Raw genomic sequence first — 72089 nt, 5'->3', positions numbered from 1 at the left:
TAGAAGGAGGGGAACACCATATGGGTTTTGGAAGGCAGATTTTGCAGGACTGGTTTTGTTTATACCATGTCCCATTTGAAGCCCCCTGTTGCACCCCTAGAATAGAAATTTCAAAAAAGTGACTCCATCTAAGAAAGTACACCCCTCAAGGTATTCAAAACTGGGTTTACAAACTTTGTTAACCCTTTAGGTGTTCCACAAGAGTTAATGGCAGATGGAGAAACAATTTAGAAATTTCAATTTTTTGGAAAATATTCCAATATAATCATTTTTTTCCAGGAGTAAAACAAGGGTTAACTGCCAAACAAAACTCAAAATGGGTTGCCCTGATTCTGTCGTTTGCAGAAACACCCCATATGTGGTCGTAAACTACTGTTTGGCCAAACGGCAGGACATAGAAGGAGGGGAACACCATATGGGTTTTGGAAGGCAGATTTTGCAGGACTGGTTTTGTTTATACCATGTCCCATTTGAAGCCCCCTGTTGCACCCCTAGAATAGAAATTTCAAAAAAGTGACTCCATCTAAGAAAGTACACCCCTCAAGGTATTCAAAACTGGGTTTACAAACTTTGTTAACCCTTTAGGTGTTCCACAAGAGTTAATGGCAGATGGAGAAACAATTTAGAAATTTCTATTTTTTTGAAAAATTTCCAATATAATCAATTTTTTCCAGGAGTAAAACAAGGGTTAACTGCCAAACAAAACTCAAAATGGGTTGCCCTGATTCTGTAGTTTGCAGAAACACCCCATATGTGGTCGTAAACTACTGTTTGGCCAAACGGCAGGACATAGAAGGAGGGGAACACCATATGGGTTTTGGAAGGCAGATTTTGCAGGACTGGTTTTGTTTATACCATGTCCCATTTGAAGCCCCCTGTTGCACCCCTAGAATAGAAATTTCAAAAAAGTGACTCCATCTAAGAAAGTACACCCCTCAAGGTATTCAAAACTGGGTTTACAAACTTTGTTAACCCTTTAGGTGTTCCACAAGAGTTAATGGCAGATGGAGAAACAATTTAGAAATTTCAATTTTTTGGAAAATATTCCAATATAATCATTTTTTTCCAGGAGTAAAACAAGGGTTAACTGCCAAACAAAACTCAAAATGAGTTGCCCTGATTCTGTCGTTTGCAGAAACACCCCATATGTGGTCGTAAACTACTGTTTGGCCAAACGGCAGGACATAGAAGGAGGGGAACACCATATGGGTTTTGGAAGGCAGATTTTGCAGGACTGGTTTTGTTTATACCATGTCCCATTTGAAGCCCCCTGTTGCACCCCTAGAATAGAAATTTCAAAAAAGTGACTCCATCTAAGAAAGTACACCCCTCAAGGTATTCAAAACTGGGTTTACAAACTTTGTTAACCCTTTAGGTGTTCCACAAGAGTTAATGGCAGATGGAGAAACAATTTAGAAATTTCTATTTTTTGGAAAATTTTCCAATATAATCAATTTTTTCCAGGAGTAAAACAAGGGTTAACTGCCAAACAAAACTCAAAATGGGTTGCCCTGATTCTGTAGTTTGCAGAAACACCCCATATGTGGTCGTAAACTACTGTTTGGCCAAACGGCAGGACATAGAAGGAGGGGAACGTCATATGGTTTTTGGAAGGCAGATTTTGCTGGACTGGTTTATTTACACTATGTACCCTTTCAAGCCCCCTGATGCACCCCTAGAGTAGAAACTCCATAAAAGTGACCCCATCTAGGAAACTACAGGATAAGGTGGTTGTTGTTTTGGGACTATTTTAGGGGTAAATATGATTTTTGGTTGCTCTATATTACTCTTTTTTGAGGCAATGTAACAAAAAAATTAAATTCTAAAAATGTTTCTACATTCGCTATTTAGTTTTGTGGAACACCTAAAGGGTTAACATAGTTTGTAAAGTAACTTTTGAATACATTGAGGGGTGTAGTTTCTTAGATGGGGTCACTTTTTTGGAGTTTCTAGTCTAGGCTACATCAGGGGGGCTTCTAATGGGACATGGTGTAAAAAAAAAAAACTGTCCATCAAAATCTGCCTTCCAGAAACCGTATGGAGTTCCCTTCGTTCTATGCCCTGCCGTGCGGCTATATAGCCATTTACGACCACATATGGGGTGTTTCTGCAAACTACAGAATCAGGGCCATAAATATTGAGTTTTGTTTGGCTGTTAACCCTTGCTTTATTACTGGCAAAAGGGATTCAAATTGAAATTTTGCCCAAAAATTGGTGTTTTGGCACCGTTTTTGTTTTATATTTTTAACACCGTTCATTCGAGGCGTTTGGTCAAATGTTATTTTTATAGCGACGACTTTTACGCACGCGACGATGCCCAATATGTATGGCTCTCAGACTTTGGAGACACTAAGCAGGCATCCTAAAAAACTGCGGCCCTCCAGATGTTGTAAAACTACAATTCCCACCATGCCCTGCTGATGGCTGTAGGTTGTCTGGGCATGCTGGGAGTTATAGTTTTACAACATCTGGAGGGCCGCAGTTTGAGGATGCCTGCTCTAAAACTAATATTTTTTGGGGGAAAAAAAATTGTTTCTGTGTCTCCAAAGTCTAAGAGCCATAGTGTTTTATGTTCTCTAGTGGACTGTTGGGGATTATAAAAATGTAGTACTCCATGGAAGTGTGATACTCCCTGAAGCAATCGATAACGCAGAGGCCCGGATGATCGGGGCACGTGTCACATTGAGTGGTGGTGTCCTTCCGTATCCCCCTCTTGTGACACACTCTGCATCTTTTTTGGGTTCGTCCCTTCTTTCCAGTATGGGGGACCACACCTGGAAAGTGTTGGCCAGGAACGATCCGGGCGCCTCCAGTTCCCGAGGTACTCCGGCCTGCTCTTTCCCGGTCCGAAAAGATCAGGTCTTTGAGGACTGCCTCATAGAATTGGAGGAATGTCCCTGTGCTGCCAGCGCTTCGGGATAGTACAAAAGAGTTGTACATGGCAACCTGCACCATGTAGACCGCAACTTTTTTGTACCATGCCCGGGTTTTGCGCATGGCATTATATGGCGTGAGGACTTGATCAGAGAGATCAACTCCTCCCATATACCGATTGTAGTCGACGATACAATCGGGCTTGAGGACCGTTGCCGTGGTACCTCGCACAGGGACTGGGGTGGTGCTGTTACCGTGGATTGTGGACAGCATAAGGACATCCCTCTTGTCCTTATACCTGACCAGCAACAGGTTTCCACTGGTAAGTGCACGGGTCTCACCCCTGGGGATAGGTACCTGGAGGGGGTGGGCAGGGAGGCCGCGCTGATTTTTCCGCACAGTCCCACAAGCGAACGTGGATCTGGCGGCAAGGGACCTGAACAAGGGAATGCTGGTATAAAAGTTATCCACGTACAAGTGGTAACCCTTATCCAGCAGTGGGTGCATAAGGTCCCACACGAGTTTCCCGCTAACACCCAGAGTGGGGGGACATTCTGGGGGTTGAATACGGGAATCTCGCCCCTCGTACACACGAAATTTGTAAGTGTACCCTGAGGTACTCTCACAAATTTTGTATAGCTTCACGCCATACCTCGCCCGCTTTGTGGGAATGTATTGGCGGAAACTGAGTCTCCCCTTGAACGCAACGAGAGACTCATCAACCGCGACCTCCCTTCCAGGTACGTAGGCCTGCTGAAATGTGGCCCCAAAGTGATCGATGACCGGCCGTATCTTATACAGCCGGTCATAGGCAGGATCACCTCGGGGTGGACATGCTGCATTATCGGAATAATGCAGACATTTCCGGATGGCCTCAAACCGGGGACGTGTCATGGCCATACTGTACAGTGGGGTCTGGTATAGGACGTCCCCACTCCAGTATTGCCTGACACTGGGTTTTTGGACTAGACCCATTTGCAGCACGAGGCCCCAAAATGTCCTCATTTCGGCTGCACTGACCGGCGTCCAGCCACCGGGTCTAGCCAAAATTGAGCCTGGGTTTTGAGCGACGAAGTGGCTGGTAGTGGTGGGGGGCTGGTAGGGGGGGGGCAAGTGGCAGGAGGGGCTCTGGGGTCTGATAGATGGATCAAAAAAGTTTTGTGTAAAAGTTCTTTTTTTTTTTTTTCCTAACTAACTTTTCCCTTCTTTCCCTGCCTAACGGTGTCTCTCCCTCACTGACCCTAACCTACCTGAGTGAGTGGCGATAGGTGCAGGAGGGTGATGGATGCCGATTAGGGGGACACAGGAGCTGGTGCTGGACGATGCTGCACGGTCAGGGTGCTGGACAGGAAGAGGAGGGGAGAGAGGAGCGCAGGAAGTTTGAATCTCGCGCCTCTCTCCCCTGCACCAATCAGCACCCTGGACAGCAGTGTTCAGCACCAGGGCCAGCACCGCATCCTCAAATCCTCGGACTGCGATTGGTGGTGTAAAATTACGCCACCGATCGCAGTCTTTTTCCGGTTCATCGGGTCACAGGACACCCGAATGGACCGGAAACGCAGAAAACCGCAGGTCTGAATGGACCTGCGGTTTTCTGCGATCGTCTATACGGGGGGGGGGGGGTCAAATGACCCCCCCCTGCATTGTTACGGGATGCCGGCTGAATGATTTCAGCCGGCATCCCGTTCCGATTAACCCCCGCGGCGCCGGAATCGCGAATTAAAGCCATGACGTACCGGTACGTCATGGGTCCTTAAGGATTCAGGAAACATGCCGTACCGATACGTCATGGGTCCCTAAGGGGTTAAGGGACTATATACAGGAGTATGTGACGGTAAATAATATTATAAGTGATAACCAACATGGGTTTACCAAGGACTGAAGTTAGACTAACCTGATTTGTTTTAATGAGGAGGTAGTAGCCTGGACAGAGGGGCGGCTGTGGATGTAGTTAGTGTTGATCGAGCACCAAAGTGCTCTGGTGTTCGGGTCGAACACCTCGGGTTGCTCGGCTGCTCTACTGAGCACCCGAGCACAATGGAAGTCAATGGGAGAACCCGAGCATTAAACCAGGCACCCCCTGGTCTGAAGACGGGAGGGTGTCTGGTTCATAGGAAAAGGTCAGAAATTGATGAAAACACCACCAAAATGGTTCGGGAACAGCATGAGGAGGATGTCTCGATGCATCTTGGACTCCCAGGTCGCTGCTGGGAACCATGTTGTCCGAGTAGTACACCACTTTTACAGACTGACACTACTACGCACAAAAGCAAAGATAAAATCGATTTTAGAGGAAAAATTGTTAGGAAACATTCTTTCCTGCATATTTACTTGTATACAAAGTGCAAGTGCTGCCAAGAAATACAAGGAAGAGGCACTCCGATACAACCAGTATATCACATAATAGAGGGCCTCATTCACATTGTGGCACAATTGTTCAGGTAATGGGACTCCAACACTCATAAAGCCTATGCACTAAGTGAAAGGGCTTCCAAAAATTACAAGGAACCGGCAGTTCAATACACCCTTTATTACACATAAAGGAGGGCATCATAGACCCTTGAAAAATGATGATGGCCTGCTGGTGACCCTCAAAAACATTAGGAGCAAGTGCCTGCTGATGACTCTCTAAAACATTACGGGTGAGGGCCTGCTGCTGAGCTGACCATCTAAAACATTAGGGGTGAGGGTTTGCTGCAGAGCTGACTCTCTAAAGCATTTAGGGGCGAGTGCCTGCTGCTGATCTGAGCATTGAAAAAATTATTGGCGAGTGCCTGCTGCTGAGCTGACCATTGAAAAAATTATGGGCGAGGGCCTGCTGATGAGCTGACCTTGTATGACATTATGGTTAAGGGCCTGCTGGTGAGCTGATCGTCAAAAACATAATATGCGAGGCCCTGCTGGTGAGCTGACCCTCTAAAAGATTGTAGGTGAGGGCCTGCTGGTGAGCTGACCCTGTAAAACATTATGGTTGAGGTCCTGCTGGTGAGCTGACCCTCAAAAACATTATATGCAAAGGCTTGCAGGTTAGCAGACTCTCTAAACAATTGTAGGTGAAAGCCTGCTGTGCGCCTACTGATCATCAAGGAGGAACCATCTGATACCTGGGTACCTATACTCCTGTTGATGCAAATATCCACCTCTGGTCAACAGTACCATGAGTAACCACATGGTGGCGATCGATCTACAAGTTAATGTATTCACTTCTGTCAATACAGATATTGCTCTTGTTAAGCAGTAGTGTGAGTAATTTTATGGTGGTGATATTTCTATAATCTGATTGCGCCTTAATCACCTCCAGACATAAGTATCTATATATATAAAAAAAATTGTTGTTGTTATCAAAATCAATTTAAGTGGGATTTTAGTAATAGATAATAAACATTATGTTTTAAAAGGGAATTCATTTTGTTCACCCCTGTAGGCATCCTTATTTTTCCAGTTAATTATTTATGAGCTGACCCTCAAAAACATTATATGCGAGGGCCTGCAGGTGAGCTGACCTTCTAATAGATTGTAGGTAAGGGCCTGCTGGTGAGCTGACCCTCTAAAACATTATATGCGAGGGCCTGCAGGTGAGCTAACCCTCTAAAAGATTGTAGGTGAGGGCCTGCTACTGCCCTGACCCTGTAAAAGGTTGTAGGTGAGGGCCTGCTGGTGAGATGACCCTATAAAACATAATGGTTGAGGGCCTGCTGGTGAGCTGACCCTCTAAGAGATTGTAGATGAGGGCCTGCTGGTGAGCTGATCCTCTAAAACATTACATGCGAGGGCCTGCAGGTGAGCTGGCTCTCTAAGAGATTGTAGGTGAGGGCCTTCTGGTGAGCTGACCCTCTAAAAAATTATATGTGAGGACCTGCAGGTGAGCTGACCCTCTAAAAGATTGTAGGTGAGGGCCTGCTGGTGAGCTGACCCTCTACAACATTAGGAGCGAGGGCAGACTAATAAGCATGTTGATATGATGGAAGAGGAGGAGGAGGAGGAGAAAAGGAAGATTGAACCATATACCCTTTTTTGTGGTGGAAGGGGTACATGGGAATACAGTGTATTCAGTACATTATAGAAAACACATTTAAAGTGCCTTTATGCTCAGCCGTTTTCCTCTGGTGGAGTACAGAAGTCAGGGGCAATCCAATCCTTGTTCATTTTTTATAAGAGTCAACCTGTCAGCATTTTCAGTTGACAGGCGAATGCGCTTATCAATCATTATGCCCCCAGCAGCACTAAATATCCGCTCTGACAAAACGCTGGTGGCAGGGCAGGCCAGCACCTCCAAGGCGTAGAGCGCCAGTTCGTGCCACATGTCCAGCTTGGAAACCCAGTGGCTGTAAGGCACAGAAGGATCATTGAGGACGCTGACACGGTATTCCTCCTTGTGACACTAGACCTTGGTTGCCCAAGGAACTACGTACTCTGCCGCCAGCATTGTCAGCTGAAAAGTTGTGAGCAATTTTTCCACAAGGACATTACACCATTTTGCTTGTCCTCTCCACCACAGGAATGAGAGATGAAAAATTATCTTTGTAGCGGGGGTTGAGAAGGGTGAACAACCAGTAATCGGTGTTGTCCAAAATGCGTAAAACGCGTGGGTCATGGGAAAGGCAGCCTAACATAAAGTCAGCTATGTGTGCCAGAGTCCCAACAGGCAAGACTTCGCTGTCCTCATCAGGAGGATGACTCTCAATCTCCTCATCCTCCTCTTCTGCCCATCCACGCTGAACAGATGTAATTAAACTTCCATGGGTACTACCCTATGTAGCGGAGGCAACCGTCTCCTGCTCTTCCTCCTCCTCCTCACCATCAAATTTGCGCTGAGAAATCGAACTGAGGGTGGTCTGGCTATCACCCTGTGTAATGTCTTCCCCCATTTCCACCTCTTCCACATGCAAAGCATCAGTCTTAATTGTGAGCAGCGAGCGTGTCTCATCATCATCATCCACCTTGTGAAACACTAATTGCCGTTCCCTACCATCATCTTCTTGACTGTGGATGCTCAAGAGTTTGAGAATCAGGGAACAAGATCTCATGTCCCTCTTCAAGCGGGCTTGTCGAGAGGCCCAAATGAAGGAATGGTGCTAAAAAGAGCTCCACGGAATATCCGAGTGTGGGATCACTTGTTTGGCAAAACTCTCCATGATGGGAGAAAGGAGGATCAGGGTGAGGATTGTGTTGACCAGACTCTTCGCTATTGAGACTGGACTTGGTGGAAGACAGGGTGGTGGTTACCTGACTGGAAGCATTATCTGCTGCAATCCAACCGACCACCTGGTCGCACTGGTCTGACTTCGAGAGGGTTGTCCTGTGCCGCCCTGTAAATTGGGACATGAAGCTCGGTATCATAGATTTTTTTTTTCTTGTGCTCTGGCAGCAGCCACAGTTTCAACGTGCCCAGGGCCACAGCCTCTACATGCACCATCAGCATCACGGCCACTTCCCTGTCCCTTACTGCTTGCCTTCTTCATATTAAATGTTATATATGTTATATTAAATGTTACTTAAGTATGTCACACGTACAGTAGCATAGGATTTGTAAGTGTATGCGCAAAAAAATTAAAAAAGGTATTTGGGTTGTGGAAATGTACTGCAATGTTTTGACCGGACCTCAGGCATAATTGTGCCTTGCGATCCTGTGCATCTGATCGCCTGCGGCTGTGGCTACAGTGCAATTCACTTCAATAAATCGTCACGCCCCCTCCTGCCCCACAACATAGTGAGCCGGCCGCGATGTAGTGCATTCTGGACAGAATCATCTGGTGTGAACGAGGACTAGAGTCATTTCACACCACAAAGACTGGAACGCAAGCCAGCCACCTCCCTGCATAAGGAATTGTGCATTGAAATATGGTTTTGATTTAAAATTATTTTTTGTATCACACCCCTGCAGATATTTTTGGGATGCGCACACTTTACACAGGAGAAATACCGCAGATAATGTTGCTGATGTCAGCAGCGGCTAATAAAAAATTACAGGGAATGTCACAGGTATTTGGGATGTGGAAACGTTACACAGGAGATGTACCCCAGGTAATGTCACTGTCCGCAGTGGACACCGTCTACGGAAAAAGTACACTGGATGTCACTGATATTTTTGGGATGTGCACACGTTACACCGGAGATGTAGCATAGCTAATGTCACTGTCTGCAGCGGACACCGTCTATGGAAAAAGTACACTGGGTGTCACAGATATTTTTGGGATGCGCACATGTTACACAGGAGATGTAGCACAGATAATGTCGCTGCCTGCAGCGGCCTAACTATTGCACGCTATTTAGCGCAGGATGCGCTAAAAATAGATATTGCTGCCACACACAATAGTCCTTAAAATAGACTTTTGGGTCTGTAAAGTTTTAGCAATTTAGCACAAGTTGAGCTAAAAATATACAGTTGCAAGAAAAAGTATGTGAACCCTTTGGAATGATATGAATTTTTGCACAAATTGGTCATAAAATGTGATCTGATCTTCATCTAAGTCACAACAATAGACAATCACAGTCTGCTTAAACTAATAACATACAAAGAATTAAATGTTACCATGTTTTTTTTTTAACACACCTTCTAAACATTCACAGTGTAGGTGGAAAAAGTATGTGAACCCTTGAATTTAATAACTAGTTGAACATCCTTTGGCAGCAATAACTTCAACCAAACGTTTCCTGTAGTTGCAGATCAGACGTGCACAACGGTCAGGAGTAATTCTTGACCATTCCTCTTTACAGAACTGTTTCAGTTCAGCAATATTCTTGGGATGTCTGGTGTGAATCGCTTTCTTGAGGTCATGCCACAGCATCTTAATCGGGTTGAGGTCAGGACTCTGACTGGGGCACTCCAGAAGGCGGATTTTCTTCTATTTAAGCCATTCTGTTGTTGATTTACTTCTATGCTTTGGGTCGTTGTCCTGTTGCAACACCCATCTTTTGTTGAGCTTCAGCTGGTGGACAGAGGGCCTTAAGTTCTCCTGCAAAATGTCTTGTTAAACTTGGGAATTCATTTTTCCTTCGATGATAGCAATCAGTCCAGGCCCTGACGCAGCAAAGCAGCCCATAACCATGATGCCCCCACCACCATACTTTACAGTTGGGATGAGGTTTTAATGTTGGTGTGCTGTGTCTCCACACATAGTGTTATGTGTTTCTTCCAAACAACTCAACTTTGGTTTCATCTGTCCACAGAATATTTTGCCAGTACTGCTGTGGAACATCCAGGTGCTCTTGTGCAAACTGTAAACGTGCAGCAATGTTTTTTTGGGACAGCAGTGGCTTCCTCTGTAATATCCTCCCATGAAATCCATTCTTGTTTAGTGTTTTACGTATCGTAGATTCGTTAACAGGGATGTTAGCATATGCCAGAGACTTTTGTAAGTCTTTAGCTGACACTCTAGGATTCTTCTTCACCTCATTGAGCAGTCTGTGCTGTGCTTTTACAGTCATCTTTACAGGACGGCCACTACTAGGGAGAGTAGCAGCAGTGCTGAACTTTCTCCATTTATAGACAATTTGTCTTACCGTGGACTGATGAACAGCAAGGCTTTTGGAGATATTTTTATAACTCTTTCCAGCTTTATGCAAGTCAACAATTCTTAATCGTAGGTCTTCTGAGAGCTCTTTTGTGCAAGGCATCATTCACATCAGGCAATGCTTCTTGTGAAAAAGCAAATCAAGAACTGGTGTGTGTTTTTTATAGGGCAGGGCAGCTGTAACCAACACCTCCAATCTCATCTCATTGATTAGACTCCAGTTGACTGACACCTTACTCAAATTAGCTCATGCAGATGTCATTAGTCTAGGGGTTCACATACTGTTTCCACCTGCACTGTGAACATTTACATGGTGTGTTCAATAAAAACATGGTAACATTTAATTCTTTGTGTGTTATTAGTTTAAGCAGACTGTGATTGACTATTGTTGTGACTTAGATGAAGATCAGATCACATTTTATGACCAATGTGTGCAGAAATCCATATTATTCCAAAGGTTCACATACTTTTTCTTCCAACTGTATATTTCTGCTGCCACACACAACAATAGTCCTTAAAAGGACTGGACTGGTGTTTGGCCGAGCATGCTCGATCAACACTAGATGTAGTGTTTCTGGATTTTGCAAAGGCTTTTGATACTGTCCCTTATAGACGTTTAATAGGTAAAGTAAGGTCTATAGGCTTGGAAAGTATAGTTTGTAATTGGTTTAAAAACTGGCTGAAGGACCGTGTCCAGAGAGTTGTGGTTAATGATTCCTATTCAGAATGGTCCCAGGTTATAAGTGGTGTATCCCAAGGTTCAGTTCTGGGCCCTTTATTATTTAATGTATTTATTAATGATATCGAGGATGGGATTAAAAGCACCATATCTATTTTTGCAGATGACACCAAGCTATGTAGTTCTGTACAGATGTCCATAAACTACAAGCTGACTTGAGTGATTGGGAATTAACTTGGCAAATGAGGTTCAATGTGGATAAATGTAAAGTTATGCATTTTGGTAGTAATCTCTATGCTTCATATGTCCTAGGTGATGTAACACTGGGAGAGTCCCTTATAGAGAAGGATTTGGGTATCCTTGTAGATGGTAGATTAAATAACAGCATACAATGTCAATTAGCTGCTTCTAAGGCCACCAGGATATTGACATACATTAAAGGCACGAGGCATGGACTCGTGGGGCTGGGATGTACCCCTTTACAAAGCGTTGGTGTGGCCTCATCTGGAATATGCAGTTCAGATCTGGGCACCAGTCCATAGAAAGGATGCAATGCAGCTAGAAAAGTACAGAGGAGAGCGACTAAACTGAAAAGGGGCATGGAGGGTCTTAGTTATGAAGAAAGATTAAAATAATTTAATTTATTTAGTCTTGAGAAGAGACGTCTAAGTGGGGACATGATTAACCTATACATATACAGTACAGACCAAAAGTTTGGACACACCTTCTCATTCAAAGAGTTTTCTTTATTTTCATGACTATGAAAATTGTAGATTCACACTGAAGGCATCAAAACTATGAATTAACACATGTGGAATTATATACATAACAAAAAAAGTGTGAAACTGAAAATATGTCATATTCTAGGTTCTTCAAAGTAGCCACCTTTTGCTTTGATTACTGCTTTGCACACTCTTGGCATTCTCTTGATGAGCTTCAAGAGGTAGTCACCTGAAATGGTCTTCCAACAGTCTTGAAGGAGTTCCCAGAGATGCTTAACACTTGTTGGCCCTTTTGCCTTCACTCTGCGGTCCAGCTCACCCCAAACCATCTCGATTGGGTTCAGGTCCGGTAACTGTAGAGGCCAGGTCATCTGGCGCAGCACCCCATCACTCTCCTTCATGGTCAAATAGCCCTTACACAGCCTGGAGGTGTGTTTGGGGTCATTGTCCTGTTGAAAAATAAATGATGGTCCAACTAAACGCAAACCGGATGGAATAGCATGCCGCTGCAAGATGCTGTGGTAGCCATGCTGGTTCAGTATGCCTTCAATTTTGAATAAATGCCCAACAGTAACGCAAACCGGATGGAATAGCATGCCGCTGCAAGATGCTGTGGTAGCCATGCTGGTTCAGTATGCCTTCAATTTTGAATAAATGCCCAACAGTGTCACCAGCAAAGCACCCCCACACCATCACACCTCCTCCTCCATGCTTCATGGTGGGAACCAGGCATGTAGAGTCCATCCGTTCACCTTTTCTGCGTCGCACAAAGACACAGTGGTCGAAACCAAAGATCTCAAATTTGGACTCATCAGACCAAAGCACAGATTTCCACTGGTCTAATGTCCATTCCTTGTGTTCTTTAGCCCAAACAAGTCTCTTATGCTTGTTGCCTGTCCTTAGCAGTGGTTTCCTAGCAGATATTCTACCATGAAGGCCTGATTCACACGGTCTCCTCTTAACAGTTGTTCTAGAGATGTGTCTGCTGCTAGAACTCTGTGTGGCATTGACCTGGTCTCTAATCTGAGCTGCTGTTAACCTGCGATTTCTGAGGCTGGTGACTCGGATGAACTTATCCTCCGCAGCAGAAGAGACTCTTGGTCTTCCTTTCCTGGGGCGGTCCGCATGTGAGCCAGTTTCTTTGTAGCGCTTGATGGTTTTTGTGACTGCACTTGGGGACACTTTCAAAGTTTTCCCAATTTTTCGGAATGACTGACCTTCATTTCTTAAAGTAATGATGGTCACTCGTTTTTCTTTACTTAGCTTCTTTTTTCTTGCCATAATACAAATTCTGACAGTCTATTCAGTAGGACTATCAGCTGTGTATCCACCTGACTTCTCCACAAGGCAACTGATGGCCCCAACCCCATTTATAAGGCAAGAAATCCCACTTATTAAACTTGACAGGGCACACCTATGAAGTGGAAACCATTTCAGGTGACTACCTCTTGAAGCTCAACAAGAGAATGCCAAGAGTGTGCAAAGCAGTAATCAAAGCAAAAGGTGGCTACTTTAAAGAACCTAGAATATGACATACTTTCAGTTGTTTCACACTTTTTTGTTATGTATATAATTCCACATATGATAGAATTCCACATGTGTTAATTTATAGTATTGATGCCTTCAGTGTGAATCTACAATTTTCATAGTCATGAAAATAAAGAAAACTCTTTGAATGAGAGGGTTTCCCAAACTTTTGGTCTGTACTGTATATAAATGGGCCATACAAAAAATATGGTGAAAAACTGTTTCATGTCAAATGCCCTCAAAGGACAAGGGGGCACTGCTTCCAACTGGAGAAGAAAAAATTCAGTCTTCAGAAGTGTCAAAGCTTTTTTACTGTAAGAACTGTGACTCTGTGGAATAGACTTCCTCAGGACGTGGTCACAGCAGAAACAGTATCAACCCTTCTGGGATTGCCCACTTATCCTTTGGTTGAACTTGATGGACTTATGTCTTTTTTGAAACGTATCAACTATGTAACTATGTGTCACGGACTCGGTGTTGTGTGCCGTGACACTCTTGCTGTGCATGCTGGTTGCCAGCAGCAATGCGTTGTTGTCTCAGCATGTATGTGCTTTTCTCCCCTTCTCCTGGTTCCTCCCCTGTTTGGTGTCTTTGGGGTTAACTATCTGGCGGGGTGGCCACTGGGTTTATACCTGCCTATGGCTGGCAGGCTGGTGTAGTTGTCTTCCAGCCTTGGTGTGTGCTGGAGTTGCTCCTGTCCTGGATATGTCATCGATCCAGTTTGAGGGCAACCTAGTTGGACATCAATGCTACCTTGATGTCTTCCCTTTGTTCCCTCTGTTCTTTACCCTTCCTTACATGTTTGGTATGGGTTTATGTTTTGTATGTGTTGTAATGTCTAGTTTGGTGTTGGTATCCAGCATGGTTGCTAGACATTTCCCCTGTCTTTTGTGTCCTCTGGAAGGGGGTCCCTGGAGGTGGAACTACCAGTCAGTTAGCAGCTCTGCCTGGGGCCGCCATGCATCCTGTCCGCATGGGGGTCCAGGCAGTTTCTGGTTCGCTGGACTCCGTGTTTGTTGTCTTTGTGCTATGTCCTGGTAGGTGATCGGGGTTCAGTACGGAGGCACAGGTTCCAGTCGTTGTTGCCTCGGCAGGTGAGTACTTGTTGTTGTGGGCTCTTACCTGCCTATCCAGTTGTTGTTTTCTGCCTTTCCTTTCCTTGCACCTAGGCCTGCTGGAGACTCTGGTTTATCCTTGTTATGGATAAACTGGTCGACTCCTTTTCCTGACCTTTATCCCAGGGATCATCAGGGCCAGTTAGGGTCAGAGGTTCCAGTGCATGAGCCCTCCTACCATCTGGGCTCGCTCATGCGGTTAGGAGGTCAGGGCTAGGATGAGGGTTGCAGTAGGAGGTGATCAGCTCCCTTTTCCTGGCTTCCAGGCCTAGTTGCTACCCCATCTTCCCCACATTGTACTTGTGGGCAGATTTATCACTGGTGCACTGCTGGAGGCTGAACTTAATTTTTGATGAGGCGTATCTTCCGGCAGTCCATGCACCTATACTGATATCTACGTCAGCCCCTATGTTCTTTTATGCCTCTTGCCTTGGCCTCGCCATGCCCCCTTTTCAGGGAACGTGGCAAAGGCAGAGGAGAAACATCGCTTGCGCACAGGTTGCTGTTTTTTTTATTTCACATACATTTATGATAAATTAGGCCCAAGGAATCCACATAAAACAACTCAGTGTCATCCTCCTTCAACCTTGTTGGCCAGAGGTGGTGAGATATGGAAACAGTGAGATGTGAGAACAGTGTAGTTTGCGTGGCCAAGTGAGTATGTTACATGAAACAACCCATTTATCCTCTTCCCACTCTATGCAGGTCACAGTGGGAGCTGTGTGTAGCTCCATTCCTGACCATTTTACCCATTAGATGCCGTGGTCAATAATAACTTCAGCAGTCCCCAAAAAGTGTAATACCAAGCGATCCAAAAAAATCGCATGTACCCCCCAAAATGGTACCAATGAAAACATTACCTCATCCTGCAAAAAATGAACCCCCACGTAAGCCAATCGCCCAAATAATAAAAACCAATGGCGCCCATAAACCAATCCATCAAAATCTGCGCTGCAAAAGCGATATATCTCTCCTTCCATGGGTCCCTACAGCAGTTTACCACCACCTATGTATGGGATGTTGCCGTATTCAGGAGAAAACATGTAACAAATTATGGGCTGCTTTTTCTCTTGCTACCCCTTGTGAAAATGAAAAATTATGGGCTAAAGCAACATTTTATTGAGAGAAATTAAACTTTTCATTTTTACAGCCAAGTGTTTCTACTTTCCGTAAAACGCTTATGAAGTCAAAGTGCTCAGTACGCCCTTTAAATAAATTCTTTGAGTAGGGTAGTTTCCAAAATGAGCACTATGACTATGTAATAGAAAGACTCATCAAAAACAAGACACAGCAGTGAAATGTGATGTCTCTTTAAATTTTGAGACCCTTAAAACATTGGACAAGAAAATGGCTGCTGAAGACCTTTTAAAAGGCATCTCGTGAAGCTTCCAAAGCCAGTCTTAAAAGGAAAGCACCACCCTCCAATGACAGTCAGTCCGGGACATTTCCACCAGCCAAAAGAGCTGCGGCAGAAAACACGTCCGCTCCATCTACTAAAGATGTAGGAAGCCCGGAGCTGGGAACACCACAAGTAGAGATGGCCTGTACCTGGAGAGCACAGAACAGCTTGTCTCCAGAGCACTTATCCATCCTGAAGAGCAGAGGCCAGGAAGGCATGCTGGGCGATGACCTCATTAACAAGGCCCAGGATCTCCTGCAGAATCAGTTTGGGGACTTTGATGGCCTGGCTGACCACCTGCTTCAAAAATGGTGACATCCTAGAGGCCGACAGCATCAAGACCAGCAAAATGCCTCTGTTTGCAGCAGATTAATAACATCTACAGTGTAGTGGTCCATGAGCCCCTGAAACATCTAAAATTTCTCAACGTGGATCAGCACAGAAACACCTATGACTGTGGGGTGTTTGCCATAGCATTTGCCTTTGAGTTTCTAGCAGATGATGGTGAACCCACAGCGATCTTCCAGCACAACGTGATGAGAGACCATCTAATATCTTGCTTGCAGAATGGCAGGATCACAGGCTTCCCCAAAAAAGGTCAGTTAGTGACTCCATGTCTTTTATGACATGTCGAATCTATAATGGGCCAAGTGATCGCCCTGACCAGAAGCCTGATATTACCGAAACAAACCTGGATCCTTTACGTCACCAAAGTTGCAGTCTCTACCCAACACCAGATTACAACTGCTGACCCATGGTACAGGTCTTGAACCTACAGACTTGTTGGCATTAGTAAGTAACCAGTGACTTTTCTAAGTTTGATCTTCATGTAATGATTGAAATAATGTCTTCTCATGTGATAATATATGTATGTATAGTAAGACAACCACCAAAGGTTCGGGATAATCACACCCCACAAACATTGGCCTTTTAGCCAATGGGCCCCATAACTTTTCTGTGTCTATAGGTATACCTATTAATGAGTGGGGTATCCTAATTTATTATTTTAACTCAGTCCTAGAGACCTGACTTGGTCTCCAAAATAACCACTGGATTTTTCATTCACCAGACTTTCTGCAGACAGATGTATTCACCAAAGAAGTGAGTTTCCTGCTGCATTAAGAAGAAGATTCCGGGCTCGGTCTCTGCATTCACCACTGGACTTTTCATTCACCAGACTTTCCGCAGTCAGATTTATTCACTAGGGATGAGCGAATCGACGTTGGATGAAACATCCTAAGTCGATTCACATAAAACTACGGTCCAATACTATATGGAGCGAATGCCCTGTACAGTATTAGAATGTATTGACTCAGATGAGCCGAAGTTATTACTTTGTGAAGTCTCGCATGACTTCGCGTAATAACGTCAAAGATTAATTTTTACTGTAAAAAAACAATTTCCCAAACTCAGGTTCGGTTCCAAGTGGTCTCTGCAGAAGTCAACATACTTGATATTCACCGCTGATTCAAGGAAAAATCTACTGTCCTTGTCAAGTACCTTCGTTTACCTCCACCGCCTAGGGGAAGGGCAGTCCTTCAGCCATGGATCCCTAGAGGTTTCCTCCACTGAAGTTTTTCCTCTCCTGAGTGCCGAAGGCCTGACTCTTCATGAGTCAAAGCCCCATCATAAACAGGGCCATATTTAAGACCAGTGCCCTGACTTCTAACAAGAACATCTACTGTACATTTGATACCTTGCAGTTAATAATGAATTAAGCGTATATTAAGTAGTTGTATGTCTAAGCCTCTTTATGAATCTTCATAGTCAACTAGATAAGGGTGCAGGGTGTCAGACCATTGCTTATAAGATAGTGATGACCTTTCTTGGTTTTACAGCTCAGCTTTTTTTTTTTTTATCCCGTGTTTCCTCCTCTTCCCCTCATTCCACGACATAAGCCAGCCAAACTTGACGAAACAGATGAAGATTGACGCCCACCCGATCGGAGGGCGATGGAAGCTGCACGTCATGCAGAGGAGATCTTGGGGTCATAGGACTTGGAGCCCTGTTGGCGGGGACGCCAGGAAGGGCGAGGTTTGAAGGCATGCTTGCGCTTCTGATCCAGGGCAGACTTGTCCATTGGTCGCTTGGGGCTGAAAAAAATCTGAAAGAGGCGAAAAAGAGGTTTACGCTTTATTGACTTGTTGAAATTAACCCTGTTTTGTGGTAAATGAGTGCTCTTACCACCTGTAGTGTCAGAAATGATCTCGTCCAGGGGTTTGCCAAAAAGTCTGCTACCGGTAAAGGGGAGGGCCGTCATGGTCCACTTTGAAGCATTATCTGCCACCCAGCAGGAGAGCCATAGAGTACGGCGAATAGCCACCAAAAAGGCTGACCATTAGCCTGGCCGAATCCAGAGAGGCTTCACAAATATACGCACTGGCATGAGAGAGCTGCAGGGCAATATCGGAAAGTTCCTCCGAGGAGTCCCCCAAGGAGAGACCCTGACATAGAGTGTTTTCCCACTCACCCATAGCTTTGCTAAACCATGTAGAGTCAAAAACTAGTCGCAGTGCTGTGCCCACTGCTTCAAAGGATGTTTTTGCGAAAGATTCCAATTTTTTATCCCCGATATCGGAGAAAGAAGCCCCATCCGCCTTCAGCAAAGTGATATGTTTTGCCAAGCGGGATACTGGCTGGTCAACTATAGGTGAGGACGACCACTTCTTAATCAAGTACTCCGGAAATGGATAATGGACGTCTAAGCGTTTTGGTAAGGCAAAACGTCTATCAGGAAAATTCCACTCCTTGGAAAAAGTGGAATCAAAATCCTGGTGGTTTGGGAAACATTTGGGCGAGCGACGGGACCTCCTGAAGGAAAAACTTGAGCCGGCTGATGAGGGTGCGGGGTCCTCAACCTGTAAGGTCTCTATAACCGCTGTAATGAGATTGTCCACCATGGAGGACAGTTTTAAAGACTGACCCTCAGGAGAGACAAAGTCTGCATCTGAAAACCTCTCCTCGGAACATGCCTCTTCCAAGGAGGACACATCGGAGTGAGAATCTCTGGGAGGTGGAGGAGAGTCAGAGGAAACGGGAGACGCAGACAACCTTTTGAGGGAGGATGGTGTGGCCTGTTTAGTGGGACGGCCGTGACGGGAATGAGCCCCAGGATCCCCAGCGTCGGACTGGTCAGAGGATGGCCTTGTGGACAAATGTCCTAATATTTCCACAATGGCTTTGTTGGTGTGGGAGACTTCCTGTACCATCCTTGACCGGGAGCACGCCCACTCCGGCTCTACCATAGGCTGGGCAGTAGGGGGCGACTGGGTCAGGGGCAGAGCCACTTGGCGGTGGAGCAAAGCGCACAAAGAGCAGAGGGGATCTAACTGACCGGATGGAAATTTTGAGCGACAAGAGGCCACAAGCAAAATGGCGCACAGAAGTGACCGCCTGCTTTGGGGCCTGGGCTTGGACATAATGAGTACCCTGTAGTGACAGGTGGGAGGATAAGGGGGTAGGTTAAACCCTGTAGGAAGGGGAGACAGAGCTTACCAGGCATGTGTCCCTCAATGCAGCCTGTCCTGAGGTGCTTTGAGGAGTCCCGCAGAGGTCCACTAGAAACAGGACGGAGGCAGAAAAAGGCACCAAGATTCACGCCAGGATACTGATGAAGGAGGGGGAGCGGGGAGAACTTCATGCACCGCTCCCAAAATGGAGTCGGTCCCCAGCAAAAACGTGGGGATGTGCAGGCCCGACCCTTCTGCTGTCCCTGCTAAAAAGGCCTTTGCCCTCCCCCCGTGGGATAGCCAAAAGGGCCCCGAGGAGAGAGGGCATTGCTCACCGGAGGCTTCTCCAGCACCCCCACCAGTAGAAAAACGCATGGAGGGGATATTGCCCCTGTGGGGAAATCACTGAAGGTAACCTGAGAAGGGGAGGAGAAAGGAAGGGGAGCACTTTGGGGCCAGAAATACTCACACGTCCGGCGTCTTCTGTCCCCCTGGCACCAGTCGGATCACCACCTTCGGTATGTGGCCCCTTGGGGAGGCCCGCTACACCGGAAACAGAGGGGACTTGTAGTGGGTGGCCATAGTGATCCGAAGGCTGGCAGGATGCAGAGGCTTTAGGAACCTCTGGTCCTCCTTGACTTCTGGAGACCGGGAAGGAGCAGCCTGGTCTCCTGGGTGGGAGTGCAGGCAGCTAGGACTTCCTGAAATCCCACTAGAAGAAAAGAAAAATCAAAAAAGGAAAAAATTAGCATACCTGCAAAGCAGGGAGGTCTACCTCCAACAGACACTAAGCTAAAACTGATTTAGCTTAGCCCCTGTAGGAAGGGTATAGCTGAAGGGAGGAGCTCACATCTTCGTGCTTAGCGTCGCCTCCTAGTGGCGACGGCTATACCCATGGGCAAGTCTGTGTCCCCCAATGATACGGAAGAGAAATTACTTTTTTACTGCATTGGTGCATAAAAAAAGGGTTTTGGAAAATTTCTTGAAAATTGAAAAAATTGCTTCTAAAACTCTGAACCTTCTAATGTCCTAAATCCAAATATTTTTTTTTTAAATGACGTTTACAAGACGATCGTAACATAACGTAGACATATAGGGAATGTTGATTGATAACTAGGCCACCAACAGTAAAGGAGTGGTCGACCCCTTTAATAGTAATATTTCCAATAGATCTCTTTATACTGATAGGAACATGATGAGTTTGCTTGAAACTTTTTTTGAAGGGGGGTTTATTAAGTTGGTCACATCTTATGAAGTCACGCATGCTGCTGCCCTGTGCGGATGATGACTATGGGGTTTCCATACACAGCTAGGCTAGATGCGGGCATGCACGCAGTGCAGACCGGTCTCCCTTCTCATGCACAGTGTAGCAGGGATCACGTTATATGACCTTCCTAAAATGGTTACTGTAAAGCGACCTTCCCAAGATGGCGGAACTTTCCTCCCTCCCATCACGCAATGTGTAAGTCACCCAATGGGGGAAGGGTTAAATCCGCGCAGGCGCACTAAAGCCAGAGCGAAGAGTGAGAGGGACAGAGTGAGGAGCCGGGGAGGGAGAACGAGAGGTGACGGCTCGGACCAGCTGTGCTGCTCCCTCCTCTCCTGTGTTCCTGTAGTCAGCCAGTACTGCTCACATCGGTACAGCATGACGGAGCCGCAGTCCGCGCTCCTGCTGCGGAGGCAGCTCGCAGGTAAGCTGCCCCCTCCCGGGGCTGAGAGGGGAGGGAGCGCTGCTGCACATAAAGGGGGCTGGCGGGATGTCCGGGGCTCTGCTTCCTGTCTCCTCGCTGCCCGGCAGCAGGGGGCAGATGGCTGGACAGCGTTGCTATAGAGAGGGGGAGGGGGCTGTTGTGAAGAGGGTAACAGGCTGCAGGATGTGGTAGTCATAGCTGGGGAATTCCCTCGCTGTGGCGCCCCCTCCGGGGTCCTGTGTGCTGGCGCTGACAGGAGGTAAAGTTTCGTGTTGTGTAATGGCCAGCAGCACCGCGGCTTCCTGTACGCAGCCTGCGTCCTGTGCTCTAGTTCGGGCGCCCCCTCCCCTTTGTGTCAGCTTCTCTCAGCCCTTGGCTGGTGTTGCCCAGGGCTCGAGCTGCCAGTGACACACGGCCCGTGCCGCCGCTCTGCGCCTGCGCACTGACCCCACGCGTTGGGGCCACACAATGCAGTTTACATGTGCTGCGAGGTTTAAAGCGACAGCGGCCAGGTCTCTGTCATCGAGGGGGAGGGGCTGGGGAGAAAGCGGTGTGGTAACTACTCAGGCTGGTGGCACGGGTATGCCAGGAGTGATACAGAATGGTGTGTGACAGATTATATATAATATATAGTCAACCCACAGGAACTGATTTATCACTGGTATGATGTAACTGCATTACATCATGGGTGTGAAGAGATAGCGGGATATATATTGCAGTTACACCATGCCAGTTATAAATCAGTTCCTGTGGGTTGACTAAGTAGTAATTCTGGTGCAAGGATTGGAGTGATATCTGATCCCAGCTGTTTACCACTTAGATGCAGTTAGAGGGAGGGGGCTTCTGTCTTCAGCCCCCGGCAACATGTTTCAAGGGTGCGCATAGGCTGTTATGGCAGCCTAAGGCTTTAGTCACACATTAGTGCCTTGTTAAAGAGGTTATCCAGGTATTGATAGTGATGAGCTGTTTCAGGGAGCAGCGGTGCCCACAGGCGCTCGCCAAGCACAGCGCCGTACATTGTATAGCGGTTGTGCGTTATTGCAGCATAGCCCCCTTCACTTTAATGGACTGATGTATGGTGACGTCACATGGCTTAGGATGAGAATGTGGCGCTCACTGCCTGTCCTCTTAACAGCTGATCGGTGGGGGTCCCAGGTGCTGGACCCCCACAGATCTCATATTGATGACTTAATCTGAGGATAGGTCATCAATATGTATTACTGGATAAGCCTTTTAAGTGATTTCCATCAGTGATTGTGAGACAAAACCAGGAGAGGAGGCTACACACGAGGTAGAATGGAAAGATCTGCGCCTGTTTCGGGTTTTCACGCACCCCTTGATTTGGCTCACTTTTACTGACTGTATCACTGAACACTATGAATACGGCCTACTAACAGTGGCCTTCCAGCCGGCCAAGTATAAATGCCTGTTAGACCCTGCCCGGCAGCCTTGGGCCTCCTGCACACGACCATCTGGTTTTGCGGTCCGTTTTAAACGTGTGTGTTTTTTTTTAATTTTTTTAATTTATTTATTTTTTCTCTCTTGCGTATTGCAAACGGAAACATACAATAATGTTTAAACAGTAAGTACATATAAAAAATTTGTGCTGGGCATTAGGGGTGGGCGATATGCACAAAATCCATATTGTGGCACAAATTTATATCTTGTACCGCTGGACTGCGATATGACCACGGAGCGACCATGGTATGTCAGTGAGCAGCATTATACTCACGTGCGCGGTGGCCGCCGGGCGCTCCTTCTTCTGTCTGTGCGGTGCATTGCTTATAGCTCACGTGCGCCGTGGCCGCCGGGCGCTTCTTCTCATAGGTCTGTGCGGCGCATTGCTAATGCTATAAGCATTAGCAATGCGCCGCACAGACAGAAGGAGCGGCCACGGCGCACGTGAGCTATAAGCATTAGCAATGCGCCTCACAGACAGAAGAAGGGGCGGCCACCGCGCACGTGAGTATAATGCTGCTCACTGACATATCATGGCAGCTAGGACTTCAGTAGCGTGGGGGGGGGTGGGGCTACATCAGAGGCTGGGGGGGCTGATCAGAGGCTGGCTGCCATGGTCAGCTCCTTGCTGTTGTGTGCACTATGCACAGGGCAGCAGGGAGAGTGTAAAGTCCTATTCACCTTAATAGAGCTCTATTAGGGTGAATATGACATGGGTTCTAGCCCTTAAGGGGGCTAATAGTTATTAATTAATAGAAAACAAATATAGAAAACAATATATCGCGATATATATCGCACATGCTTAAAATTATATCGCAATATAGATTTTAGGCCATATTGCCCACCCCTACTGGGCATAACATTTTCAATAGATGTGTTCCGTATGCATTCCATTTTGTTGGCGGACCCATTGACTAGAATGGAGCCACGGAATGTGATTTGCGGGCAAAATTAGGACATGTTCTATGTTTAAACAGGAAGGCATATGGAGTACCTTCTGTGTTTATTTTTTTTATTTTTTCGTTTGTATTATCTTTAACATAGCCATGACAAATCCGTCTTGAACACCATTGAAAGTCTATGGGGGTCGGGTCTGTTTTCTATTGTGCCAGAGAAAAGATCTGTCCCCATTGACTTACATTGTGTGTCAGGATCCATTAAGTTTCGTCAAGCGGACACCAAAGTGGAATGGAGATTGAACTGAGGCATACTGATGCATTCCGAGCGGATCCTTTTCCATTCAGAATACATTAGGGCAAAACTGATTTGTTTTGGACCGCTTGTGAGAGCCCTGAACGGATCTCGCAAACGGAAACCAAAACGCCAATGTGAAAGTAGCCTTAGCTGCAGTGCCACTTAAAACCTGTGGACAGCTGTGACTATTTTTTTGGAAGAGGGCAGCCATGTCCTAATTCTGGACAACCCTTTGAAAGTCCTCTCGTGAGACTAAGGCCTCATGCACGCGACTGTTTTTCTCCGCGTCCGTTCCGCCGGTTTTAGCGCTTGTGGAATGTGGACCCGTTCACTTCTATGGAGCCGTTGAAAATGCGGATAGTGCACCGTTTGCCGTCCATGATCTGTGGTTGCAGTCCGTCAAAAAAATATAACCTGTCCTATTCTAGTCTGCGGAAATTCAAGACAATAGGACCGCTAAAAAACGTGGAGGCACAAGATTGTCATCCGCGTCCGTTTTAATCCTATCATTTACATGGCAAACCTGTCTTAGATTTTTTTTTTTTTTTTTATTACCTTCCTTTGTCTGGTGGTCCTCCAAAAATAAAGGAAGACACACTGAAACAAAAACGGAACAACGAAACCCCATTTTGCGGAACGGAACACAACAACGGTCGTGTGCATGAGGCTTGGGTGCGGACCCATTCAATTCAATGGGACCGCAAAAGATGCGGACAGCACTCGGTGTGCTGTCCACATCCTCTGCTCCGTTCCGAGGCCCCGCAAAAAAAATATAGCATGTCTTATTCTTGTCTGTTTTGCGGACAAGAAAAGGCATTTCTACAATGGGCCTTCCGTTTCGCAAATTGTGAAAGGCATACAGGCGGCTTCTGTGTTTTTTGTTTGCAGATCTGTGGTTTGCGGACCGCAAAAAAAAAAACGGAACGGTCATGTGCATGTAGCCTAAAAGGGGGTAGAAAAAAAAAAATCTGAACAATAATAAAAGTTTAAGTTAAAAAGGGGGGAAAAAAACATTTTATTTCGGCATTGCAACTTCTTTAATGGCCCTTAGAAATTAATGTTATTTCTCCTGCAATGGTAAAAAAATAATAATTTAATTCCTAAATCACTGTTTTAGGGTCCATTCACACGTCTGCAAGTGTTTTGCAGTCTGTAAATTGTGGATCCGCAAAACAGACACCGCACATGGTCGGCACTTTAATAGAAATGCCTTTACAGCAGCTGGATAAATGACCTCAGTGTGTTGTTGTCTTGAGATAGATCGATCTATCTCATATCATTTTTGGTTGAAGTTTCGCTCCTTCCACTCGTGATCTAATCCTGTTTCTTTGTGGAGTGGCTTGGGATCCGTGCATGTGATATTGGCATACCGCAGGCGCTGCTGTTTCAGCATTGAGGCATGTGCGTGTTATTTGCACCTTAGAAGGAAATTTCAGTCCTTGAGCTTACGGATGTGAAGAAGCAGATGGCAGTTCAGTATGTGCATTTGGTGTGTGCTGAAATCTGTAGGATATGGACTTGACATCTAGTAATTTTCCTTATAGCTCCAGACTCCCTGGTCTTTTCAGGTCGCCAGCTCTGTGTATATACATATTGTTATTTTACCTTCATATGCTTGGTGACAAGTAAATCATTAAAATGTATGTTTCCTTGTGCATGGCTTCATGACGTGAGTGCTGCCAGTGGCGTAGCATGCGGTGCCAGCGCCACCTAACCTGTGGACATGCCCCAGTTTTTAGAACCATTCCTTAACACTCCCCAGCTGTATATGGAGAGGGATCACAGGATGATGCCTCCCCATACACCTCTCTCGCTCTGCTGACATACTATTACATTAGGGGTCGCAAAAGGGGCTCCATGCCCCCAACCAGACCCACTGAGTAGTAAAATTAGGGGTGGGGGATACCGGTTAGATCAGTGAGGATCATACCGCTGGGACCCCATACCCCCTGCTGCTCCCCTGAAATGACCGGAGCAGTTGGTCACACATTCACACGGCCCTGTGGATAGGGAATAACTTCACCTAGACAGAATTCTCCTTTAAGCCGGTCCCAATCTCTTTTTAGGCCCCATGTCAGCCCCACTGATGCTTATATAACATTCCCATGGATGGGCATTAGAGGCAGCACACCTTTTTCGCACCTAACTAAAATTCTCCCTCTGGGCTGCACTGTCGAGTGACCCCTTAAACAAAAAAATACCTTGCTGCGCTGCTTTGCTTGGACACTGTGGGCCTGCAGTTGGCTGGTTCTGGCCTGGAGGCAGCGTGGCATACGACACAGCCAGGAACAAGCGTGCGCCCTGATGGCTGATCAATGCATGCCTGGCGCTCAAGCAGGCCACACGCAGTGGATGCCATTCACCCAGTCACAGGCAGAGTACGGTGCGCATCCCGCCAGTGCCATTCAGTGAATCATTCATGAGCTCAATGCGATACCTGCCACAGTGAATGCCATTGCATGTAACAGCCGGATGCCCCCTTGCAGTTTGGAACCCAGGGCAACTTACCCGCCACCCCCTGCAATGCCACAGGCCTCCGTAATGAACATGGATTGAATATGTATGGTGCAGCCTGGAGTGAAAGGGAGATCTGCCGGTAATGATGATCTGCAGTAGTAAAAATATCCAGGTTGGTTGTCACGAGCATTTTCTCTGACTGATGTCAAGGCTGAGCTCTCGGTGCCGCCCGTCCGAGTATAGGATGAGGGCTGTTTACATGACGTCTGCTGTGATGGGATTTCTCTCCGACAGAAATCGCCCCTTGCAGGGAATACGACTGAAATGCATCTAGAATTTACAGTCTGATAGAAGAAGGCAAACTCTTGGTTCACACTGCCCGAGTTTCTTCGCTTCAATTTTTTTAATGTTTTTAATTTTTAAAGCCTTTTTCAACTCCCATATAGGAAAATGCTTGAATAAGGCTACTTTCACACTTGCGTTTGCTGCGGATCTGTCCGGTATCTGCACAGACGGATCCGCACCTATAATGCAAACGAATGGATCCGTTTGCATTATGAAGAACAAAGTCAAAATGGATCCGTCCTGACTTGCATAGAAAGTCAATGGGGGACGGATCCGTTTTCAATTGCACTATATTGTGTCAGTGAAAACTGATCTGCTCCCATTGACTTACATTGCAACTCGGGGCGGATCAGTTTGGTGTCCGCATCCAGAGCGGACTGGAGGCTGAACGGAGCCAAACTGATGCATTCGGAGCGGATCCTTGTCCATTCAGAATGCATTGGGGCTGAGTTGATCCGTTTTGAACAGTTTGTGAAAGCCCTGAAACGGATCTCGCAAACGGAATTCAAAACGCCAGTGTGAAAGTAGCCTAAGCGCTATGTCTGGCATATGGAGTAAAAATACAGTAATGCAAAAAAAGTTTTGTCTGTGGATGGATAAGTCTCAAAAATGGTTTGAAACCAGCTTTGCCGCTGACAGAATAATTAAGTAATTATTATAGCGCCACCATATTCCGCAGCACTTTACAAATTCATAGGGTTCATGTACAAAACAAGAGATCAGAAAGTTACCGGCTAACATACAACTGGAACGCTAGGTGTGAGGGCTCTGCTCGCAAGAGCTTACGATCTATGAGGAATTGGGGGTGGCAGATAAGGTAGTTGATTGTGATATGTAGTATTCAAGCCATTATTGTACTGAAAGCAGTGGTGTAGCTGATCTTCGGGTGTGGGGATCGAGTTCGGGCCAGAGGAGTTGGTGGGGGAGAGGTTTACTCGGGGAACAGTCAGTAAAGAAAGCACGGTAAGGGTCCATTTACATGTCTGCAAATCGCAGATCAGCAAAACACGGACACCGGCAATGTGCAGTCCTGCAAATTGCAGAACGCACATCACTGGCACTATAATAGAAAATGCCTTTTCTTGCCCGCAATTGCGGACAAGAATAGGACTTGTTCTATTTTATTTTTTTTTTTTTTTTCGTGAATGAAATTGCGGATGCGGACAGCACATGGCATCCGTTCCGGTCCCATTGAAAATAAACAGGTCCGCAAAATCCGTAACGGTTCCGTAAAAACAAATTGTGGATGTGTGAATGGACCCCAAGTCTGCTTTAAAAGATGTGTTTTTAAGGCACGTTTTTGAAGGTGGGGTAGTGGTGAATTGACCTGATATTCCGGGGCAGAGTATTCCAGAGAGTAGGTGCAGCTTGAGAGAATCTTGAAGATGGGAGTGAGGGTACAAATTACGGTGGATTTTAATCTTGGGTCACCAACAGAACGGAGAGCACAAGTAGGGTGGTAGATGGAGGTGCAGCACTGTGGAGAGCTTTGGCGGATGGGCAACCAGTAAAGTGACTGGCACAGGCTAGAGGCATCAGTATAGCGGGTGGATGGATAGATGAGCCTGGCTGCAGCATTTAGGACAGACTGAAGGAGGGGGAGTTTAGAGAGAGGGAGACCAATTAGTAATGAGTTGACATCCGTCAAGACTGTATACACGTTTTGCAGTATTTATGACAAGAAAATGTCTCGCTCTACTTCATACATATTCTGGTAGATTTATCAAAACGGGTGTAAAGGAAAACGGTCTTAGTTGCCCATAGCAACCAGAGTCCACTTGTCATTTTTCCCAGCTTCTTTGAAAGGTGGAATCTGATTGGTTGCTGGGGCCTTTAGCCGGTTTTCCTTTACATCAGTTTGATAAGGCTCCTCCATTCAGCTGACTCAGGAAGAATGTGTACAATGCTACTTGTTGACTTTAGAGCATAATCTACATTTTTAGTCCTGGTTGAGTGATGTCACAGAACTTGCGTTTTAAAAGGATTATCTTGCCTGAACATTTATAGCCTCTTGACGGGCTACGGCCTAAATATCCAATAGGTGCGGGCCCCACCTCTGGAACCTGCTCCTGTTTCAAGAACGGGGCTCGGCCATGAACGAAGAGCATGGCCACCCCTCCATTCACTAAAATGGTCAAGCCCGCACCTGGCTATGTTCAGAAGTCGCATATCTGTGAATGGAGAAAGCTGCATGCCTGGCTTGCCTTCCCTTCACAGCGGGGCCTGTTCTTGAGAGGGTGCCTTCAGAGGTGACAAATTTGACTACAACTATGGGCCAGATTCGTAAAGACTGGTGCTTCATAGGCCAGTCTTGGTCAAACATCTGCAGGAGTAAGGCCTCTTTCACACGGGCGTCATGTTTTTGGGCCGGATAAGATGCGGGTTGCGTTGCAGGAAAAAATTTCTGCGCAAGTGCAAAACATTGTTATGCGTTTTGCACGCGCGTGAGAAAAATCACCATGTTTGGTACCCGAACTTTTCACAGAAGTTCAAGTTTGGGATCGGGGTTGTGTAGATTGTAGTATTTTCCCTTATGACATTGTTATAAGGAAAAATAGCATTCTTAATACAGAATGCATAGTACAATAGGGCTGGAGGGGTTAAAATAAAAACAAAGTTACTCTTCTTAATCCACTTGATCGCGCAGCCCGGCTTTTCTTCTGTCTTCTTCTTTGAGGAATAGGACCTTTTTGATGACGTCACTGCACACATCACATGGTCATCGATCATGTGACGGACCATGTGATGAGCGCAGTGACGTCACCACTGGTCCTTTTCCTGTGCACAGCAAAGACGAAGACAGAAGAGAAGCTGGGCTGCGCGAAAGTGGATTAAGGAGAGTTAAAATTTTTTTATTTTTTTTTATTTAACCCCTCCAGCCCTATTGTACTATGCATTCTGTATTAAGAATGCTATTATTTTCCCTTTATAACAATGTTATAAGGGAAAATAATAATGATCGGGTCTCCTAGGAACCGTGCGTAAAAATCGCACCTCATACTAGGTTTTTGCTTGCGATTTTCACGCAGCCCCATTCACTTCTATGCGGCCTGCGTTGCGTGGAAAACGCACAGAGGAGCATGCTGCGCAAGTGATGGGTGAAAATCGCTGCTCATCTGCACAGCCCCATAGAAATGAATGGGTCCATATTCAGTGCGAATGCAATGCGTTCTCCTCGCGCATTGCACCCGTGTGGAAATCTCGCCTGTGTGAAAGGGGCCTGGGGTGCACTGAATGTAATTATTAATAAATTTGGCTTAACTTCTGGCAGTCCGTGCAAGAAATTTAAATTTGTTCCACCTCTGAGGGGTACACTAAATACACAATGTGCCCCTACAATCTCCATAAAGTTGTAATGATGGTTGTCTTCATCTATAGATTTGACTATCTTTATAGAATTGTGTAGAAATTGTGCAGTTCTGCTCTAAGAGGACTTGTACCAGAGGTCACACTAAATTTATTTCCAGAGTAAAAATGTTCCTCTTACCATTTTTGAGGAGTATTTTCAGGCAAGGAGAAGAATGTAGAAGCTGTAATTTCAAATACATAATACTTAGCCTTAAAAATAAGGGCTTGTTCACATCTGCGTTGGCGGCTTCGTTCGGAGTCTGTCGCAGATTCTTTCAAAAAGACTGATTTAAAAATAAATAAATAAATGCGTGCAGGACTTTGTCTGGTAAAAAGACAGGATCCTTAATGGACTCCATCATAGTCAATGCAGCCTGTTCTGCTCTGTTCCTGTCAGTTACGTACCCAGTCCAGCACTTCTGTTATATTTGTTCTTCTGCTCCTCGAAGAGCAGAACAGAAATAAATAGCGGTGCTGTATTTATGTAGGGGAACCATTACTTGTCAAAATAACATGTATCCCCTCTTTACAGCCCCATGTAAAGAACATCGCTCCCCGCCCTCCAGCATAGGGTTAATAAGCCCCTGGGAGGGGTCTGTAGTGAATGCACTCCAGGCTATTATAGCCAAGTGATGAAGTCCAGTCCAATATACTGGACCTTCCCTGTACTTTACTACTTGGCTATAATAACCTGCTGTGCATGCACTACACACTGCGCTGTCACCTTGTACTTCGTCAAACTGGATGTCCGGGCTGGAATCCACTGCTGCCATGTTCACCGGTGTCCCCGGGCAAAACTTGCCACTCCCCAGCAACGGCCCTGGAGCTAGCCCAGTCCTTCATCCAGTTACAGCTATTATTCCCGCCAGCAGCCCGCCCAAACTGACCAGTAACAAAGCTCCTTGCTGTATGGAGCTTTTGTTATTGGATATTTCAGACACCAGCAGCCTGCGCTGTTCACAGTGCCCACTACGCCCATGAATGGCAGGGAAAAGTCTAAAGCATATTGGTACGCATTGGACTTTATTTATTTTTATTTTTTAGGTAATAAACTGGCCTGAATGGTGTCTGAGGCTTGTACAGGCGTTTTTGTGATCTCTGACTTGCACAACCTTGTGAAAAATTGTAATGGCCTAAGGCAAATGTCCTCAATACAGAGTATTTAAGTGTCCCTCATTGTGTGAAATGGTAAGCCAAAAAAGTAGTAATGAGGAAAAAAAAAAACAGACCAGGAGAGACGTACTGTATCTGGCCCCCGACACTCCTCTCACCGTTTAGTGAGTAAAAAGTATTTGTTCATTGATTTACACATGGTTTCTAGTTCCGTAATCTGCCAATTTATTACGACCACCATACATGTGACAGGACGTGTATTCATAATCTAGGTGTTGTGAGATGTGGCTGTTGTATGTTTGTACTGTAGTCCGTGTTGTGTAATGTGCTCTGACATGTCGCGGTATGGTGTTGCATTCCTGAGTTAATGTTTTATGTCGCCTGTATGCTTTCTCACTAGCTTTGTGTTGCTGAAGCCACATATGGTTTGCTAAGGCTGTAGCATAGGAGATCTGGATGTCTTCTAGTAATTGTACTTGGGTGTCCTTTCATGGCAACTTGTGGTTGCGAGAGTTGGGAAACTGACATTATTATATTGGAATATATATACTGGTACTTTTGACTGCTCTCCACTGTCATCATAGTGCAAGCGTTGACCCATGGCAATCACCAGCACTTCTCCGGAGATTAAGGGTACTTTCACACTTGCATTAGAGGATTCTGGCAGGCAGTTCTGTTGCCGGAACCGCTTGCTGTATCCGGAAATCCGTGTGCAAACGGATAGCATTTGTATCTGGATGCGGATCCGGCTGACAAATGCATCGAAAAAATGGATCCGGATTTTTTTTATTTTATTTATTTATTTATTTTTTTAAAGGTCTGCGGATCCAGCATTAATACATTTCAATGGAATTCCGGCAAGTATTCCGTAATTTTGGCCGGAGAAAATACCGCAGAAAATACTGTAAGGGTCCATTCACACGTCCGTTGTTTCTTTCCTGATCTGTTCCGTTTTTTGCTGAACAGATCTGGACCCATTCATTTTCAATGGGTCCTGGAAAAAAATCTGACATTGTGCTGTCCGTTTTTTTTCAGGACCCATTGAAAATGAATGGGTCCAGATCTGTTCAGCAAAAAACGGAACAGATCAGGAAAGAAACAACGGACGTGTGAATGGACCCTAAGAGGGACTGAACTGAAGACATCCTGATGCATACTGAACGGAATGCCCTCCATTCCGAATGCATGGGGATAAAACTGGAGCTGTTTTTTTTTTTTTTTTTTTTTTTTTTTTTTTCGGTATTGAGCCCCTGTGACAGGGCTCAATACCGGAAAACTTTAACACAAGTGTGAAAGTACCCTAAACCAAGCCATACTATTAGGCCGCCTGCACACCAGTGCTGGTGAATCTGCACAAATTTCCGTGCAGATTTCTGTGCGTTTCTGCACCAAAATCTGCAATTTCTAATGGAATTTTTTTGTTGCGGATATGATGCAGTTTTGCTGCAGATCTCATCCTTCATTGGAATAGGGTGAAATCCGCGGCAGGTCATTTTCCTCACAGAAAGCAATCTGCAAAGTGTACTGGAGATTTGTGTAATCTCCTACCCTGGTACTCTGCTTCTGGAAACGTGTATGTATTCCGCGACGCGTGCAGGTGGCCTTGGGGTTCAGTTACATGGTTGTCTTGGCTGACTCCTGATGCACACATGGATCGCAGTGTAGCTGTGCTAGCATGCTCAAGAGCAGTGTGTTTCTCCTTTTTTTTTTTTTTTTTTTTGTGTGGTTCTGGGGGGTGCACATGAATTGCACTGTGACCCCTTTTCATTTCTGTGCTAGCACCGCTACCCTCTGATCCCATTGCAATCCTTGGGCACAACAGGTGTAGTCGAACCCACAGGGCTCCACAGTTATATATTTATTTATTTATTTTTGCCCAAGTATCGCAGTGTAGCAGAGCGGCTTTAGGAATGAATGGGGTTGCAGTGCAACTCGCATGCTTGCTGCAAACATGTGAGTTGCTTCATTTCTACGGTTGCCCTGCAACACTGCTGACGCACCTAAAATCGCTATGTAGGCGTCCCCCCATGTGGTTGGCTTTGCGGATACTAAGGAGAAGTACAGATTGTAGTAGCGGTAAGCAGCAATGTTGCTCTGCATATTATTGCACTACGCTACCTGATCTTTCATCAGCAGAGACGCCCTTTACCTGTGGAGTTGGGACTTGTACTGAGGCTATCCGTTATCCTACCTACAGGATATATATTCCTGGTACTGGAACTATTTGCAAAACACTCGCCATATAGAACAAACATAGTATGCAGCATATTTTGTGACCCTCTACTTAATGTCTGATGTAGTAATGATCACATATAAAATGTAGGCAAAAAACTCGTAACAGTCACATGCCATACATCTCTATCGCCGCTGCAGCCTTCTCTATACAAAGGAGAGGAGGGCCGGACTGGCACTGTGGAGGACGGGGTAGGATAAAATGGGGGCGTTAAGTATATTTGAAAGAATTCAGTGGCATGGGGAAAATTTTGGTTTTAGTACTACTTTTTTGAGGGGTTTAGGCTGGGTTCACACCTGAGCGTTTTACAGCGCGTTCCTACGCGCTGTAAAACGCACAACAGGCAAGAACCAATGATTCCCTATGGGAATGGTTCTCACCTGGGCGTTTTACAGCGCGTACGATCGCGCTGTAAAACGCCCGACGCTCAAACAAGTGCTTGAGCTTTTTTTTGGGCGTTTGTCGCGCGTTCCCGCACATAGATATTCGGGAACGCGCGACAATGTGTGCACGCCTGTCTCTGTATGCGCGATTGTAAACACCCGTACAATCGCGCATACAGAGCGCTCGTTTCAGAACGCTCAGGTCTGAACCCAGCCTTATAGAGCTGGTTATTAGTTTAATGCTCTCCAGCATCGTGACAAAGGGAAGACTCCTCACAGGCTATAGGGAAATCAAAAGCCTGGAACTCGAAGCAGGTTACAAACTGCATATCTGGTCTGAAAAGAAATTATTGGAGATTGCAGCCTTTATTAAAGGGATTGTCCACAATTTAGACATTTATGACCTTTCCTCAGGATATCACATCAATATCTGGTGGGGTCTGACTCCTGAAACTCCAGGTGATCAGCTGTTGTGCTCCCATCGATCTCCTATTGTTAACCTTTCCTGAAGATGGGTCTGCAGTGTTTCAGTCCTGGATAAAAGCCCTTTAAGGTAATCGTTACCATAAAAACTTTTTTTTTTTTTTTTTTTTTTCTTCTCCTTGAAGTGAAAGGTGGCCAAAGCTTTTAAGCTCACTCTTGTACTACAGTATGCTAGCAAACATTAGTTTATAATGTCATTCTCAGCATACCTTGGATCTTGTTGTGTTCCTCAAGTACTCCTTTTCTAAGGGCGCTTTATTTAGGCCAGGAGAAACAATTGCTGCTGCTCAGCTACACGGCGGCTAGAACTACCGAGCATGTCTTGCTGCTGCTTAGTTCTCATCGCTGCTTGCTTCTGTTTCCACAATAAGCAGGCCAAGGGACCATGAATGATGCCTGTGTTCTCCAGAGCACTGGCCGAGGTGGTTGGATCATGCAGCAGTGGTTGTTTCTTCTGTAAGGGTATAACATCTTTATAAAAATTCTGCATTTGGGGGCAGAAATGTTGAACAATTATACCAGCGAAATATTTTTGAAGGATCTCTTAATGCATGTAGGCCATTATGGCATAGCTCCACTTATATCTTAGAATGACTTAGAAGAGGCCTCATCTTCTAGTAGGTGTTTAGTGAGGTTTTATTCTTGGGAAGCTTGCTTTCCTGTAGGATATCCTATCTGCTCAGGAAGTAAATTGAGCTGTGACTACAAAGATGACGCAAAGTTCCCAAGACACTGGTAACATCTGATTGAATATTTAAAGCACTGGAGAAATATGACGTTTTTTTAACACAATAAAAGCAGAGAGCTATGGGGACTGGGTATTGCAGATGTGCTAGAGGCCATCTAGCAGCCCATGTCCCCAGCTGTATGGCCAAAATCCTGGTGACAGGTTGCCTTTTAAGGTAACAGTTGGTCGTGCAAAGTTGCAGACAAGTTTTTGGCGATTTGCAAGGATCACGGATCTGCACAGACGGATCTGTTCGGATAATACAACTGTCTGCATCCGTTCAGAACGGATTCGTTTGTATTATCTTTAACATGGCGTGGACGAATCCATCTTCTATTGTGCCAGATTGTCAGAACGGATCCGTTTGGCTCAGTTTCGTCAGACGGACACCAAAGCGCTGCAAGCAGTGTTTTGGTGTCCGCCTCCAAAACGGAATGGAGACGGAACAGAGGCAAACTGATGCATTCTGAGCGGATCCTTTTCCATTAAGGCAAAATAAATATATATATTTATATTTGTGCAGAATTATTAGGCAAGTTGTATTTTTGAGGATTAATTTTATTATTGAACAACAACCATGTTCTCGATGAACCCAAAAAACTCATTAATATCAAAGCTGAATATTTTTGGAAGTAGTTTTTAGTTTGTTTTTGTTTTAGCTATTTTAGGGGGATATCTGTGTGTGCAGGTGACTATTACTGTGCATAATTATTAGGCAACTTAACAAAAAACAAATATATACCCATTTCAATTATTTATTTTTACCAGTGAAACCAATATAACATCTCAACATTTACAAATATACATTTCTGACATTCAAAAACAAAACAAAAACAAATCCGTGACCAATATAGCCACCTTTCTTTGCAAGGACACTCAAAAGCCTGCCATCCATGGATTCTGTCAGTGTTTTGATCTGTTCACCATCAACATTGCGTGCAGCAGCAACCACAGCCTCCCAGACACTGTTCAGAGAGGTGTACTGTTTTCCCTCCTTGTAAATCTCACATTTGATGATGGACCACAGGTTCTCAATGGGGTTCAGATCAGGTGAACAAGGAGGCCATGTCATTAGATTTTCTTCTTTTATACCCTTTCTTGCCAGCCACGCTGTGGAGTACTTGGACGCGTGTGATGGAGCATTGTCCTGCATGAAAATCATGTTTTTCTTGAAGGATGCAGACTTCTTCCTGTACCACTGCTTGAAGAAGGTGTCTTCCAGAAACTGGCAGTAGGACTGGGAGTTGAGCTTGACTCCATCCTCAACCCAAAAAGGCCCCACAAGCTCATCTTTGATGATACCAGCCCAAACCAGTACTCCCCCTCCACCTTGCTGGCATCTGAGTCGAACTGGAGCTCTCTACCCTTTACCAATCCAGCAACGGGCCCATCCATCTGGCCCATCAAGACTCTCTCATTTCATCAGTCCATAAAACCTTAGAAAAATCAGTCTTGAGATATTTCTTGGCCCAGTCTTGACGTTTCAGCTTGTGTGTCTTGTTCAGTGGTGGTCGTCTTTCAGCCTTTCTTACTTTGGCCATGTCTCTGAGTATTGCACACCTTGTGCTTTTGGGCACTCCAGTGATGTTGCAGCTCTGAAATATGGCCAAACTGGTGGCAAGTGGCATCTTGGCAGCTGCACGCTTGACTTTTCTCAGTTCATGGGCAGTTATTTTGCGCCTTGGTTTTTCCACACGCTTCTTGCGACCCTGTTGACTATTTTGAATGAAACGCTTGATTGTTCGATGATCACGCTTCAGAAGCTTTGCAATTTTAAGAGTGCTGCATCCCTCTGCAAGATATCTCACTATTTTTGACTTTTCTGAGCCTGTCAAGTCCTTCTTTTGACCCATTTTGCCAAAGGAAAGGAAGTTGCCTAATAATTATGCACACCTGATATAGGGTGTTGATGTCATTAGACCACACTCCTTCTCATTACAGAGATGCACATCACCTAATATGCTTAATTGGTAGTAGGCTTTCGAGCCTATACAGCTTGGAGTAAGACAACATGCATAAAGAGGATGATGTGGTCAAAATACTCATTTGCCTAATAATTCTGCACTCCCTGTGTGTGTGTATGTATGTATATATATATATATATATATATATATATATATATGCAGAGAATCGGACAGCACTCCAAGACTTGAAAAAAGTAGAAATCTTTATTCACCCATGTGAAAAATAATTTGCGACGTTTCAGCTCACAATCGAGCCTTTCTCAAGCAATGAAACACAAGACTGTGCATGTCTTATACAGCTTTTTCAAAAATCAGACCACCAATGAATTTTACAAATCAAGACATGTGACTAATAAACATGTGAAAGTAGTTCACCTCATTAGATCATGTGAACAATTACTTATGCAAAGTACCATACTGCTGGATACACAGGGACGTGTCCATTAGTGTTGCATCCAAGCTTGTAACATTTAAATAATGTATACTACAAAGTGCATATGTGCATAAATAAAGTGCATGAAGATACAAAAGAATCAAATCATGTATTAATGTTTAAAATCATACACCACAGAGGCTGAGGGAAAACAGTGAAGGTCTGATCATGTTCGACAAAACCGCATGTTCATGTGAATACTGGCCAAAAAAGCCCTGTTAACTAATACTGTCAAAACCACAGCATGTCAAAGACAAACCTCAACCCACAGTGTGCGCTCGCAACTGCGCTCCAATATATCCTAGGCAGCCAGATATCAAACTACTGCCGTGTGGGGACTATTGCATACGCACAATGTGACATTATTAAAGGCATCATCTTTGTAGCAAGGCGCTTGGCACTGTATATGCTTCACTGTCAGGACCAATCGGAGAGGGATCCAACCTCCCGGGTAGATCAACCCCTCCAAAATTATGGTCAGGTAAGGGGGACACCACATGCAAATGCAGTGCACCCCGAACCGTCCCATTATAACGGTCCATAGACAGTGTAATGGGGATCTCCCATATAAATCACTTGATAGCAGGAAATTGATTTTGACACATCGTGGATACAGTAACAGAAAAAATTCTATCCAGTTAAATTAATACACATAGAACATCGCGAGCTGTCGCATGTGTCCAAACTTCTATGTTCACTGTTTCCGCATCAGTCTGTGTGGTGTCTAAAAAACAAATAAGAGAAAATTACTCATATGCTTGTGAATCTTATCTAAATTCCATCATCACAACAGGGATCATGCCAGAAAGCATAAAGGGTGGGGTATCAGGCAAACAGTAATCTAGAGACATCCAGGATAGTACTCCACATTTAACCCTTTAGGTTTTAGGCTGTCTAAAGTGTATATCCACCACATTTCTTTGTTTTTCAATATTTTTATTCGATTACCCCCTCTCCTGGGGGGAGGTACATGATCTACAATCCAGCATGTTAATTCACGTTCTGAATGTTTCTGCTCAGAAAAATGCTTCGGTACTGGTAAATCATGTCGTTTTTGGCGAATTGAAAATCTATGGTTATTCAACCTGGTTTTCAAATCAGTGGAGGTTTCTCCCACATACAGAATTTTACATGGGCAGGTTAACACATAGATTACAAAATTAGAATTGCACGTCAAATGAAAATTAATAGGATAAGTTTTACCAGTGGCAGGATGTATAAAGCTGCGTCCCTTGCCTATGTATTTGCAATTTACGCAGCTTAAACATGGAAAGCTGCCCAATCCATATTTTGACAATTTCATTTGACGTGCTCGCTGCTTTGAGCCACAATCTGCTCTAACCAATTGGTCTTTCAGACTGCTGGCTCTCCGGTATGAAAACAGGGGAGGCAGTCTGAATTCTTGGATATCACTGAAAGTATTGCCCAGTATACTCCAGTGTTTTCTAATAATCTTGCTAATAGCTGCACTTTCCTCCGTATGAGTAGAGATAAAAGGAATCCGACGTTGGGGATTTTCCCTATCTTTCCTCACTAAGGTCAACTCTCTGTCCATCTCCAGAGCCTTATTTTTATGTGTCTGTAGCAACTTTGGCGGATAACCCCTGTTTTCAAACTTCCTTGACATATCCTCAAGGGCCTCCGTCAAATTGCTCTCCTCTGATGTTATTCTACGCACCCGCAAAAATTGCGAGTACGGTAAATGCCTAACCATATTTTTCGGGTGATTACTATCATATCTTAATATGGTGTTCTTGTCAGTAGGTTTAGTGTATAGTTTAGTAAGGAACTTTTCCCCAGACCAGACAACCGTGGTATCAAGGAACTGTACCTCAGTGTGTGAAAAAATCAAAGTGAATTGGAGATCACTATCAATGCTATTCAAATACATATGGAAGTCAATTAATTCCTTCTCAGTGCCAGTCCAAATGAGGAAGACGTCATCGATATAACGCCACCACCGCAGAACATGTCTGAAGTGGTGTGAAACATAGATGACGTCTTCCTCAAATTTTCGCATAAAAATATTTGCGAACGTTGGGGCCACATTCGACCCCATCGCCACTCCCCTTAATTGCTTATAAAAGGAATCTTGAAACAGAAAATAGTTCCAATGTAGAACAATGCGCAAAAGAGATAAAATGAAATGTATAGCTGATTCAGTCATTGAGGAGAGTGTCAACATACATTCAACAGCCGTTATGCCCAACGTGTGGTCAATTGAGGTGTAGAGAGAGACTACATCGAAAGATGCAAGAATATATGTCTGCTCTCTATCCACCTCAATTGCGTTGAGTTTACACAAAAAATCGGTCGTGTCTTGAATGTATGAGACCGCCCCTGTCGCAAAATTGCGAAGAATCTTGTCCAAAAAAATGGCAATGTTGCTGAATATTGACTCAGAGCCAGATACTATCGGCCGGCCAGGGGGATCAACCAGAGATTTGTGGACCTTGGGAAGCACATACATCACCGGTGTGACTGGATGTGTCACCACAAGGTACTCACAAAGATCCCGGTCGATCACCCCTGCCGCCAATGCATCAGTAAGACACTGTCCAATAATCCTGGCAATCTCAAATTTTGGGTCATAATTAATCAACAAATACACATTTGTGTCACCAAGCTGACGTTCTATTTCCGCAATATATTTATGTTTATCCAGGATGACTACCCCCCCCACCCTTATCGGCAGGTTTAATTACCAAATGGGGATCATTCCTTAATTGATCTAAGGCGGCTATTTCAAATTTCGTCATGTTAGGACGGGTAAATCTATGAGTAACAGATGATTTCAAAGTGGACAAATCCTTTTTAACCACGTTCATAAAGGCCTCCAACGCAGGGTTATCAACCACTGGTGTGAAGGTACTTTTACCTGGTAGACTGAGTCTCCTCATGCAAAACTCGCTCGCAGGAGGGGAGTCAGTCTGCACTTTATTGTGAAACCATATTTTTAATTTTATAGATCTAAAAAAACCACACATATCCGTCTCAAGATTAAACCAATTAACATGTGCATTTGGACAATATGATAATCCCTTAGAAAGTACACTCACTTGAAACGGTGTGAGTAACTTAGAAGATAAATTAATGACAGTCATTTCTTCCTTTGCCGCGGTTTGTTCTGTGGTCGTAGCTTGCTGTTCCGGGTTTTTATGCCGTCTGTGTCTACGTCCTCCTCTTCGGGTCCGGTTCCGTTTGCAGGTGCTGTTTCCTTCCCTAAAAAAGGGGCGCGAGATGATGTGGATGTGGACAACTGTGGCAATCTCTTCTTTCTTTTATTATCATTATAATTCACATTAGGATTTCTAGTGTCCGTCTGCCAGGTATAAATATTCCCTTTCTTATAGTCGTCCAAATCTCTGTTCCATTTAGAACGCTTGATTTCCTCCGCCTCGACTTGGGTTTTTAAAGCTCATTCCTTTGGACCCAGCACCTGAGCCAATAGCTGGTGCCGCCAAATCTCCTTTTCTGCTATATATATATATATATATATATTACTGGTTTTGGACCGCTTGTGAGAGCCCTGAACAGATTTCACTAACTGAAACCAAAACTCCAGTGTGACAGTAGACTAAGTATGTAAATTCCATGTATCTGCAGGCACAGCCTGTACTATAGTTAGGACATCCTAGTATTATGCTGGGCACCTAATAAGTGGACATGGTGTTCCTTACATTAGATTACTGTGCTAGCTTTACAGAGGACCTGTCAGCTCTGACATGTCTATTTTAGGCTAGGTTCATATCTGTGTCCTCACTTACATATTTTTTTTTTTTTGGGTTCAGTCATGGAAACAGAAAAGGTTGACAGTTTTGGCAGATTTTGGAACTGAGGAGCCCAACAGAACCTCTGACGCGGATGTGAACACATCCTTTGCTAACACTTGTATTCTCTATAAAGAAATGGCTTAAGTCTACAGCATATTTGTTTGGACTCTGCATTGTGCCATTCCTCTTTTATTCCCCCTAGCAATCCCACTGTCTGATATGAAGCGTTTTTCGCACATTGTGGTCCAACATGCCTAACAGTAGGCATCAGATAGTCAGGCTACCCCATACACGTTACAGCAGAGGTCCCCAACCTTTTTGTGTGTTGTGAGCCACATTCAGCTTTCAGTGATGGTCAGGAGGAACAGGCAATTCAAAAATGGAGAGCAGTTTTGAATGTGGAGAAACAAAACATGAAATTGCTGATAAATTACAGTATTCCAGTGTGAAACACTAGTATTATACCATCTAGATAAATCTAGGATAGGTCTGCAACCATGTCTACTGCCAGTACATACGGTCATAATTCAAGACTATCGTGGCGAGCCACTGATTGAGGACCACTGCATTATAGTATAAAAGAAATCTGTTCCACACTTTATGAAAAGAAAACTTCTGCTGTTCAAATTGATTTGTGGTGCAAATCTGACATTTGTGGCAGCGCTCTGACTCTACAACTGACACATTGGAGGACACTTATCAATAATGGCATAATTTGTGCCAAAAAAAATAGTAACATTACAGATCAAAAGTGGTGATTGTTTCATCTCGTATTTCAAAAGGCGCACACCACTTTTAAAATGTGACTTTTTAAATATAAACTAGATTATACACCAATTTCTCTTGATTTGTGACATTTTAACATCAAGCACGAAAATGTGACTTTTTTTAAACAAAAATATGCAATTTCTGCCAACCGTGCCAGACAACAATGATGACTTTTAAAACCAATTTCTGACTTTTGAAGCATATTTGCGACATTTGCACTGTTAAATTGTGACTCTTCACATGCTGAGGACGTGTTTGTTGAATGTTAATTATTGACAACCTAATTTTATATTGGATTAAAAAATGCATCCTGTTTTTAATGCCTATCGCTTCCCACGACGAGTTGGTTTTCTTTTCATAAATGCAACTTTTTGACAAAGTTGCATATTTCTGCCATAAACTAGACTTTTTACACCAAACACCACCACATAAGATGGCTTAATTGTCTGCAACAATTGGAGCCACTTCTGCTGATAAGATGATAAATGAGGCAAAATATGCGTCAATTTGATAGCCCCGCCCACTTTCACATTTATAGCTCATATGATGCGAGTCTCATAGGAATGAATTGCGAAACTGACTTCCTGTCCCCACATAAGACTCCTGTCAGTCATACGACACATCTGATTTCCATTATTAACATTTTTAAGGAGCAAGAGAATAAAACCTTTTATGGGAGTGCTTCTTTAATCACTAAAATAACAGTTGACGAGAGTGAGAACCGCCTACCCCTATAAGGAAACGGTTTCTATTGAAGATGGCCGCTGTGTACAGGTCTCGGGCAGGAAATGTTCTCATGCCTGTGCTTTTACTGGTAAGAGCCGTTTTTGTCATTGTGACAGTTGCAATCAGTTGTGGCTATTATGTTGTAGTCCTCTGGTCACCAGGCCGTGTGTGTCCTCGGAGTAATCGCCATCTGGTTGTAGTGCTTTGCTGAAGTGAAAAAAATAAATAAACCCCCAATTTTTTTTTTTTTTTAACAAAACGTGGGGGTAGATAAAAACTGGTATAAAGTAAAATTGGCTTAGTTGCCCATAGCAACCAATCAGATTCCACCTTTTATTTTTCACAGCTCCTTTGGAAAATGAAAGGTGGGGTCTGGTTGCTATGGGCAACTAGGCCAGTTTTCCCTTACACCAATTTTGATAAATTTCCCCCATTATGCCTGCACTACCCTCAGCTGGCCATTAGTAGCTGTCAAACGCTCATCTGTCAACTAATACTCCTAACCCACTTCCATTTACAGGTCCTTCTAAAAAAATTAGCACATTGTGATAAAGTTCATTATTTTCTGTAATGTACTGATAAACATTAGACTTTCATATATTTTAGATTCATTACACACCAACTGAAGTAGTTCAAGCCTTTTATTGTTTTAATATTGATGATTTTGGCATACAGCTCATGAAAACCCCAAATTCCTATCTAAAAAAATTAGCATATCATGAAAAGGTTCTCTAAACGAGCTATTAACCTAATCATCTGAATCAACTAATTAACTCTAAACACCTGCAAAAGATTCCTGAGGCTTTTAAAAACTCCCAGCCTGGTTCATTACTCAAAACCGCAATCATGGGTAAGACTGCCGACCTGACTGCTGTCCAGAAGGCCATCATTGACACCCTCAAGCAAGAGGGTAAGACACAGAAAGAAATTTCTGAACGAATAGGCTGTTCCCAGAGTGCTGTATCAAGGCACCTCAGTGGGAAGTCTGTGGGAAGGAAAAAGTGTGGCAGAAAACGCTGCACAACGAGAAGAGGTGACCGGACCCTGAGGAAGATTGTGGAGAAGGACCGATTCCAGACCTTGGGGGACCTGCGGAAGCAGTGGACTGAGTCTGGAGTAGAAACATCCAGAGCCACCGTGTACAGGCGTGTGCAGGAAATGGGCTACAGGTGCCGCATTCCCCAGGTCAAGCCACTTTTGAACCAGAAACAGCGGCAGAAGCGCCTGACCTGGGCTACAGAGAAGCAGCACTGGACTGTTGCAGGTCATTCGGAAATCAAGGTGCCAGAGTCTGGAGGAAGACTGGGGAGAGGGAAATGCCAAAATGCCTGAAGTCCAGTGTCAAGTACCCACAGTCAGTGATGGTCTGGGGTGCCATGTCAGCTGCTGGTGTTGGTCCACTGTGTTTATCAAGGGCAGGGTCAATGCAGCTAGCTATCAGGAGATTTTGGAGCACTTCATGCTTCCATCTGCTGAAAAGCTTTATGGAGATGAAGATTTCATTTTTCAGCACGACCTGGCACCTGCTCACAGTGCCAAAACCACTGGTAAATGGTTTACTGACCATGGTATTACTGTGCTCAATTGGCCTGCCAACTCTCCTGACCTGAACCCCATAGAGAATCTGTGGGATATTGGGAAGAGAAAGTTGAGAGACGCAAGACCCAACACTCTGGATGAGCTTAAGGCCGCTATCGAAGCATCCTGGGCCTCCATAACACCTCAGCAGTGCCACAGGCTGATTGCCTCCATGCCACGCCGCATTGAAGCAGTCATTTCTGCAAAAGGATTCCCGACCAAGTATTGAGTGCATAACTGAACATAATTATTTGAAGGTTGACTTTTTTTGTATTAAAAACACTTTTCTTTTATTGGTCGGATGAAATATGCTAATTTTTTGAGATAGGAAATGTGGGTTTTCATGAGCTGTATGCCAAAATCATCAATATTAAAACAATAAAAGGCTTGAACTACTTCAGTTGGTGTGTAATGAATCTAAAATATATGAAAGTCTAATGTTTATCAGTACATTACAGAAAATAATGAACTTTATCACAATATGCAAATTTTTTTTAGAAGGACCTGTACACACACAAGCTTGGCTGAGCTGGGTGTGCATGTGTTTTCTGCATGGGAAGATGGGGGAATTCAGCTGCCAAATACCTGCTGGCGGCTTCTGTCCCCTGGGAAGTGAAGGAGCGGGCATGTTGACATCCAGCAGCTTTTTCTCCTGTTTCCAGTAGTAAATGTTGGCGAAAACTAGTCCACTCCCTGAGTACAGTAGTTTTTCTCTCCAGGCGCAGGACTGCAATAGATGTGCCTATGACTAGGCGCACACCTAGTCATAAATTGGCCAAATCTAATGGCAGTGCGGTGGGAGGGGAGGAATCTAAGACCGACGTAAAAAGTTGGTCTCAGTAAATGACCCCAGTGTATATGGCCAGCCTGAAATATGCTCTGTGTGACAGCAGTATTTCCCAGAATGAACACTGCTCCTGGGACGCAAACTCGCGGCGTTATAATGATTTTATAATGCTGTGTGTTCCTGCCCTCCAGCGACTATACTGCAGTTACACAGACAGAAAACGAAAAACAAAAAAATTTATTAGTGGCAATTTTGGAGGAGCTGCTCAACCCCAGACACAGTGGCGTGTCCTCAATCAGGGGGAGCAACCCGACCGCATGTGGGTGTGGCTTGCAGCCTGGCTTCATTCACATCGCACAACCGCAGCATTCATGCTGGGCGTTTGTGGGAAGCTTTGCTGCGAGCTGAATTATATCACCCCCAGACCGTGTTCACACCATAGTTAGAGCAGCGGTTAGGACCCCTTGCCATGCTGAGAACCGTGACGTGGTGCATGATGGGCTCCGATATATCCATCACTGGTATATATTGGCTAAAGTCTCAGCTTTTAATATCTTCATTTGTGTCTTGCCAGTATAGTCAGTGTTATATCTGTTTGGTGCATTCTTTCTCTGTGTTGCAGTTACACAGAGCATATCTCTGACTGTAAGCTCCTGTGAAATTGGCCTAAGACTTCTATGTGTATTGATTAATGATCTAGGAGAGGTTGGAATGAGTGCCCACAGTCTGGCGCTATCATTTATGACTTTTTTTTTTTTTTGGTAGGGGGTTTCTTGCTACTGCTGATCTAACGGTGCAAGCTGAGCTGCTGGTTGCTGGCTCATTGTATTCAGTGACACCGCTGCTCAGGGGGAGTGTAGCTTTTCTCCAGGCTTACTACCTGGTAAACAGGACTCAGAGTACAAAATGTACATTACGTTTCTCTCTGGAATTATGCAATGCAGGTTATCTGATGGAAAGGCAAACACAGATATGTTGTAGAGCGGCTGCCTATAGCCTCATTTGTTACAACAATAAAAAAAAAAAGTTTGTAAAGTTCTCTGATAGCTCTGTTCTCTCCTGGGATAGAGCCACCAGGTCATCTCATGATTATTTTCAGGGCAAGTTATTTAAGAGGGTTTTCAGGACTTTCAAGCCACATTTAGTTGTATGTTGACCAACCATCTGATTTGTGTTTGGGTCTGGCTCTTGCCAGATGGCAGGTGTGAGGAGAGATAAGCACCGGGAACATTATTTCTTGTGGAGATAAGCCGCTGCTGGAGAAATATGGCGGTGGCTTCCTTTTCCTACGGACGCATCATGCACAGCAAGCAGGCATGTGTGTGAGGGGATTGGGAGTGACGGCTGTCAGCAGATCTATGTTCTTGTGTGGATAGCCATCCGTATCAGATCAGTGGGGTCTGACGTGTAACACTCCTACCACACACAGCTCTGTACATTACATACTGCAGCTTGTTCCCATTCACATGAATGGTGCTTTTTCAGTGAGAACTGCAGTACCCGGCACAACCATTGCAAAATGAAAGACCGCAGTCCCTACAATCAGATTATCATTAAAAGCCCCCTACTTGAATATGTCCCATGTGCAGATTTCAGCCTAGAAAAAGCCCTGACCAATGATATATCGAGATATAAGAATTGTTCAGATGGACCATCAGTAGCTTGGCAGAAAAATGCTCTTCTGTGTCCTGGCTATAGCATGCATTTATTTATTATTTATTATTTCTGTTTTGGCTTTCCTTTCAGGCTGATTTCTAGATGATCGTATTCGGTCCATGAAACTCAGCCTGTGTGGCGGCTGCTTCTCTTTGAACGGCCTGTATCATAGTGATTTATGACAGTCCCTATCTGATTGCGGGTCTAAGGTACAGTGATCAGATAGGAACTATGATGCAGTCAGTTTGGGTCAGGGGAGCTGTGTTTCAGCCCACATTCTCCTGGCCTACCTCATATAACTTTCAGATGCAGTGCTGACTTCTCAAGAAAAAAAGGCTTGTGAATTAGGAATACATGGCTCGGGCAAGGCTGGCGTTGGCATTTTGCTACGGCAGATGCAGACTTTTCCTGATTTTCCGGCTTGCGTGAGTTTAGTGTTGTGTTTCCATTAGGTCAGATGGTTGGCTGGTGACTCTTAGCACAAACTTGGGACGTTTGGATACCGTTCCTAGCCTCTGAAATTAGCTAGAGGGCTCCTTCTGCTTAGTCATGTTTCAGTGGCTGTTTTATTCAGCGAGATGCCAGTAGAGACACGCAGAGCAGCTGAGGATCTAGAAACTTCAGCCCTCTGCCATTGTGTTCACATTGCTGCAGTCATTCCAGAAAACTGTAGGCTGCATTCAGGCAGCTAATATGTGAAGCTTGTTTTACTAGCTCGCCACGGGTGTGCCGTTCAGCTGCAAGCCGGGAGAACCGGGTCTGTTTAGCTGTCAGACTCGCAGTGTCGTCTAGGCTGGTTTCCTAAAAGGCAGAATATAAACTTGGAACTAAAGCTTGCCGTGGAAGCACCCTTAAAGGGTTAGTCAGACAGTAGGGGATAACTATTACATCGGAGGAGAACCTTCCCACCATTCTGTACCATTATGCTGCAGAATGGGAAGGGGTTAAAGGATATCCTACCCTTAAAGGGGTCTTCCAAGATCTTGAAGCAGATGACCCATCTTCAATATCCGATCAGTGGGGGTCGGACACCGGGACCTCCGCCGATCAGCTGTTTGAGAAGGCACAAGCATTCCTGTGAGCTCCCCAGCCTTCTCGCAACTTACTAAGCATAGTGTCGTACATTTGTATATCGCGCCCAGCCCCATTCACCTCTATGGGGTGGGCTGCTCCTATGCCACGTGACAGATGAATGTGTCATCACTGGCCTAGGAAAAACTGTCCTGAGTGTCATCAATGTCCATCTCGGAAAACCCCTTTAAAACACTTCAATTGTTCCAATGCTGCTTTGAAGATACTACTAAATAAAAATCGTTTGTCTCCAGCTCCCGTGTATACTTGTGTTTCCATGGTAGCATCCCTGTGTAGTCTGATCACGTGGGCATTCCTTCTTTCCATCTGTCCCATACTTTACTAACTTAGGCTACTTTCACACTCTCGTCTGGTGCGGATATGTTCAGATGATACAACCGTCTGCATCCATTCAGAACTGATCTGTTTGTATTATCTTTAATAGCCAACACCATTGAAAGTCAATGGAGGACGGATCTGTTTTCAATTGTGTCAGTGAAGACGGATCAGTTTCGTCAGACTGACACCAAAACGCTGCAAGCAGCGTTTTGGTGTCCGCCTCCAGAGCGGAATGGAGATGGAACTGATGCAAACTGATCCATTCTGAGCGGATCCTTTTCCATTCACAATGCATTAGGGCAAAAATGATATGTTTTGGACCGCTTGTGAGATCCCTGAACGGATCTCACAAATGGAAAGCCAAAACGCCAGTGTGAAAGTAGCCTTACATGTCAGGTCAGCAGTAATGTACAGGGTTGGTCCAAAAGTATAGAAACGCCTGAATAAATAGAAAACAGTGGTTGGGATCGCCATCCCATGGCACAGATTTGGCTTTCTCATTAAATTCACCATCGGGTACAAGGGTCACAGGCATCCCTTCCCATTTGAAAATATTGACTTGGTTCTAACATGGCGGCTTTCAAAATGGCTGCCGTGGTGGACACTGCCCCTCAAATTTGTCTTTTTTGACCACCCTAAAAAATACAGCCCCTTAAAGAGGACCTTTCATCAGAATTAAACTTCTAAAGTAACTATGCAGGCATGTAGAGCGGCGCCCAGGAATCCCCCTGCACTTACTGGTATACCTGGACGCCGCTCCGTTCTCCGGTAATTGCCTCCGGTATCTTTACAGTTAGGCTCCACCCAGGGGAACCTGACGGCGCCTCCTTCTCCCATGCTGCAACGCTGGCCAATCACAGCGCTCAGCTCTCTCAGGCTATGAGCTGAGCGCTGTGATTGGCCAGCGCTGCAGCATGGGAGAATGAGCTGACGGCAGGTTCCCCTGGGTGGAGCCTAACTGTAAAGATACCGGAGGCAATTACCGGAGAACGGGGCGGCGCCCAGGTATACCAGTAAGTGCAGGGGGGTCCCTGGGCGCCGCTCTACATGCCTGCATAGTTACTTTGGAAGTTTAATTCTGATCAAAGGTCATCTTTAAGTAATATGACAGTGATTGCTGCCAGACGTCTGTCTGTTTCACTAAAGGCCCAAACAGAATTTCTTATGAAACAGATTACTTATGAAAGGTATGACTACATTCAGCTGAGCTAGGCCTACAAGACAGTGTGCCTGGATTAACTGAATTTCCTGGTGGCAGGCTTCCTTTAGACATTGTCGGGGTACATTACAACAAGTTGGATATGTGCAGTTTACTGGGTTTTGGAACCAGTGTGGACTATAGTAGAACTTGCTCTTGAGTGGCCATTATGCATTACTTTGTCTGACAGCCTATACTTTAGCACAGGGATGCTCAACCTGTGGCCCTCCAGCTGTTGTAAATCTACAACTCCCACGATACCCTTCTGTAGGATGATAGTTGTATGCTGTCAGGGAATTATGGGAGTTGTAGTTTTGCAACGGCTGGAGGGCCGCAGGTTGAGCATGCCTGCTTTAGCACATTGCTGCTATATTGCTTACTAATTTGCATGTGATGCCATCCAATACACCAGTTAGTGTATGTGGAATATAAATGGAAGTTGATCTCATTTCAATCCAGTGTTCACATATGGCAAGGAATGCTGCTGTCGCCGCCTCCTGTAATGCGATTCTATATGTTCTGGTCAGCTGACCTTGTGTGCCATGACATCTCATGGCAGCAAGTGTTCATCTTGAGACCTGGATTTTTCAGATTCTCTTTTAAACCCCCCTCCCCAAAAAGCCTCTATAGTGGTTTTATCACCTGAAACTCTTCAAAACTGGTGTAATGAAAAAGCAATCAGATTACCCCCTTTTCCAAAGGAGCCCAAAAATAGCAGGTGGAGTCTGATTTCTATGGGCAACTAAGCCAGTTTTTCTTTACACTAGTTTTGCTAAATCTCCCACAAAGTGTCTGAAGAAAAGATCAGGGATTCTTCATAAATAGTTAACAGATCGATATCGATCAATCTCAATTTATTTTAAAGGGGTTATCCCATGACTAATGTAAAAAAATGAAAATCAGACATATAGTACATGACAATCTTTCTAACAAAGCTAGAACCAGCCCTGTACCTCACATGGATCCAGAGATCTCCACATTCATTGCTCTGCTAGATTTATATCAAGGGGCGTGTCCATTCTGCTTGAGCTCAGGAGGCGTGTCCATTCTGCTGGACCTCAGGGGGGGTGTGTCTCAGCTCTCCCTATCACAGCTCAGGCGGCAGTTGAAGGATGAAACTGAGCGTGTGCGGACATCTCGGTGTGACGGACAAAAATAAGAAAAAGAACAAACAGCAGGTGGCCCTATATAGATACATTTTACTGAATAACTTAGTAGCTGTGCTAAATGTTTAATTACATGCAATTACTAAAGTATTCAGACCCAGGTGCTGGTTTGGAAACTGTAAAATATTTTTTGTGGGACAACCCCTTTAAGCACATTACATTTTCTTCTGACGGCATCTCCTGCTGTTTATCCTTCTGCTCTACTTTCTCATGCATTCAGTGGTGGACCTACTTGCTCATACTAAATAAGGTGAAGCAACCCAGGCACCTTTCCTACATTCTTCTTTATTTCTAAATTCATAGAAATGTATAGCTTCATCTCTCTAGACTGTGGGGAAAGTATACTGTAGTGCTATGTATTCGTGGAATTGCTGGGACTGTGTCAGGGGAAGACTTTGCTAACGAGCCAATTGCAATCGTAGAAGCAGGTACTTGTCACATGGGATGTGCTACTGCCCACCCACATAAAAATGAAGATGTAAGGTCTACAGAGAAGAGTTTAAAAAGAGAAAGTAGGTGTAAATTACACTGGAGAGCAGCAGCTTTTCCATTAGCACACTTGTTTTTTTACTTAAAGGGGCTGTCACGTAGGGTACTTTATTTAGCAAACTGTATTTATTTTGTGAAACTTCTTTATTTTATTTTTCTCCCATTTCTGTTTTGCAGAACTAAATAAAAACCCAGTAGAAGGCTTCTCAGCAGGTTTAATAGATGACAATGACCTATACCGGTGGGAAGTTCTTATTATTGGTCCTCCAGACACACTATAGTAAGTATTCTGCTTCTCAAATGCTCAGCTGGCTTGTATGATAAACTATGCAAAGAAAGAGGAAAAAAAAAAGTCCCAAAATAACAAATTTACAAAGCAATCCCTTGATGTGTTTTTTACCACAAGGCTCAAAAAAAAAAAAAAAAAAAAAAAATTGTTTTGTTTTATCCCCATTTGGGGGGTGATTCTCAGGTTTTCATCAGACTTCTGGTCCCTGCTTGTAAGATTACACTTCTGTATGGCAGCTGCACCTTGTTTCTACGTGGCATGTGACCAAGCACTGATGTGCCGCTTGGGGATACGTCACCACTGAGGACATTCATTGGCTTCAGCGGTGCATAGGACTCCATTTATGCAGGTAGTTTCCAGTGGGGACTAGAAGTCATGGAGCCCGAACAGGGTGCAGTTAAGTGTAGCTCTCGAAGTGCAGTGTAATACAAGCACCTGCTCCATTCAAGTGAATGGAGCTGGTGCCTGTAAATACACTACGCCACTGCTATGACGAGATGTAGTGTAAGCGTTGAGAAAGCGTTGCTTGCATAGAGTGCCGCCTTCTCGTCTCGCAGCTGAACATCGGAGCTCCTGGGTGTTGGACCCGTGCCGATCAGATATAAATGACCTATCCTGAGGATAGATGATCAGTCTTATGGGCTGGATAACCCATTTAACATACATGATTATTTTAATGGGGAGAGTGAGGCAGGTTGCTGCCAGATAGTGTTCCTAAAATGTAGATCCTCGTAAATTGGGATGCTCCCATACACTTTTTTTTTTTTTTTTTTTTTTTTTTCCATCTAATCTCGAGAACATTGTCTCGACCTATCAGTATTATATTTTTATGGCATATACTCTTTAATATCAAAGTGGGTTGTCTTTTGGTGAGGAAAAAATTGTTGTGGGCTTTACCCAGGATCCATGTCAAAATCTGACATTGTGCCCTGTCCTCTAGGGATGTGTAGCCAGCAGGAAGTCACTAGCTCGGCGCTGCTATTGCATACAGTATATTCAGCATAGTGAATTGCTGGAGTGTACTGATCACATTACTGTACATCTACACAGCAACAGGAGCCTAGGGGATAGAGCAGGATGCTCTATCTCCTGCTGCAAATTTATAAGCAGCAGGAGTGGGGTTTTATTTAAAAAAAAATAATAAACTATTATATTGCTAGATTTTTTTTAAAATCATATTTAATTTTTTTATCTTGAGTTTTGCAGGTGTACTTGAAGGTACAAATGAGTTGTAAAATGTTTGTACTAGGGCTGCACGATAAATCGAAAAAATAATCTAATCGCGATAATCGGCAAATGCGATTTGGCCGACCCGAAAATGCTGTGATTATATATAAAGGGGCCCTGCGCACATAACTGCCTTTTGCATGTAAAGTGTTTTACTAGTGTGTGGGTGAAACAATCTCTCTCCTAACAGGTCCGGCCTCTGTACTCACTATGAATGCAATGCTCTGCAGCGAGGTGGCCGGCCGGCGCGTGACTGACGTCACTTAGTAACGCTCCTGCTTCCTGAAGCGGGAGGAGCGTTACTAAGTGACGTCAGTCACGCGCCGGCCGGCCACCTTGCTGCCGCTCGCTGCAGTGCATTGCATTCATAGTGAGTACAGAGGCCGGACCTGTTAGGAGAGAGATTGTTTCACCCACACACACTAGTAAAACACTTTACACGCAAAAGGCAGTTATGTGCCCAGTTTAGGACACATGAGGAGGAGCAGCATAAGATGCTATATGTCTTAAGCTGGCCCCCCTCATGGCCCTATGTGTGTCCCCCCCCCCCCCCTATAACAGTGCCATCCACAGGTTCCCCCCCCCCCCCATAACAGTGCCATCCACAGGTCCCCCCCCCCCCCTATAACAGTGCCATCCACAGGTCCCCCCCCCCTATAACAGTGCCATCCACAGGTCCCCCCCCCCCTATAACAGTGCCATCCACAGGTCCCCCCCCCCTATAACAGTGCCATCCACAGGTCCCCCCCCCCCTATAACAGTGCCATCCACAGGTCCCCCCCCCCCCCTATAACAGTGCCATCCACAGGTCCCCCCCCCCTATAACAGTGCCATCCACAGGTGTGTCCCCTCCCTATAACAGTGTCGTCCACAGGTCCCCCCCCCATAACAGTGCCGTCCACAGGTCCCCCCCCCATAACAGTGCCGTCCACAGGTCCCCCCCCCCCCATAACAGTGCCGTCCACAGGTCCCCCCCCCCATAACAGTGCCGTCCACAGGTCCCCCCCCCCCATAACAGTGCCGTCCACAGGTCCCCCCCCCCCATAACAGTGCCGTCCACAGGTCCCCCCCCCCCCCATAACAGTGCCGTCCACAGGTCCCCCCCCCCCCATAACAGTGCCGTCCACAGGTCCCCCCCCCCCCATAACAGTGCCGTCCACAGGTCCCCCCCCCCCCATAACAGTGCCGTCCACAGGTCCCCCCCCATAACAGTGCCGTCCACAGGTCCCCCCCCCCCATAACAGTGCCGTCCACAGGTCCCCCCCCCCCATAACAGTGCCGTCCACAGGTCCCCCCCCCCATAACAGTGCCGTCCACAGGTCCCCCCCCCCATAACAGTGCCGTCCACAGGTCCCCCCCCCCCCATAACAGTGCCGTCCACAGGTCCCCCCCCCATAACAGTGTCGTCCACAGGTCCCCCCCCCATAACAGTGTCCGTCCACAGGTCCCCCCCCCCCCCATAACAGTGCCGTTGTCCACAGGTCCCCCCCCCTATAACAGTGCCGTCGTCCACAGGTCCCCCCCCCCCCCTATAACAGTGCCGTCGTCCACAGGTCCCCCCCCCCCCCTATAACAGTGCCGTCGTCCACAGGTCCCCCCCCCCCCCTATAACAGTGCCGTCGTCCACAGGTCCACCCCCCCCCCCCCCCAATAAGTGCCGTCGTCCACAGGGCCCCCCCCCCCCCAATAAGTGCCGTCGTCCACAGGGGCCCCCCCCCCAATAAGTGCCGCCGTCCACAGGTCCCCCACAACTATGTCATACCAAGCCGCATCAGCGGCTCATATGGGAAAATCCCAGCAAATAGACCTCTAGCACAATTCCTTTAAAATATTGCATCGCATATCGTTATCGCAATTTTTAGGGCCCTAATCGCAATCGTACAAAATTCCCATATCGTGCAGCCCTAGTTTGTACCTACCAAAATATAAACTTATCCCCTAATAAATGTTTAGATAAAAGGTGAACTTTATCTTGGTGCTTAGTCGCCCACCCCTACGCACAGAACACGTACATGATGCCCTTCTTTTCAGCTGCAGGTTGAACAGATCCCAGGCTCGCCAGCCAAGATGCCCCCATTGCGTCTCATGCTACTTGATGCAGACTGTGTACATCCTGCCGCCTCACTTGAGCAGTGCTAGCCAATTCAAGAGGAGTGCTTTACAAGTGGGAGGCATCTTTGGTCACCAAATGCATGGTTGTACATTAGGCTGAGAAGCGGTGCAGCCATCTTGGATGACAAAAGGTAGTCTATGGATCTGCAGCTGAAAAGAGGGGGCATCTTGTAAGTGTTCTTTGTTCCCCAGTTAACGTGATTATTTTAATTTTTTTTCTTGAACCAAAGGCTTACTGAAAATGACTTAAACAGTTATGATAAACTTGGTTTTTATTGTTTTTAGATTTTTCCATATGCCTATCCATACAAAATGTCAAGTATTTGTTTTGACACTGGCCACTAGAATGCATTAAGCTGCTATGCCCACACTGGCTCTGCATCTTTTTTTCAGCTTGTGCTGTGCGTTCTGGGTCAGGTTCATCCCATTAGAATTGGAGGATAAAGGTTCATTAACATGGACCAACAATCGGGAACATTTTCGGGGATGAGTGTTTGTGGAAATGCTCATTCCTGCTAATTGGCCTGTGTAAAAGGTGCCAGCCATCTCCTGACAGTGCTTCCAGACCACGACCGAAATAGTCGCCAATGTGACTTAGAATTTCAAAATGGCGGCAAGACTTTGTAGTCTTGTTGCCATTTGCGCCTAGACCCTCCGCTGCTCTGCCTATTTAGGATCTAAAGCAAACATAGGCTGCAGATGTCTGCTGCACGCCAGCTTTTTCGTAACTGGAACCATGGAAGAAGCCAGCGTGCTCCGGCGTCAGGAGAGAGCCCCGCCCACACTCTTCGCCCTTTTCTGCCAGGTCTAACCCGTGAACCACAATTTGCTGGTCTGGTAGGTGAGGAGAGCTCCTTCCTACTGATTCGACAGAGCCTCCTGTGCCGATGTACACTGCAGACATGTTGGAGAGCTCCGGCGTCCTGAGTGCCGCGGGATCAGGTACTTTAGAGGCTGCTGGGGGGGGGGGGGGACTTCAATGGGGTTATTAAATACATTTTGTAAAGCACTCCATGGATGTAGGAGACCTCCAGGATTGGACTAGAGACTGCAATGCTCTTAAACCACGCTGTTATATACAGTCATGTGCTTGGAGGGTGTAATGTCTGATAGCCGAGGTACAACACTTTATGTATGTAATTCTGCTCTCCTGGATGTAATTTTTTTTTTTTTTTTTTTATAAAGTGTAATAAATGTGATATATCTATATATCACAAGACTACAAAGTCTTGTCACCATTTTGCAAATCTAAGTCACATATATATCACAGACCTCCTATGGGGTCGGATAACTCCGGACACACTCGGCGGTGTCTCCGTTCAGGGCTATGTTACCACCAGAAATAGACAACACTGTATTTTCGGGGCTCCCATAGCTGTGAATGAAGGGGGGGGGGGGGGGGTGCAGCTGCTTTATCTTTTCGCAGCCCCTGTTTTGGAGATTCCAGAACCTGCCGCTGTCAGACGTTTATAGCGTCTTCTAGTTTTATGTTCCAAGTTTGAGCACCCCTTTACAATCCTGGGTGCCTGCATCATAACTGCCATGTGTTACAGCAAAAAAAAAAAAGGTTTTTTTCCTCAAACTGGGGCCCCCACCATTCCATAGACCCAAGGGGTCACAGTGCTAGGTAAAATGTCCTACTGGAGTTTTCTCTGAGCGGTGCCTCTGACAACCCCTACTGTGCAGGCTACATGCAGTGGGGGTGGAGGTTATGTTCTGTCAGGAGTGTTTGCTGTGTTTGGGGACCTGGTGACTGTTACTACAGTCAGCCGCCTGATAGTCCGGTCACAGCCATAGCCGCCCTATACCGTGTTTGATAGTCCAGTCACAGCTAGAGCTAACCTCTACCATGTCTGATAGTCAGGACACAGTTGCTGTATTGAGTGACTCCCCTTTTGAGGACTTAAGTCCTTATACACATTAGTTGCCAGTGGCTGCACCCATGGACTTCTGTCTGCTTCCCTGGCCTTGTTAAATGGTCATGTGATGCAAGGGGAGCAGATCTCCACTGTAGCGAGTGATTGTCTTGATGCCACTGCAGCCAAACGTTATCTTGGAGAAACCCAAGACAAGCAGCAGAGGCCTGGAAGTGAATGAGCCAGGACCCAGCACCTAGGGATTACCAACACAAATCTGGCTAGTCTGACAGGTCATGGAAATGAGTGCACAACCCCTTTAACCTCTTGGGGACATAGGACGTACAGGTACGCCCTGATGTCCCGGTACTTAAGGACCCAGGGCGTACAGGTACGCCCTGTGTATTTCCGATCCCCGCCGGCTGTGATTGATTTCAGCAGGCACCCAGTTCCAATTAGCAGGCACCCTGGGTCAATGTCGGCCCTCCATATCGGCAATCGCTGTGGATTAACCCCTTCTATGCCACTGGCCGCGGCATAGCAAGGGTTTGTGTTTGAGTGATCGCAGCGAGTCCCCGCGCTTCTGTGGCGGGGACTCTGTCTCAGAAGGCAGCGAGTCCCCGCGCTTCTGTGGCGGGGACTCTGTCTCAGAAGGCAGCACGATGCCGTGCGGAGGCTGCCCAATGCCTTGCACTGCATCGGGACCTGCCTTCTACGGGAGCCGAGGAGATCCAGCCTCAGGCTGGGTTTCCTAGGCAACCTGTTCGTGTAGTACACGAACAGGCAATGCATTACAATACAAGTGTATTGTAATGCATTGCAGAGGGGATCAGACCCCCAAAAGTGAACATCAGAAATAAAGTAAAAAAGAAAAAAAAACACCCCTTTCCCCTTATTTTATAATTTAAAAAAAAACACACATTAGGTATCGCCGCGTCTGTAATGACCGGCTCTATAAATATATCACATGACCTAACCCCTCAGGTGAACACCGTAAATAAAAACTGTGTACAAAAAGTCATTTTGTCACCTTACATCACAAAAAGTGTAATAGCAAGCAATTAAAAAGTCATATGCACCACAAAATAGTACCAGTCATCTCATCCCGAAAAAAATGAGCCCATACACAAGACAGTCTCTCAAAAAATAAATAAAACTGCGGCTTTCAGAGGAGACACTAAAAAATCTTTTTTTTCAAAATTGCTTTATGTAAAACTGAAACAACCTTTTATTGTGTCCATCACAACCTGCTCTATAAAAATGCCACATAATCTAACCTGTCAGATGAATGTTGTAAATAACAAAAAATAAAAACTGTGCCAAAACAGCTATTTCTTGTTACCTCGCCTCAAAGTGTACTATAGAGCAACCCAAAATCATATGTACCATCAAACCTTATCCCGTAATTTCCAAAATGGGGTCCCTTTTTTTCGAGAGTTTCTACTCTAGGGGTGCATCAGGGGGGGCTTCAAATGGGACATGGTGTCAAAAAACCTGTCCAGCAAAATCTGCCTTCCAAAAACCGTATGGCGTTCCATTCCTTCTGCGCCCTGCCGTGTGCCCATAAAGCAGTTTACGACCACATATGGCGTGTTTCTGTAAACTACAGAATCAGGGCCATAAATATTGAGTTTTGTTTGGCTGTTAACCCCTGCTTTGTAACTGGAAAAAATGGATTCAAATGGAAAATCTGCCAAAAAAGTGAAATGATCTCTATATTTTCCATGAATTCTTGTGGAACACCTAAAGGGATAACAAAGTTTGTAAAATCAGTTTTGAATACTTTGAGGGGTGTAGTTTATAAAATGGGGTAATTTTGGGGTGGTTTCTATTATGTAAGCCTCACAAAGTTACTTCAGACCTGAACTGGTCCTGAAAAAATGGGTTTTAGAAATTTTCGAAAAAACTTCAAGATTTGCTTCTAAAGTTCTAATCCTTGTAACGTCCCCAAAAAATAAAATGTCGTTCACAAAATGATCCAAACATAATGTAAACATATGGGAAATGTAAAGTAATAACTATTTTTGGAGGTATTACTATCTATTATAAAAGTAGAGAAATTGAAATTTGCTAATTTTCGGTAAATTTGGAATAAAAATTACATTTTTGACTCCCTTTTGGCACTGTCGTGAAGTACAATATGTGACGAGAAAACAATCTCAGAATGGCCCGGATGAGTCAAAGGGCCAGATTTATCATGACTGACAGCTCACTCCACTTTCACATATGGCTAAAGTCCGTTTTAGCCAAGTCAGATTTATGAACGGCCCTTTAAGACTGTAATAAATGTGTTTTGACTGGTAGCAGTTTATCCGTCAGTAAGCGTCTTTGCGGAAAGTCGCACGTCTTTGCGGAAAAAGTCGCAATAGTAAATCTGTCTAGAGATTAATTTACATAAGAAAACACGCCCACTTTCAGAAAACTGGCGAGCATAGTGCAGAGCAGAAAAGTCGCAAATTTTTGCGCAATTTTAGTGATTGCGCATTTATTTTTTTTTTTACTTTTTCACTCCATTATTCTGACTTGAGCTAATGATAAATCTGGCCCAAAGTGTTTTTTAAAGTGATCACCACATAGTGACACTGGTCAGATTTGCAAAAAAATGGCCCGGTCCTTAAGGGGTTAACTGCATGGGCTGTAGCTTAGAAAACACCATGCTCCTAACCATCCCAGCTATATTATATGTATTTTAAATTTGGTGACTAAAATTTTCATTTGGCTCCTGCATTTTTCAGGTTAGGAGCCAATGGCTCCTTAATACACTTTTTTTTTTTTTTTTTTTTTTTTTTTGGTCTGGAGCACTGCATGATGAACATCACCTAAAATAATTTACTTCTTTGTGGTAGTTCATCCTATGTAAACAGGACTCTTTTTTGACTTTCTATGAGAGCAAGCGATCACTGTGGTGATTGCTTGTCTCCATACACTGGAGGTGATTGCTGCCTGTAAATGCAGCCCTAATCTCCGCTGTTGATAAAGTGATGGGGAGATGAGGTTCATTCCCGATATTTCCCTGAAAAGTTGGTCCAACTGTTATGTCTGCTTTGTTTAACCACTAGAGGCAGACAGAAGCATAATGTGTACATATTTTTATGCTCCACAGTGAGGGTGGTGTATTCAAAGCACATCTTACTTTTCCAAGGGATTATCCCCTACGGCCGCCTAAAATGAAATTTATAACCGAAATCTGGCACCCGAATGGTGAGTAGTTTGTGCCTAAAGCCTGTTCTCCATGTTTAGTTTGTGTGTGTTACATAAAACAAGAAGTTTGGATGCTGCTCATGGTTTTGCAGTAATCTGCTAAAAAAAAAAATTCTATGCTGTTTTACCCCGGTAATGCTATGACAACTATCTCCTGTGGAAAGGCTTTCTACCTGATTTTGGAACATGGCTGGTGAGAATGAGTGTTGCAAAAGAGGACTGACCAGTTTTAGGCACTTGAGAGCTCCAGTGGTCCTGTTCCTAAATGGCTCAGCCATGCAGCAGTAGGCCAATGTCTTCAGTTCACAATAACTGTGCTTACAGGTGACTAGGAGTTCTAGATGAAGAACATAGTGCATGACATGTACCATAGGACCTAGTGGTAATGTCATCTGTGAAGACGGCACAAAGTCTTTGATATTATGTATACCTTGACGATGGATTAGGATGTAACCGTTGAAAGTATGAGGCATCTCTTGATTATCTACTTCAAAATAGGAATTCAGGGCATTTCTTTTACCCCATCTATAGTACTCAGTGTGGAGACCAAGTTTTTGAGATTTACAGGGCCCTGGTAATAACTTAAGTTGCAGCATGTAAAGCATCTCATGTTAAATCTTTTGCTATAATACTTAAGTTTCCTTTTAATTTTTCCAGTTGATAAGAATGGCGATGTGTGTATTTCTATTCTTCACGAGCCTGGAGAGGATAAATATGGCTATGAAAAACCAGAAGAGCGCTGGCTTCCTATTCATACAGTGGAAACTATAATGATCAGTGTCATTTCTATGCTAGCAGATCCTAATGGAGACTCCCCAGCCAATGTAGATGCAGCAGTACGTTCACATTTATTATTTCATTGTTATATTGCTTGATTTGTCTGTGAAACTTCTACTGTCTTCTCTAATCTATATTTCTTTAGAAGTGGTGTAACTGGATATTATAGTGTTCCATTAAGAGTGTTAACATCTGAGAATAGATAAAGTACTGCATATAATCCCGGTAAAGAGGTTTTCCAAGACTTTAATACTCCGGATAGGTCATTATCTAATTTGAGGTGGTCCTTCGCCTGGAACCCCCACTGATCAGCCGTTTGACAATGCAGCGGCATTTGCAGTAGCACTGTGGCCTTCTCTCAGCTTTTCCTAGTCTGAGTAACATATCCATCGATCGCATTGTCTAAGCACAGCTCAATAAAGTGAGGCTGAGAGCAAAACAATGTATGGCGCTGTGCTTGGTGACCCCTGAGAGAGCCTTGGTGCTCACAGGAGCTGCAGTAACTTCTCAAACAGTTGATCAGCGGGGGGTCCCGGGTGTTAGGTCCTCAGTATCTGATCGGTGGTAGACCATCGTAAGGATAGGTCATCAGTCTTGGGCCCCTTTCACACGGGCAAGTTTTCCACGCAGGTGCAATGCGTGTGGTGAACGCATTGCACCCGCACTGAATCCAAACCCATTTATTTCTATGGGGCTGTGCACATGAGCAGTGATTTTTCACGCATCACTTGTGCGTTGCGTGAAAATCGCAGCAAGCTCTATTTTGTGTGTTATAACATGTTTTTTTTTATAACATGGTTATAAGGAAAAATAATAGCATTCTTAATACAGAATGCATAGTACAATAGGGCTGGAGGGGTAAAAAAAAATTAAAAATAACTTAACTCTCCTTTAATCCACTTTTTCGCGTAGCCCGGCTTCTCTTCTGCCTTCATCTGTGAGGAAAAGGACCTGTGGTGAAGGCACTGCGCTCATCACATGGTCCATCACATGACCCAGCACCATGGTGATGGATCATGTGATGAGCGCAGTGACTTCACCACAGGTCTTTTTCCTCACAGATGAAGGCAGAAGAGAAGCTGGGCTACGCGAACAAGTGGATTTTAAAGGTGAGTTAAATAATTTTTTAATTTTACCCCTCCAGCCCTATTGTACTATGCATTCTGTATTAAGAATGCTATTATCTTCCCTTATAACCATGTTATATGGGGAAAATAATAGCAATATACACACCTAACCTAAACTTCAGTGAAGTTTGGGTTTGGGTACCAAACATGCCTATTTTTCTCACGTGTGTGCAAAACGCATTAAAATGTTTTGCACTTGCGCGGAAAAATCGCACATCTTCCCATGACGCACCTGCATCTTATCCGGGCCAAAAACATAACGCCCGTGTGAAAGAGGCCTTAAAGTCTTGGAAACCCTTTTAAGGCTAATTTCACAAGATTGTACACCATTTGGGAAACACTCTGAATGTTATGCTCTTCTGACCTGATCCCATGGCATCTTAAAGGGACCCTGTCACCTAGAAAAAGCATATTAAACCGCCAGCAGTACCTTTTATTGCAGCCTGTAGTATTATAAAAGGTGTCGGTCTTTTCTGTACAATGTGGCACAAGTCTGTAAAAAGACTTTTATTCAACGGGCCACGCTATGTAAACGATAGTCTTTAAGTCAAGGGGGGAGTACCTTTCTCGCCTGAAGTCAAGCACGCCCCGCCCCATTTTCCTCCCAATAGCATTTGATAGGATGCCCGATTCCTTCACTGCTTGTTGCTTGAATGTAGTCTCGCGCATGTGCGGGCTCTTGTGTGAGAGCGCCTCAGCATTGAGCCTTTGAACAATACTTCATAGTGGAATGGAACAGTGCGCAGGCGCCGGTATTGCAGGGACACAGCGCTCAAGACTACATTCAAGCGTCCAGTAGTGAAGGAAATCTTATTAATCAAACGCTATGGGGGAGTAAAACGCATCTTGGGCAAGAGGAAACTGCCCCATAGCAGTTCTCAATTTTAATAAAAAATAAATTGGACCACTCCTTTTTAATAAAGTGACAATTGTTACTGTTAGATGGAGGGACTTGATACTTCTGTTCTATATCAATATATTCAACGTCCTCTGGGAAACATTACCATGTAGCAAAGGCTGTGGTTCCTGGATTAATAACTGATATCCTTTTTATTTTATATAGCAAGTCATAAATTATTCCTTATAATGCAGATTTCACCTGCTGCGGAGTCTCTTTGAAGTGTAAGGGGAAGATTCCAGACCACCATTGATGGTTTGCAGCAGCTGGGGCACGGATTTGAGCGCTCATCTTCTTATTGCCTCATTTGTCAGTTTATAAATCAGAATATTTTTGTTACAATTCAGTAGGTGGACGTGCTGTATATAAATGGTTCAGTATGTGTATGAACTAATCTGAGAGCAGTCCACCAGGAATTTGTGGCCACTGAAACATTTTTGGAAGAAATAATTTGATAGTTGAATCCACCTGATGTTCCACATGTGTTCTCCTCCGCACAGGACTAGGTATAGGAGATTTATTTCATTTCTAGTGGTGGGCAGGTGCACCTCTGATCTGTTGACACTTTCTGGTTAGTCAACGAGTATTAGTAATTAGTCAACTTGTATTTTATTAGCTTTTTTTTCCGCTTTCATAGAAAGAGTGGAGAGAAGATCGTCATGGAGAATTTAAGAGGAAAGTTGCCCGCTGTGTAAGAAAAAGCCAAGAGACTGCTTTTGAGTGACATTTATGCAGCAGCTAGTAGCTTCACAATTTCAGGGTAACTTCCTTTTATGTTTATTTTTTTTATCATAGTATAGTTGAATTTTATCTATAGGTGTTTGGGAGCACACATTTCACTGTGGGGAGAGGTTAAATGCGTATTTCAGCATTTGGTAAAGACTTGAAAGCAGGATTCAGGGTCATTACAGACAGAGCAGCAGTACAACACTAATGATGCATCGTACACATGTATTGCCTTTTTCTGACACTGCTGCTCCTTATGTGTAGCTTTGTCTTCAGTAGCTCCTCATGTGGGTAGCTGACTGCAGTTCCCATCATGCACTGCTGACGTATTCCAGGCCGTTCTTTACCATCTGCTGACGTCTCCCTCTTGCAGTTCTTATTATGCTCTCACTGCTGAACCTCACATATCCCTTCCCAGTGACGGCTCCCTATAACTCCAAGGGCCGCTCCACGAACTAGAGGTCGTATCCCTATGCTGGAACAGAATACTGGAATTGCAAGCACAGATGTAGATAGCCTAACGTACTGTATACTTTGAGGCTGGAGGTTTTTTATTTGGTTTTGGTTTTTCTCTACTGGTTCACAATTAATGGCTAAAGTACATATTGAATATTTTTCATGTATTCTAATCTATATTTTTTCCTCTCGCCTAGGTCTCCATTTGAGAAACAAGGCACTGTTTTTCCTGCACTCTACCCACCTTTTGCTGGACTTTTTGTTGTAATTAGTTGGCAAGCACTGGCTGGCACCGGGGTTGCAATAAAACATGCCAGTTATCAATGCTGACAAGAGCCTAAAAAGTGCCAACTTGAAGGTGATTTTCGCATTTCAAAAATCTAACGAACTGCTTTAAACTTCAGGAAGAATTGTACAGACCTGTACATAGCACAACATGATCCGGATAATATATATAATGTTCATGTACATCCATAACTACACATTGTACCAAATAATGCTTTCTTGTTAGGAAACCAATAGTGTAACGTCTGAGAATGCAAACGGAACAAGAAATGAAGGAAGAGTGTTTGTACTCGGGGTTTGCCAGTCTTCTGTTCAGCCTATTTGCCAGATTTATGTTTTTCACCCCCCTTCTAGATTGTAAAAAAAAAAAGTGAGCAGAAGGGACCGTATTTGAGCAGTGCAGGTGCCCGCTACCCTCCTGGCAAGTGCTCATGAAGTCTTTCAAATGTATCTTTCTTATGCTCTCCAAACTGAAATAGTTCTTTCTATGCAGAAAAGCCCTTTGGTGGTCTTGTAGATAAAACTGTAAATGTTGGTTTTAATTTTTCTGTGCAGCAGGATTTTAGAATTCCCCTTCCAAATGTTCGCCCATCTTACTGACTTTTGGCATCACAAGCTAATGACTAATGTCCTGAAATATTTGGTGGTCACTGCAGGAGTTTGGTTACTTTTTTTTTTTTTTTTTTTTTTTTTTTTTTTTTTTGATAATAATCCATATTTAACCCCTAAGGGGAGTATGGTAACGAAACTTCTGAAGTGCCTCATCTCCCAGCAAATGTTAGGTGAACCCCTGGTAAACAAATGCTGCTCATCCTGGATGTTCCAAGACATTTGCTCCAATCATCCTAAAACCCTGCTGCTTTTAATAAAGCATCCCGTGAATTCGTCGGTCGCATTTTCTGTACAATACTTTTCCTTAACTGCCTGGTCTTTAACTTGAAAGAAGAAAGCATGCATACGTGTCAGTTTATTAAATTATCTTCAGGGTTTGACATAATGTTGCATTTTCTCGTAATTTTTTATTTTTTTTTCCCCACCCCCACACTTCTCATGTGACTTTTTCCACCTCAGCGCTCTGATCATTCTTTCTTTTTCAACAGTTTTTGCTCACCCATTGTACAAAGAGAAAATTGCGATGTATATTTTCATGTAATTTGATTTTGGAAATCTGTCACCTACTGTAGTGCGTTCTTCCAAAATATAATTTTTTTCCAATAAGTCCTTTTTGTATGCGTATCTTTGCTCAATGCTAATAGTTCAAACACAGTAGTCTTGTATGATTAGGATGAGACGTGAAGTCGAAATAGACGTTCGGCTTAAAGGGGCTGTTTCTTTTTGTTTTTCCTATTGATTACCTATCCTGTGTATAGGCAATCTGTATCTAATCCCTGGGGATCGGACACACCACACCCCTATTGATCAGCTGCTCTGGAGTAATTCCGGAGCTGGAACTACAAGGCTCTGTTCATTGTGTAGTGGATGGAGCTGGTTACTGAAAGGGAGCATCGCATCCAGTTCTGTTGCTCACTTCCAATACTAACCTAAAGCATCTGATGTTGGGCCCCTGCAGGTCATATATTGATGGCCTATGTGTAGGATAGGCCACCAGTAGTAAAATCCTGGTCAACCCCTTTAAGAGGAAAATGAACACTACTACAATAGGAACTTGTTTTTGTTAGCATTAAATGGGTTGTGCCATCTGCAGCATAAGGCATGACTGATCAGTGAGGGTATAACCACTGAGACCCTCCAACCCCCCCCCTCCCCCTCCCCCCATTGCTAAGAATCTGGGTTCCATTCCACCGTCCTTTCTCTATGGGAGTCCTGGTGATGGCCCAGCCACGAAGGGGTAATATCTTCAGAAAATTTCATAATGTAAGTCTATCTGTATCTTGTAGATCAGTAAAAAAAAAACTTGCGTGAATTCTATGTGATGAGATGGGAGCATTTGTAAATTGAAAGCAATCTACAACTTCCAGGCGTTATGTCATTTCACAAGAAAAGGCTTGTATAAAGAGAAAAGGAATACCAGTATGGCCCTAGACTAGAGAATCCTGCATTGTTCAGTGTAACAAAGCTTCAGGCAACTTTCTTTACAAGTGCCAGATACATAGGAGCATGATAACTGCAGATCCTGGAGGATGCATTAAAAGACTTCAAAGTACAGCGCTCATCACTTCAATAGGAATCTGAAGCCGACATCAGCATTGTGAAAGTTGGTTGTGCTCTTAAGGCATTCAGCCTTTTTACTGCAAGCTTGTCATAAAGCCTTTCATTGTACTCTATCATCACGGGTACCTCCATATTGCTCTGCCTTTCCATTGACCTCCCAGAAATTTAAAGTCATTTGGTTTTTAAAGGGGTTATCCAGTGATGGATAATAATGGCCTATCCTCAAGATAGGTTATCAGATTGGCAGGGGGTGTTGAGTGAAGATAGGTCATCAATAATAATTACGAATAACCCCTTTAGGCCTGTTTCACACGAACAAAACGGATTAGGTCAGTAAAACTAACACCGTTTTGCAAGCAAACTGTCAGTTTCGTCTGCAATTGCGTTCAGTTTTTTTATCTACGTGAGTGCAATGCGTTTTGATGCGTTTTTCACACGCGTGATAAAAACTGAAGGTTTACAAACAACATCTCTTAGCAACTATTAGTGAAAATCGCATTGCATCCACACCTGCTTGCGGATGCAATGCGTTTTTCTCTGAAGACCCATTCACTTCTATGGGGCAAGGGCTGCATGAAAAAATACAGACTATAGAACATACTGTGTTTTTCATGCAACGCAGAACTGATGCGTGAAAAAAAAGAGCTCATGTACACATGGGTCAGGATTCGGTGCAGGTGCTATGCATTCACGTCACGCATTGCACCCGCGCGGAAAATTCTCTTGTGTGAAAAGCAAAGAGATTCTTCATGCATGGCCAAAATAAAAAGTACATGAAATAAATAACACTTGGCTTTAGGACCCATTCACACGAACGTGGGTCTGACATTACGGTGCAAACCCAATTACTTCAATGGGTCTGCAATTGCTGAGTACTGTGACCCTTACTAGTTGATTACTATATTTTGCGGCACAGAGGCATGGACCCAGAAGCAGACAGAAGAGCTTCAGTGTGCTTCTGGGTCCATGCCTTTTGTGCTGCTAAAGATCTTTAGGGTCAAGGACCAGTTGAAGCCATTGGGTTTGCACCATAATGCAGAGTTTACACGGCCAATGCCCGTTAGTGTTTAGCGCGAATATCGCTACTTTGAGCATTAACGAATATTTAGAATATAGTGCTATATATTTGTATTAACAAATATTCTAATTGCGAATTTATCGTGAATATCAGCACTTGGCAACATCCCTAGCAACCAATAGGAAAGTTGCCTAAAGGGGTAGTGTTCGCAAATTTTTGTGTCGCAAATTTTCCGATTGACGATTTTCGCAATCAAGAAAATAATGATCAGATCACGAATTCTCAAATATATGACAAATATTTGCAAATTCAAATATTGCTCCTGTTGCTCATCACTGAGGCCCGTGTGTTGCAGACCCACAAGGCTGCTGCTACTAATTAGTTCCTATGGAGAAACTCCCTGTGGCAGGACTCCATATCAACACAGTAATATTCTCAGACTCCATTGCTAATGCTTTGGAGTCTGAGAGAATCAATCTAAAATATGCTTGCATAGTTGCCTAGGGGAATTATAAAGCATGTAAACCTCCCCCCTTCACCAAAATTATAATAAAAGTACATAAGTGATAAAAAAATTAAACACCTGTACTATTAAAATCTAAAAATATTTATCCCAAATGGTGAAACTGATAAAGGTCAGAATGGCCGATTCACCATTTTATTTAGATTTATATTTTTGTCATTTCACCTCCCACAAATAAATCTAATAAGTCACACACCCCAAAATGGTATCAATGAAAATTACAGATCGCCCTGCAAAAAAATGAGTGTTCACACAGCTCCGAACAAATAAACAGGTTATGGGGTTAAGAATACGGTGATGCAAAGAAATGTTGCTTTTTCAAAAGTTATATATATATATATATATATATATATATATATATATATATATATATATATATATATATATATATATATAAATTTTTTTTTTTTTGCATTAAAACATACATAGCTGGTATTGTTGTAATTGTACTGACTCAGAGAATGAAAGTAATAGTTCATTTTTCCTGCATGGTAAACACTGTAAAAACAAAACCCATAAGGGTGCCTTCACACGCAGCAGAATTTGTGGCAGAAAATTATGTGACTGAATCTGTTCCATTTACCTTAATTGGGCTTGCAGAAATCCATGTGCTTGCTGCACCATTCAAATGAATGGAACTGATTTTTTCAGTCACTGAATTTTCCCCGGCGCCTCCACAACGGCATTCACAGGAGGGTGTCCCCGCCTCCAGGACAGGAAACAACGAGGAAGCACAGGATTTAAGGAGCCTCCTCCCCTTACCTTACCAGTCGTTGTTTCCTGTCCTCGGACGTGCGTGGAAGCCGCTCCTGGGGTCATCCAGGAAATTGAATACCGCACCGGCCTGGTCCCTTCCCTGTTGTTCAGGAGGGTCGGTGCAGGGATTGAGAGACTCCGGGGACGCATTGCCTCCCCTCCTCGATCCTGCGGAGTAAGCCCTGTCTTCAGGCATCCCCGGGCTTGCGAGTCCGTCGGAACTCGCGCGGGATCTGGCGTGGTGACGTCAGCGGAGCGAGATCTCCTTGGGCAAGAGGTTCTCGCGGGACGCTCCTGCGCGCGGCGGGAGATTTAAAAAGAGCAATCATATCCTCCTGCGCCGGTGATCTGCAGAGATGCCTTCCAGCGACAGAGAGTCGTCCAAACGCTCCGGTGATCCTGCTGTCTCGGCCCTCAGCCCGGTAAGCCTCCTCCCAGGGGGGAGTAATCCCTATTTCCTTATGTCCTTCCTAGCAGTAGGTTTATACAGGTTATGGGATCCCGAACCCCCCCCCCCCCCCCTCTACACGCTGGGTGTCCGTAGTTCACTATACTGACCCCTCACCACCATTACTCCGGGTCCCTCTTTGGCCTATACAAAGTTTGTTTTATTCCCTTAGGACAGTGAGTCCAGGAAGCTTAAAGCCAAAGGGGATTCGGGGCGCCGGAAGTGTGGTGGTTGCCGTAAGGGCCTGGTGTCGGACCCAAAAAAGTCCCTCTGCCCTAGATGTATTGAAAGGGTTATCGCTGAAGAATCCCCTTCCTTCGTGGAGTCCATGCGAACCCTCATTAGAGAAGAGATTAAGGCTGCAGCTGACTCTAGACAACTGGCACCTTCCCCTGGGCCTTCCCGTTCCCTAAATCTGGAAATATCAGAGCAGGTGGATCTGGATGAAGGGGAGTTGCAGGATGATCAGGTCTCCTTATCCTCTGAGGAGGCCGCAGGGAGGCCTATGTGCTTTCCCGAGGAAACACAGTCCCTACTGAAGGATATTAAATCTACGCTGGGATTAGAAGATGTCAAAGAGACTCAGTCCCTTCACGATCAAATCTTTCAGGGCTTGGGGGAGAAAAAGAAGAGATCCTTCCCCATCCACAATAACCTCAAAGCCCTTATTTCCAGGGAATGGAGGGATCCTGATAAAAGGTGGACTGTCTCGGCCGCCTTTAAACGCAAGTACCCCTTTTCGGAATCTGACTCTGATTTGTGGGACAAAACTCCCAGAATAGATGCGCCAGTGGCCCGTATTTCTAAAAAATCCTCGCTGCCCTTTGAGGATATGGGTCTCCTGAAAGACCCAATGGACAAAAAATGTGAAAACCTACTAAAGAAATCCTGGGAGACAAATACAGCAATGTTGCGCCCCAGCATAGCGTCCACTTGTACGGCCAGAACCCTCTCGGTTTGGCTAGACCAGCTTGAGAGCAATCTGTCGGGGGGTACGTCCAGAGAGGAGATCTTAAACTCTCTTCCCTCCCTGAAAAGAGCATCCAATTTTTTAGCAGACGCCTCGGCCGACTTGGTTAGACTCTCTGCAAGGAGCAGTGCTCTGGCCAATGCGACCCGTAGGGCGGTATGGCTCCGTTCATGGACTGGGGACGCAGGTTCTAAAAACCGCCTGTGCTCCATCCCATGTGAGGGGGATAGATTGTTCGGCTCCGCCCTGGACGATATTCTGGAGAAGGCCTCCGATAGGAAAAAAGGTTTCCCCTCTGATAACCGTTTTTACCAACAGAGACGCTCCTTTCAAAGTAAAAAAAGGGCAAGATCTGATCAGAGTAAAAGGGATGGCTCAAAAAGATGGCAACCTTCTAGGGGTAGAGGAAGAGGATACCTTCCTAAGCCAGAAACCTCTACCCGCCCTACCCAGTGACACGCCAACCCAGGTAGGGGGCAGGCTAAAGCAATTCTCCTCCGCCTGGCAAGAAATTCACGCCTCCCCTTGGGTCACTCGTACCGTAAAGGAGGGCCTAAAGCTAGAGTTTGTTTCCCCACCCCCAAGTCTTTTTTGTATCAACCAAAGGCAACAGCCCGACAAACAGGCATCCCTAGAGTCAGAAATAACTACCTTAATCCTCAAAGGAGTGCTCATCCCTGTTCCGGAAGAACAACACGGCATTCACGGGAGGATCGCAATTTATTATCAGGGAAGATTGTCCCATTTTCAGTTCACAGCCCTTCCTTTCGGCCTATCCTCTGCCCCCAGAGTTTTTTCAAAAATAATGTCAGATGTCATGAAGTTCCTTCACCTTCAGGGGGTACAGATCGTCCCGTACCTGGACGACTTTCTGGTGTTTGCGGAGTCGCGCCAACTTCTACATTCACGCCTCAAACAAATCCAGGACTGTCTTACAACTCTAGGGTGGATAATAAATCCCAAAAAATCAGACCTTATCCCCAGTCAGGAAAAAGTGTTTTTAGGGGTGCTGTTGGACTCAAGGCGTCTAATGTCCTTTCTTCCTCAAGACAAACAGTCTCACTTAATCCAGACAGTGTCTCTTTTTTCCAGCAAAGATCGGTCCTCGATAAGAGACATCATGGCGGTACTGGGACTGCTAACAGCCGCAATCTCGTCAGTAAGGTGGGCCCAGAGTCACACAAGAGTCCTTCAGACCTTTCTCCTATCTTCATGGGACGGAAAGAACTCGTCTATAGACAGAAAGGTTCACGTTCCCAGACAGGTAAAACAGTCACTAACCTGGTGGAGAGTAAAAGGGAACCTGAGCATAGGAGTTCACTGGCGCCCAAGAGATGTCATGGTCATTACAACAGACGCCAGCAACTCAGGGTGGGGAGGTCACTCTTCAGGAGCGGTAGTTCAAGGATCCTGGGGAAGAGACATGCAGGACGCCTCCTCAAATTTAAGAGAGCTGTCAGCTGTCCACAGAGTTCTCCTTTCCCTTTACAAAATTCCCTCTCCAAGACACGTAAGAATATTAACAGACAACACTACAGTCGTGGCGTACATAAACAAACAGGGGGGAACCAGAAGTCGCTCACTGGCGGAAGTGTCAAAGGGCATTTTTTGTTGGGCAGAAAGAAACCTTCTGTCCCTTTCGGCGGTGCATATCAAGGGGGAAAAAAATGTGGTGGCCGATTATCTCAGTCGACACCTCTTAAGGGAGGCCGAATGGTCTTTAAATCACCGCGTCTTCAGCCAGATCTGCCGAATGTGGGGGACCCCAGTGTTAGATCTGTTCGCCACCAAAAGCAACAAGCAGGTCAAAGTTCTGTTCCCTCTCGCAAATGGATCGCCCGGTATGGCTAGACGCCCTCTCCAGGCCGTGGCCAAGACAGCTCCTTTATGCCTTCCCTCCATTCAGCCTCATTTCAAGGGTCCTGGTAAAGACTCAGGAAGAAGGGGTCCACGTAATTATGGTGGCCCCCTTCTGGCCAAGAAGGGCTTGGTTTCCACTCCTGCTCAGACTGTCAGCCGGTGTTTATTGGACACTGCCATCAATCCCGGACCTACTCCACCAGGGACCAATAAATCACCCCAGTGTAAATCAACTCAGTTTGACGGCCTGGAATCTGAACGCCTCCTGCTAAAACAGAAGGGTCTGTCGGACGCAGTCATCTCCACGATGCTCAAAAGCCGGAAACCGGTAACATCCCGGATCTACCTGAGAACCTGGAATGCCTTTTTGTCCTTCTTGGGAAGTGTAGATTCTCCTGATGTTCCTCAGGTCCTCCAGTTCCTGCAAGCGGGGCTAGAAAAAGGCCTCCGTCCATCAACTCTGAAGGTTCAGATTTCCGCGCTCAGCGCCTTCCTGGACGTAAAACTAGCAGATTCCCCTCTGATCAAGCGGTTTTTGAGGGGGGCAGGAAGAACTTCGATCCTCCCTCGTCCAGTGGTTCCTCCCTGGGATTTGGGCCTGGTTCTTTCTGCTCTCACTACTCCTCCGTTTGAGCCAATTGATGAGATCCCTCTAAGGCTCCTCACCATGAAGACGGTTTTTTTAGTTGCCATAACCTCTGCCAGAAGAGTGGGGGAAATTCAAGCTTT

At 44.9% G+C, this 72089-nt stretch overlaps 1 protein-coding gene across 1 annotated transcript; it reads left to right on the top strand.

Moving 5' to 3' along the window:
- The first annotated feature begins 20792 nt into the window (after positions 1-20792).
- UBE2G1 (ubiquitin conjugating enzyme E2 G1) lies at positions 20793-64831 on the top strand. The gene is made up of 6 exons (XM_044287160.1): positions 20793-20970; positions 50837-50939; positions 59247-59344; positions 60002-60180; positions 62784-62906; positions 63526-64831. Exons 1-5 carry the CDS (start codon positions 20925-20927, stop codon positions 62868-62870), a joined length of 513 nt encoding a protein of 170 aa, XP_044143095.1. The 5' UTR covers positions 20793-20924; the 3' UTR covers positions 62871-62906; positions 63526-64831.
- Positions 64832-72089: the final 7258 nt, after the last annotated feature.

Source organism: Bufo gargarizans, chromosome 3, assembly GCF_014858855.1.
Source record: "Bufo gargarizans isolate SCDJY-AF-19 chromosome 3, ASM1485885v1, whole genome shotgun sequence".
NCBI classification, from domain to species: domain Eukaryota; kingdom Metazoa; phylum Chordata; class Amphibia; order Anura; family Bufonidae; genus Bufo; species Bufo gargarizans.
The sequence above is the reverse complement of the archived record's forward strand: the minus strand, read 5'-3'. Positions and strand labels throughout refer to the sequence as shown.

Coding starts and splice junctions, on each gene's coding strand:
- UBE2G1 (XM_044287160.1), top strand. CDS start 20,925: ATGACGGAGCCGCAGTCCGCGCTCCTGCTGCGGAGGCAGCTCGCAG. Junction 50,940..59,246: donor GGTCCTCCAGACACACTATA/GTAAGTATTCTG, acceptor TATGCTCCACAG/TGAGGGTGGTGTATTCAAAG. Junction 60,181..62,783: donor CAGCCAATGTAGATGCAGCA/GTACGTTCACAT, acceptor CCGCTTTCATAG/AAAGAGTGGAGAGAAGATCG.